At 42.8% G+C, this 68,889-nt stretch overlaps 2 protein-coding genes across 2 annotated transcripts; both read left to right on the forward strand.

The window, feature by feature from the left end:
• The first annotated feature begins 3,912 nt into the window (after positions 1-3,912).
• On the forward strand, positions 3,913-12,242 carry LOC139172837 (uncharacterized). Its single transcript, XM_070762080.1, has 5 exons — positions 3,913-4,075; positions 7,097-7,134; positions 8,948-9,011; positions 10,758-11,204; positions 11,568-12,242. The coding sequence occupies exons 1-5, from the start codon at positions 3,949-3,951 to the stop codon at positions 12,110-12,112; spliced, it is 1,221 nt and encodes a 406-aa protein (XP_070618181.1). The 5' UTR covers positions 3,913-3,948; the 3' UTR covers positions 12,113-12,242.
• An 8,079-nt stretch (positions 12,243-20,321) lies between these two features.
• Positions 20,322-54,753, forward strand: NOX5 (NADPH oxidase 5). The gene is made up of 17 exons (XM_070763603.1): positions 20,322-20,447; positions 21,094-21,244; positions 25,046-25,256; positions 28,178-28,412; positions 30,576-30,729; positions 32,746-32,921; positions 36,361-36,543; positions 37,121-37,253; positions 40,425-40,558; positions 45,525-45,540; positions 45,665-45,669; positions 45,765-45,788; positions 48,070-48,194; positions 49,344-49,413; positions 50,831-50,930; positions 52,045-52,211; positions 54,570-54,753. The coding sequence occupies exons 1-17, from the start codon at positions 20,328-20,330 to the stop codon at positions 54,699-54,701; spliced, it is 2,136 nt and encodes a 711-aa protein (XP_070619704.1). The 5' UTR covers positions 20,322-20,327; the 3' UTR covers positions 54,702-54,753.
• Positions 54,754-68,889: the final 14,136 nt, after the last annotated feature.

The following is a 68,889-nucleotide window of genomic DNA, read 5'->3' on the forward strand; positions in this document are numbered from 1 at the left end:
ACTCAGAATTCCCAAGATTCTTTGCTTTTATACTTGCTGGGAGTGGTCATCAAACCCCCTTAAACCTGCAAACTTATTCCCTTTACCATACAAGTGTTGTCTGCTTTGTAACTTCCTGAATCTAGCACCTAAGAGTGGCTCATCCACTCTAATCTCTCCATCATCTGAATGGGACCACTCCCCCATTGACATATCTGCCCCCTCTGGTGGGTCCTTTGGGTTCATCCAGGTCTATTTCTCCATCACTCTCATTCTCTGCATCAGCTGGCAACCCCACTGGCCCAAGGTATCATCCTCCTCAGAATCTGACATGACCAGAAGTGGACAAGGAGCTCTCACAACATTTTTCATAATGAACAAAATGAGGGGATGAAAGGGGGACTAATCAAATGTGAGCGATACCAAGCTGGGATGAGAAGATAGACTCAAGATCCAGGAGAACTTTGACTTGAACACGGCCCTCTCACAAAATGAAATTCAATGGTGAAACAAGGAAGGTCCTGCATTTAGGTAGAAACCAAATGCATGAATACATAATCGTTGGCACCTGACTCAACTGTAATAACTGGGTGAGATTTAGATGTCCTAGGGCAGTGTTTCCCAACCTTGGCAACATGAAGATATCTGGACTTCAACTCCCAGAATTCCCCAGCCAGCGAATGCTGGCTGGGGAATTCTGGGAGTTGAAGTCCAGATATCTTCAAGTTGCCAAGGTTGGGAAACACTGTCCTAGTGGATCACCACTTAAGTATAAGGCAGCAGTGTGCTGCAGCCGTCAAAAAGCCAATGCAGTCCTTGGCTGCCTTAACAGAAGGACAGCATCAAGATCACAGAAGTGATAAAGCAAGCACAGCCTTATACCATACTACTTATGCCACATTTGAAATATTGAAGGGATCAACTCAATCTCCAAAGCACCAAAGAAATAATGGATGGAAGCTTGTTAAGAGAGAGGACTAAGGAGAAGTTTCCTGACAGAACAATCAATAGACTAGCTTGTCTCTTGGAATTGTGGATGCTCCATAATTGGAGGTTTTCAAGAATAACCATTTGACCAGAATGGTGTAAGGAAGCAATCCCCAAACTTTCCACCTCTGCGTACCAGTGGCTGGGGATAGTGGTGTTCCACATGTGTGTGACCACTTTCACAGATGCAGCAGAGCGCACTTGCCTGTTGCTTGCATGGCCCACTTCCTGCTGGGCAAGTCTGCAGACGGGTGCCACAAATTGCACATGGAGCCACATCTGCTGCCACGCGAGCTGTTGCCCTAGCTCAGATCCAGCTTGCACGTGTGTGCCGGCCAGCTGATTTTTTGCTCACACAGAGGCTCTGGGAGGGCATTTTTGGCTTCCAGAGAGCCTCCGGGGGGTTGGGGGAGGGCGTTTTTACCTTCTCACAGCTCCAGGGAAGTCTTTGAGGCCTGGGGAGGGCAAAACATGAGCCTACTGGGCCCACCAGAAAGTGGGAAACAGGCCTCCAGAGGGCCTCTGGAGGACGGAGCTGTTTTCGTCCTCCCCAGGCATTGAATTGTGTGTGGGAACTCGCACATGTACAATAGTGTGTGGGCACACTCTTTTGGCACCCGAGAAAAAAAGGTTTGCCATCACTGGTATAAAGTCTCCTACTTTGAGAAGGGGGTTGAAATAGATGGCCTCCCAGATCCCTTCCAGCCCCACAATCCTACATTCTAAATTGGGTTATTATGCTGATTGTAAAATAATAGTGGAATGGGCAGACATTCCAAAGGTTGCTGGCAAGGGAGAAGGGACTGCAAGCCATGGTTTTCTTTATTGCCTAGTTACTCAACAGAGGGCCTGGCGGTGCCCTCATTAGAATGCAGTATTGCAGGCTAACTGCCCATAGCCAAGAGTTCGATCCTGACTGGTTCAAGCTTGACTCAGCCTTCCATCCTTCCAAGGTCAATAAAATGAGCACCCAGATCGTTGGGGTCTAAAGCGCTCAGAATAAAGCATTATGGAGCAGTATAAAAGTCTATGTGCTGTTGCTATAACTTAGTTCCACGACTGAGATTAAGGGCAGCTCAGCATGTCTTGTATATATGCTTAAGGGATCATCTAACCAGCCTTTGTGATTTTGAAATGATGATTTATATTATATATGAACCAGGCGACTGTGGCTTGCTTAATAACAATGGAAACAAATGATGATTTAGTTACAAGTGAAAGTAGCCATTAAACTATACTGATAAGCAATGCTGTTGAACCTCTTGCTATTTTTGGGTGTGATGTATGCTCTCTTTGGTGGCCAGAGAATCTGGTTATACACATGGCAGCCCTTTTAAGGTGCAGGCCTCTTATGTTAGTACATTTTCCACTCTGTTGTGTTCTAAAAATTGTTGTCTGAAAAAAATTATGTCTTCGTTAAGACTTGTACCCTGCTTTTAATTTCTTAACTACAATTAAAATCAATTACCTTACCTTGAGCACTTTTTCCTTAAAAGTAGGAACTGATAGCTGCAGTGAGTTGGAGTAATGTGTGGACTAATCTATTAGTGTGTAGATTACAATTTATCACAAGAGTAACATTTGTATGAACCGACCTGCTATCCGCTATATGGCAAATCCTGTCTGCATGATACAGGTGGATTCTGGGTTTGCCAATTGTTTCTGGAAATAAAACCGTTTGAGTTCTGTCACTGGGAACATATGGAAAGCTGTGCAACACAATCTGCGTGAGCTAATAGCCCTTGGTTTTAAAGTTGGTTAAAGTTTATTGTGTCATGCAAAACTGGAACACAATGGGGTGTGTGTGTGTGCTGTACCATCAAATTAAATTGTGCACTTTCACAGCCTGACCGTCTTGCACAACTATTTTTAAGGCAGCTCAGGCCCAGCAGGTTGAAAGTCTTAATTGGAAAGCAGTTTGAACACGGATGGGATTTTGATCATTGGGTAAAATGCACCGTGACTTAATGAAGGCACCTGGAAGTTCCTCTAGGAAGAGAACTCTCCTATCACCTGGAAGCTGCCCATCTCAAGAGTTTCCAGCCAGGATGAAAGCCAAAGGGCCCCTCTGGCAGAGGTGGGCTGCTTAGGTGGCACGGGGACATGTGCTCGCCCCTGTGGCTCTAAGTGCTAGCGGAGTCCAGTGCAATTCTGCTACTGCACCTGGGCTTTGACTGGCCAAGCACCCCTGCCACAGGCGCCTGTGTGTCCACGCAATTTCGCTACCTGCTCAGGTGCAGTAGCAGAATTGCGCTGGACTCTGCTAGCACTCAGAGCCATTCTCTGCCGGGCAGCCAAGCACACCTGCCACAGGTGCCCTTGCGTGTCCGCGCATGGTTTTGTTACCTGCCCAAGTACTGTAGCAGAATTTCCCTGGACTCTGCTAGCATTCAGAGCCATGGGGGTGAGCCCACCTCTGCCAGGTGGGCAAGTGCCCCTGCCACAGGCACCCCTGTGTGTCCGTGTGCAATTTCGCTACCTGCCCAGGTGCAGTAGCAGAATCGCGCTGGACTCTGCTAGCATTCAGAGCCACCATGGCGAGCACACGTCCCCATTCCACCTTAGCAGCCCACCTCTACGGCTGCTAAGTGCAGCATCCTGGGCTCCCCCAATCTCAGCCGGAAAAGGGAGGGACAGGTGGGGAGAGCCACCTCCAAGAGGTCCGCGATCCTGCTGGCTCTGAGGTGCGGGGGGGGAGGGGAAGCTCCCCCCCCCCCCAAAAAAAGAACCCCCGAGGATGCGGGGATCCCGAGCCCCTTCTCCGAAGGAGTCGGGCCGTTCAAAGACACGAAACCTCCCGAAAGGAAACACTGGGCTCCGCAGCCCCAGGAAGCGCTTCGCCAGACAGCTGAAGCGGTTGGTCCGGTGGAGATGCTGGCCGGGGGCGGGACGCGGGTTCTGAGGCGGGGGCGGCAGCGGCGATTGTGCACTCGGGCCCGCCGCTTGAGGAGGAGGAGGAGGAGGAAGAAGAAGAGGCGGCGGATGGTGGCGTCGCGAGGGCGGCACGGCGGCGGCCGCAGCCTCCTGGTGGCAGAGCAGCGGCGGCGGGTGCTGCTGCTGCTCGCGGGGGCGCTGCTGAGCTTCCTCCCGCTGGCGGCCCCGCACCCGAGTGAGAGGCGGGACGAGGGGGGAGGGAGAAGCGGCGGCGCCATTGCCGCTCCAGGGCGGGCCCAGGAAGGCCTCTGCCGCAGAGAGGTTCTCGGGGAGCTGCTGCAGAGGGGTTCTCGGGGAGAGCCGGAGACCTCCGCCCGCCTTCGCTGCAGTTGTGAGCGGCGCCAGACCGACGGGCATCTCCTTGGCGACGGGCCCCGAACCCTGGCGCGGGAGGGCGAAGGGAGGCCTCTCCTGGCGCCCTCGGGAGGCCCCTCCTGGCGCCCTCGGGAGGATTGGGTCCCCGGTAACGGGAGAGGCCGCTGGAGGGCAGGAGAGAGGCAACGAACGCCTCCCCCGCGGCCTTCCCTGTAGCTCTGCGGCCTTTCCCGCCTTCGCCAGCTCTCCTCAGCCTTCGCATTATGGCGCTTCGCTTGAGGGCCTCTCGGTGTCTCCTCAGCTCCGTCCCACCGCAGGGCAAGCAAGTGGGTGGCTCTGCGGTCATCGATATTTGCAGTTGCAGTCTTCCTTCGTCCGGTCCTTCTTTTATCTATTTGGTTATCATCACTGTCTTAGATCCTCCATCCTTCTTTTTCTTCAATGGACTTCCCTCACACAGCTCACTTATTTTGGTTTCAATTTTCTATTTATCCATTCTTGCCTCTTTAAGATTTTTTCTTGGACCAGACACTCGAAATTCTTAAGAACTCAATTTAATCCATAAATCTTTCTTTGATAAACTTCCATCCACTAGGCCTACCTTCAAGTTCTTTGGCGAATAGGTCCCCCTCCCCTGTTGCTTGTGGCAGCCCCTCAAATATTGGAACACCACTATCATGTCCCTAGTCCTCCTTTTCAGAAAATTAGACATACCCAGTTCCTGCAAGCATCATTATAGCTTTTAGCATGCAGCTCCCTAATCATTTTGCTCTTCTCTGCACTCTTCTTTTTTGTATCATGTTGATGAAAAGTGGATGCATTGTGTGTTTTGGATATGTTCACCACTTTGAAAAATCAGGAAGGCAGGATACAAAGAGACAAAAACAAATAAACTATTCCTTATAGAATATCACATATTACCACTATGTTTCTGTTACACCTTGTTCTTTGCCACAGCTCTTTTCAGATTCTCAAATAGCAGCAACAGAAATCTATATGCATTCATGACCTTAACCTCAAATGTGACCGTATAGTAGTATTTAATATTATTTAATATGTCCATAATTCCAAGAAACTTTGCACATCTTTTTTCTTACATCCTACTTAAGGCTGAAACATGCTAAGCATTTATTTTATTCTCAGTCATGTTTGATTTCCATCCCACATCACTCTTACTGCATTCAGTAACAACTGTGAACTGCCTGGTCATATAAAACATTCCACAATTCAACCCATTCACTATTAAATGTTTTTTTCTAAATGAACAGATACATTATAAATGTTCCTCCTTACAATCTTATATTTTTCAGTCACCTACCTAAATGCGGATCCCATGTCCATATGCTATAAAGCAGGGGTCCCCAAACTTTTTACACAGGGGGCCAGTTCACTGTCCCTCGGACTGTTGGAGGGCCGGACTATTAAAAAAACCTATGAACAAATCCCTAGGCACACTGCCCATACCTTATTTTAAAGTAAAAAACAAAATGGGAATGTACTATTTAGAGGGGGGTGGGGAAAGAAGTCTGAAATTCATATATGTTTATGTTTTGTTTTTTATTTTCTTTTGTTAACATCTGATTGGCTATACAAGGTTTTCTTGGCTTATAGAAAAATGTATAAAGAAAGAAGGAAGCACTTTGGCATAATGGTTAATAAGTTAGAAATATAATTGGTGTTGTACTTTTTTGACGAGGGAATTTAATTAAAAGAAAATGAATGTAACTGGATGACAAAATTAGAAAAAAAAGTTTGCAAATTTTTTGATGATTGATATTAGTTACTAACAAAATACCGCATTTTATTCATGGAAAATTAGATGTGCTCCTGTCACTCACCCGCGGGCCAGATGAATGGCCTCAGCGGGCCGTATGTGGCCCGCGGGCCATAGTTTGGGGACCGCTGCTATAAAGCCAGACTGTCCAACTTTTTCTCATCACTTTCCTAAGGCATACATCATAAAGATACAGTTTTGCATCCTCTCTTGCTGCTATTGGTATTTCATATATTTACTACAGTTTATATACTACTCAATACAATAAGTCTCAAGGCAGTCAACAAAAGAAAAAAAATCACAACCTTAATACAAACTGAGCAAAACATCAACATGGCCCCAAAGAAGAGCCACAACATCTGGTCTGTAATAAGAAGGATCCCCTGTTATCTCCCCATTCAAAGGTTCCCTGAAAAAATCAGACCCTGGTGTCTTTCCTGAAAACCAGCATGACGGGAAACAGGAATGAGGATAGCAGCTGAGAGGGCTCCTCTTCATGGTGTGCCTCTCATTTTTAGAGATAGTGGATTCTTCTAGAATCCTGTAAGAGCTAATTAATAAATGACATTCAAACTACAGCAGTCTTCCTCCTTTCTGAAAAATAAATCCTACTATATGGAATTTTTTTCTGAATGTACATTGAAAAATTAATGATATTAAAATGAAGTATGTGCTTAAATGATTTGCGCTGTAATTCATAGATAAATTTGCAAGACATCACATTTACACACACACACTCACTCATACTTTGACCTCAGCATTTCCTTCCAGCAAACGTTCCCAAAGCTGTTTGAAACAAGACTGCAATTACTAACATTTTCTTTAAATTTCACTCTCTCACTCTCATAATTCCCATTCAGATATTGATATTATTATTATTATTATTATTATTATTATTATTATTATTATTATTATTATTATTATTATTTAGATTTGTATGTCACCCTTCTCTGAAAACCCGGGGCGGCTACTCATTTCACTTCAGTTTTATCCCAAAGATAACTAAATTCTTAATTCCTTTTATTCATGAGCTGTAAATCAATTGCTGCACTGTGTGACTAATTCTAATTTTGTTGTTTGTTTTTTACTTTTACTTTTTTTTTTTAGGTGTGACACACCGTTACGAAAATGTTAAAATAGTGGAGGTAATGCTAGTTTCAAGATACAGGAAATAGGTTGTATTTCTGATACTGTAAATTTCTTAAATCACTTCTGATCTACAAAGAAATATGAATACTGTATTCTCTTTCTCACACCCAACCAAGCATGCATTCCCCCTACAGCCTCCATTCACCCATTATACTAAGACAACTTGTGTAAAGTTTCCAAAAGATCCCCTAATGAATTCATGAGCCACGAGCCAAACTTCAAAAGAAATATAGCCGTTTATTAGGAGTGACATTTCAGCAACACTCTGATGCAGTCAGAACTGAGTCATGTAGGTTATATGCCCTCATGATCCTGTTTTCCCCTACCTCACTGGACATGTCATAAATCACATTCTCCAATGAACCACGTTGGTGGGCTGTGAAACCCACGCCCCTTCGGCTGACTTTGGTAACCTAGGACGCAATCAGTAAAAGAAGCATTTAGTACAATCGGCAATTCTGCCAGTTCTCTTGACAAGTTGCCATAGGCAGGACAGCTTGATAATAAGTCTTCAATTATTGTTAGAAAGCACAGTGTCTGGGTTCACGCAATAGGTAAAACTAAAAAAGCAATGTTATGGCTAAAATAATTCTACTCTAATAACATGGGAGAAAGTATGTGTAAGTCAAGATTATGTGATGGGGAACTTCCCTGAAAAAGTTGCAAACAACAAACTCAGGACTCTGCAATGGTAAATACATCGTAAATACATGCCAGTAAATGCATCGTAAATACATGCCAGTCGCTAAGTACCCAAAGTGACTGTGGGGATGCTGCAATGGTCATAAGTGTGAAAACTGGTCATAAGTCAGATCTTTTTCAGTGCCATTGTAAATTTGAATGGTCATTAAATGAATGGTTGCAAGTGAAGGACTAGCTGCAATCCTCCTGAAAATATTGAACATCAGCGGGTGTGTCGGATGGTCTGGAGCAGAGGTCTCCAACCTTGGGAACTTTAAGCCTGGCAGACTTCAACTCCCAGAATTCCCTAGGCTTAAAGTTCCCCAAGTTGGAGACCCCTGGTCTGGAGGGTAAGCGAGAGCTAGCTTGGATGCAGAATGGATGCATTATTGCCTTGTGACTCCTCTCTCTTTCAGATCAAACTATAGCTGTGCTTTCAAAAGTGGGCTGCATGAACACCAGGAGATCCATTGTCATGTGGGAAGAAAAGATTAGAATATAGTACTTATATTTATCTGATGCTTTAAATTCTTCAAATGATTTAAATTAGTTTCTATTTTGGGGTTGTAATATACCTAATATATTTGTACCGTACTACATTTATATGATTATTTATATTTATATTAAACTTTACTTTACTTTACTTTAATCAGATTTGTATGCCGCCCCTCTCCGCAGACTCGGGGCGGCTCACAGCAACAACAATACAATGTAAAAACAAATCTAATATTTAAATTAATTTTAAATTAATTTTTAAAAAAACTTATATTTGTGGTGCATGCTTAAAATTACTTTACTGATAAGGGTGTAGAATCCTTACCAGTTTGTTGGTCTCTGTGCCAAAGAACTCTGAAACTCATGTTCCTTCCTGCCCAATTATGGATGGGCCCATGAAGAAAAAAAAACCTCGTTTGAGAATCTATCAGTCTGATTGTCTTGACACCTTGAAATTGATAGAAATTCAGTTTGTGAGGTAAGTGTTCAGAACTGTTATTGAGGTAAAGAAGGACCTTCAGCTTCAGGATTAAATATATTCTGACAGGGTTTTTTTTAAACCCAATTTAAGGATATAACGAAAGAAAGCTGATAGACATAATGAAATTATTCATTTCCCCTCTTCTTCAACAGATATCTGTGGAGCCAACTGTAGTTGAAGAGGTTGTATCGGAAGGGAAAAATGTTGAAGTCCACCGTAAGAATTATTATTTTTCTCTCCCATTGTGTGTTCAAAGTGACTTGATGCACAATCATTTAAAAGTCTTTTCAGAACAGCTTTCTGTTGTTGTCTCAACTGGCCTCTTGTCGTCGTACCAGCTTTTCTTGGTTCGTTCCTTTCAGTCTTTGCACAAGTTAAGTTTATTATATGGTCATTATTCATGTTTAATACCTACACTTATTTTGTAATGTGTTATAACACTAATCATTTATTAATCATGGATACAAAACAAGTTGTGTGAGAAAGTAGCTTACCAGCCTATGAAATGCTTTTCTTGTGAACTCCTCGGTATGTTTGCTCCTAGCACTTCTTCCACTGTCAGTTTGTGCCGTGTTTTGCACTTATTGCTTTTTATACTAAAAGTTCATGGAACGGTTTAACATGGGGCTAGCTTGGTTCATGTTGTACATTCAGCCATACAGTCAGAAAAGGCACCGTGTTAACAGGCTTTATCTTCGGATAAACTGAGCCAGTTGTTTCCCAAAAATATTCTCCCCCGTTCTTTTGATGTTGAGGCCATCCCCCCTGCCAGAAGCCCTTTATGTGGTTATTATAGACTGTGGCCTAGGAATCCAAAATTCTCTTGTTGGCACCATCCTTTAAGGTAGTGGTTTACTTCAAAAATTCTCTGTTCTGTCATCGGATGTTTACTTTTGTTGGGAGCACAGATGAAAACATCACCTGTGTTCCCATCTCTTTGGCTTTCATGCTTAGCTGCTCATAGTCTCTTGATATTGTTTTCAGGCTGTTTGTTATACCATTCATTCTCAGATGAAAGAGGACAAAGGGGTGATAATCTATGGACAATTATTTTACTGCACCTCTCAATTACATCTTTGATCTTTGCTCCTGGGAGTCAACATACTGTATTTTTCGGAGTATAAGCCGCAGCAGAGTATAAGATACATCTTAGTTTTTGGGGAGGAAAATCGGAGGGGGGGGGGGATCTGCCTACCAGGTATTCATCTGGCTAGTATCCTTTGTCTGGTCAGCTTCAGCCCATTATTTTATCTCCTGGTTAGGGCTTTTAAAAAACATTATTTGGAGGGAGTAGCAATGAAAAAAATCCTGCAAAGATTAGGGCTGGAAAAAACATTATTTGGAGGGAATAGCAATGAAAACCCTGCAAGCCAATAAGATTATTAGGACCGGGGAAAAAAGCTTTGAAAAAGCTACATTCAAACATACTCAATTTTTCAGCCTCTTTTGGGGGGGGGGGGGGGGGAAACCTTTATACTCTGAAAAACTCGTTACTTCCCTAGATAAATTGTCTACAAAACTGTGATTTAGTTCCCCTGAGTAGTGAGTCTCCTATCACCAACAGACAACTTTTTTTTCTTGAGGAAGTCTAGCCAACTTTTTCCTGTCATTGATACACCTGATGATGTTCTTTCTCCAGAAATCTGCATACTTTCCTACAAGGAGAGGCTTTGAAATTGATTGTTTAGTTTCAGCAGGGCTGTACAATATTGCATGAACAATGTTCTTTATTTTTTGAGAGCACAGGGCTCTTCTGGTAGCAGAATATACAAGCCATAAAAACAACAGAATTCAAATAATTTCATCTACATAATTTCATCTAGGAATGGTTATTAATGAAACACTGAGTTGTTTCACCGTGTTATATAGCAGTTCAGACATGTTCATAAAAGCTGTTTCTTTTACAGAAGACAAAAAAGTAAGCAAGGTATAAATTTAATGATTTTATTTACTGTTTTACAGAACTTTCCAACACAGGTGAAATTTCAGCCAAAAAGGAAGAGCAAACGTTGAATGATCTTGTGAATCTTTTGCAAGATGTGGTAAAAAATATCCCCACAGCAGTTGTATCGCCAGATAAACATAGTCCAAGTGTTTTCTCACCCGATACAGTAACTTCTCCATCTGTAGCAATGGACACTGTTTGGGTGAATGTGAATCCCCAAAGTAGTGATAAATCCAGAACAATTTCCCTGGTGCAAAAGGATACTCCAACTACAACGGCCTTTTGGAAAGTCGGAAATGACGCATCGTCACCTGTTATCCTGCATTCCAACCCAAGTCCTTCAGAATATCTCCAAAGTGAGACAAGTGAGTCTGTTGTTCTGATTTCTGAAAAGCTAACTCCAGAAAACACATTGGGCACCGTTTCAGTTCAGTTGGAAAACGAAGCAACTACTAAGAAAGAAGGTAAGAGTTTTGATCAGTTAACAAATGGCGCCTTGGCTAGTCTAGTAGAATCCCTCAGGAAAGTACAAAAGTTCCATAGGACGCTAGGCCATAAGGAACCACATCAGAAAAGCCATCCAGTGAAGTTGGCTCATCATAAGCCTAGAGGTTTAGACATCTTAGAAGCAATTGATACACTAATTAAAACCATTAAGAATGCACCACCCTCGGTCAAAGACGACCCAGATCTTCATGAGTATGTTGAGGAAGCAGAGGGTTATTTAAAAAATTCTCTGGAATTAGCAGGGGAGGCAGAGAGGAAGCTGTTGCAGAAGAAGGAACAGCATACAAAATTTGACATTGAGCTTAATCCCCCATCAACAGCTCCACCTATAACAGAAATGCAGTTGGACATAGAGTTGCCGCCTTCCCACTCATCAGAGGTACCAGAGGTAGAAATAAAGCTGGACAAAGAGATCACTCCTTCCCCATCAACAGCTCCACCTGTCACGCAGGTGGAGATAGACATTTCTCCTTCCCCGTCAAGAGCTCCACACGTCCCGCAGGGGGAGATGGACATCACTCGTTCCCCATCAACAACTGCATCTGTACCAGAAGTGGACGTCATTCTGCCTGCATCTGAGTCTCTGGAAAATAAAGCAGAAAGCACAGAAAAAGAAATGGGGAAATTAAAAGCATTTGTTAATTTATTATATGGCTTCAGCCCTGAATTAACTGAATATGCAGAGAATTCACCGCATAAAAAGATGGCTCAGGATATTGTTGAAAGATCGATGGAAGTCCTTGAGGCCATAAAGAGTGTTTTTTGCGGAAATCCTAAAAAGGAGAGTAAACACATTTTGAAGGATTTGTTAAAGAAAGACATGGAGCTTGTAAGACAAGCCATGAAGAAGAAAAAAGCCTCTTAAGATACGTTTATTTCTTGGTACTGTAGGTTTTTGTGAACAATCAAGAGGTCTGGTTTCTTAATTGTAAGAGCAATTGAAATACACCTGTAGCCATTTCCATGCCCGAAATTAAATATTTATTTTTAAATAATTTTGTTTTCATTTTTTTATTTGAATTGAATCTATTATTAAAAATTGAGAAACAAAGACTTTAACAGTTGTACGATAAAGATCATTTCGGAAAATCCTGTTCTTATCATTGGATTAACTGAATGATTATTTATACTTCTTGCTGTTCTATGCTTTTTTACTGAATGAATGACAATAAGAATAGGAAGTTGGCAGATGCTTCTGGGGTTGATGGCTATTCATTATGGTTCTCAGGAAAGACATCCAGAAGACTATTTGTGGGCAGCTATGTTTCTGATAGCATCATTAATCCATATTGATAGGATTAAAAAAAAAATTGTACATCGAATAGGTGTTAAACCAGGGTGTCAAACTCAAGGCCCACAGGCCAGATTCAGCCCATGGGGTGCTTAGATCAGGGCCGCCCTGAAAACAGTGAAGGACTGGCCTGTGGTGCCCCTGCTAGCAAAAATAGACCTCACAAGCTCCGCTTTTGCTGACAGAAGATTGCAGGAGGCTCTCAGCCAAAAATGGACCTTGCAAGAGCTGTGTCCAGCCCTTCTGAGCTTCATTTTCACTGGCAGAGGGTTGCAAGTGGCCATTGCAGCCGAAAAAAGAACTGGGCCCCCCGTTTCCGCTGGCAGAGCAATCAAGCTTCCACCGGCAGCCCAGACACAAATGACGTTGAGTTGACCATGCCTACCTTGGCCATGCCACACATACACCCCAAGTCAAATACAACCCTGATGCAACCCTCAATTAAATTGAGTTTGACACCCCTGCGGTAAACATTTGAAAGCCTAAATATAGAAATAAAGAGTGGAATGCACCTTCCGAGACTCTAAAATTCAAGATAAATAATGTAATCCCAAAGAAAAAGATTCTATGGAAACCTTATTGGAAATGTTAAAAAGATTTATGCTCTTGTACAACACAAATTATTTTGGGTCCTTTTGCTGTGTTGTTCAGTTAAATGAATTAGTGAAGACCAAATCAATTGAACAAGCAGACAAGCTATGTTTTTCAATTGAAAAGTGTTATCTGAAGTAATTATGTTTTGGCCTCCCCTGAGTTGCTAGTCAGCAGCACCTGTTACAGGAGTGTGGCATAAATTTAAACAAGCCTCTCTTAGATGAGGGAGTGTGGCTGGCTACTGCAGAGCAGGTATTGAATGCTACACAACAATATTTAGTTCAGTGTACATCATTTTATATGCGTCAAAAGGAATTTCTACCTATCAATTATTTTCGGAAGGTTTCAAGGTGCTAGTCAAAGAATCCTCTGACACGGAAATTTCAGGTAATCGATTCCTATCTTTTGCAATGCATTTTGTGTCTGAATTATCCAGAGTCATTTATTTTAAGTATTTTTCTTCAGAATAAATATTGAATCTCCTGGATTCAGCTGGGATGAGTGAGAGAAAACTACATACAGCCTTTTGGTAGGAAGATTTAATTCTCCCAATTCAGTGATTTGGGCATTTTCCATGAGAAAGAAAAAGGAACATATTAAATTGTGAAAGGTTATGTCATTACTTTGTGAGAAGACTTTCACACCATCTAAATCAGTGTTTTTCAACCAGTGTGCCGTGAGACATGGTCAGGTGTGCTGTGAAGCTCAGAGAGAGAAAGAAAACGAGAAAGAAACAGAGAGAAAACAAGAGAGAGAGAGAGAAAGCAAGAGAGAGAGAAAGCAAGAGAGAAAAAGAAAAAGAAAAGAAAGAAAGAAGAGAGAGAGAAAGCAAGAGAGCAAGAAAGAGAAAGAAAGGGAGGGAAGGTGGGAGAGAGAAAGACATGGAGGGAGGGAGGGAGAAAGAGCAAAAAAGAGAAAGGAAGGAAGAGAGAAAGGAGGGATGGAGAGAGAAAAAGAGGGAGGGAGAGAGAAATAGCGAAAGGGAGGAAGAGAGAGAAAAAAATTTCCCAAACTTTTTTTAGCCCCCCCCCCCCTCAATGTGCCCCAGGGTTTTGTAAATGTAAAAAATGTGCCATGGCTCAAAAAAGGTTGAAAATCACTTATCTAAATGATCAAAATGCTTAAATAATTGAGTTAAAAAAAACAACACCAGTATCTTCTTTCTCTGGTCTTCTTTCAAGCTACATAGATGTAAGGCAATGGATTTTGTAATATTCTTCACTGCACAAAATGCCGCCGCCTCAAAGTTGCTGCAGCTTTCAGCATGGAATGCTTTAAACTTGAGCTCTCTGCAGTGACTTCCTGGTTTGTCATCCCGCAGTATTTGGCTTCTCTGATCTGGAGAAGTCTGGACCTGGGGTCTTCTGAGCTGGAATAGATTTTCCCAAATGCTCTGCAGATCACAAAGCAAATTGCAGTGGGAAATCATCCATTTTTCACATGTGCGTTGCAGTCCCCTCTTCATAATTCTGAAGTACAGTAGCAATTTTATTTTGAGTTTGTTATTCTACAAGTAGAATTTGTCCAGACAGGGGGAGGGAATTCTTGTGCTGTCTTTCTGAGAAAAAATGGATAATATTTTTTAAATTTTATTTATTGGAATTTGCCAAACAAACACAAGAACAAGAGAATGAGAGGGGACAATAGGCACGTTAATGACCACTTTACTGACCACTTAAATATGAAGTGATGTCCACAGAAGTCAATTTGTGACTGAAACTGTGAAAATGTGTAGCTGGATTAACTGAATCAGGTAGAGCATTCCAGACTTTGACAACTCTGTTACAGAAATCATATTTTTATAGTCAATTTAGAAAAGTTTAAATTGAGTTTAAAGTGATTGTTCGCATACATATTATTGTGATTTAAACAGAAAAAGTCCATTACAGGTAAAATGTTGCTATATATAATTTTGTATGCAATTACCTAGGTCTGACTGCAAGCGACAGAGTTCTAACCAAGAATTTTGAGCCTAGTTGCATAAGGAATTTATTGTGTATAGAAGAATGCAAGACTTTTCTCGTGAAGTACTTCTGAACCTGCTTGATTGTACTGATGTCAGATATATGGTGGGGATTCCAAACAACTGAACAATACTCTAAAATTGGTCTAGCACAGTGTTTTTCAACCAGTGTGCCGCAGCACGCTAGTGTGCCGCGAGACATGGTCTGGTGTGCCGCGAAGTTCAGAGAGAGAAAGAAAGGAAGAAAGAGAGAAAGAAAGAGAAAGAAAGCAAGAGAGAGAGAGAGAGAACAAGAAAAAGCAAGAGAGAGAAAGAAAGCAAGAGAGAGAGAGAGAGAAAGACAGCAAAAAAGAGGAAGGAAGGGAGAGAAAGAAAGGGATGGAGAGAAAGAAAGAGGAAGGGAGAGAAAGAGGGAGGGAGAGAGAAATAAAGAGAAAGGGAGGAAGAGAGAGAATTTTTTTGTCCAAACTTTTTTTAGCCGCCCCCCCCCCCAGTCAATGTGCCCCAGGGTTTCGTAAATATAAAAAATGTCCTGCGGCTGAAATAAGGTTGAAAATCACTGGTCTAGCATACGTTTTATAAGCTCTAATTAGCAAAATAATGTTTTCAGGAAAAAACCTTAGCAAAATTAAGTTTACAACTCTTAATGCTTTTTTAGCAAGGCTGTGACAGTGAGCTTTGGGGCATCAGAGATAAGTACACCTAGGTCCTTAACAAAGTCGGGGTCATCTGCTAGATTAATGCCACCTACAGTAGTTTATACTTGACATTCTTATTATGTTTACCAATATGTAATACAGAGCATTATTAATTGAAATTTGAAGTTGCCAGATAGATGACCATTCAGACACATAGTCGAGATCATTTTTCAAAATAACAGAATTGTCTGTAGAACTGAATAATTTTATGTCATCGGCAGAAAGAACACAATTGCTTTTAAGTTGATCACAGAGCCAGAAAAGTGTGGGACCTATAACGCTGCCTTGTATAACAGTGAGTTCCCTATTTTGACTTTCTGCAGACAGGAAAGCAGCAATCAACTTGTGCAAAGGTCCAGAAATGCCACAAGAGTTTAATTTCAACCGCAGTTTATCATGTACTCCTGTAACAAAAGCATTACAAAAATCTATGTAAATTGCATCTAGAGCTTTACCTTGATCAAAACATGTAGTCCAGATGTTTTTACAGTGGAAAAGTTATTTTTTATTTATTTATTTTATTTATTTATTCATTTGTCCAATACACAAATACATAGGAAGAAAATAGACATGTGGTAATATATATAGGGGTAAAAGTGAACTTAGAGGAGAGGATATATGAAAGGAAGAGAATATATATGATAGGTGAAAGAGAGGAAAGACAATTGGACGGGGGACGAAAGGCACACCAGTGCACTTATGTACGTCCCTTACTGGCCTCTTAGGAACCTGGAGAGGTCAATCGTGGAGAGTCTAAGGGAGAAATGTTGGGGGTTAGGGGTTGACACAATTCAGTCCGGTAATGAGTTCCATGCTTCGATAATTCGATTGTTGAAATCATATTTTTTACAGTCAAGTTTGGCGCGGTTCGTATTAAGTTTGAATCTGTTGCGTGCCCTTTTGTTATTGCGGTTGAAGCTGAAGTAGTCATTGACCGGTAGGATGTTGCAGCATATGATCTTGTGGGCAATACTCAACTAGTGTTTTAGGCGACGTAGTTCTAGATTCCCCCCACCCCCGGAGGCTCTCTGGAGGCCGGAAATGGCCTGTTTCCCAACTTCTGGTGGGCTCAATAAGTTTCGCTCTCCCCAGGCTCCAAAGGCTTCTCTGGAGCTCGGGGAGGGTAAAAACGCTGTGCCCTGCCAGAGCCTCTGTTTGAGCCAAAAATCGGCTGGCACACAACACACATGCATGTTGGAGCAGAGCTAGGGCAACAGCTTGGGTTCCAGCAGATATGGCTTCATGTGCCATCTGTGGCGCCTGTGCCATAGATTCGCCATCACTGGTCTATGTCATCGTACTCTGCATCCTTGGTTTTTCTCTTGAGGAAGTAAGTGTATGTATGTCTGTAGAATAACTCTTGCTTTATAGAATGGAGAGAATCACAAGCAGGAATGTCCTGGAGAGGGATGGGCTACTGCCAGATGGGGGGGAGACGACACAGTGGAGTAGCGAAAATGGAGCTCCCCCCCCCCAGAGCATCCAATTTGCACTGAAAGATGTTGAAAGAAAATGCAGGGCGTCCTGCATAAGCCATAAAAATTTTGGTGGCCCTGAACTGGGGAGAAGTGGAAAAATACCAAGAGCTTAGCAATTTTGTGATCAAAGTCCCATATGGAGATAAAGCTTCCATTGCGTGGTCACAGCTGCCACCCTGACTTCACATCCCTGGAAAAGAATGATGAAGCTCAACCCTCTTTAGCAGCTGTGATTGTTTCATCTGCCATCTACACACATTTCATCTATACTCTTACAATGCACGAAAGGGAGCAAACAAAAGATCTTAGAAGGTGATTCAATGAAATGGCCCAGAGCCATAAAGCTGCTACTGTCAGTTAACCTACAGTATCAAGTCAGCAGTAGTCGAAGCAGCTCAAATTTAAGTGAGGCGTGGAAATGCATGGAGAAAACAGATTTTAAAAACTGTTCTGCCCAGCTATGGAAAGAAGATAGCATACATGCAGTTTGTTCAAACTTATATTTACACAATTAACAACAACTAACAAACTTGCTTAGTAGTTGACACACACAAACACATGTTATAGCAGTATTTTCTTGAAAAACTAGCTGTTAGTGACAGAAGTCCATAAAGTCATAAATTAAGTCTAAGCAATTAGTCCTGGATATATCAAGAAGTTGGCAAAATGCCTAGAAGCAGTCCACAGGAAGAAAGCCAAAACAGATAAGCCGAGCAGACGTTTTCAGAACACGAATGTACTTATACGAACAAACGTTTCCTGCATAGTTTTTGCAGTCCTTGTCATCCCTTAAGTAGGCTAGGGCAAGGGTAGGCAAAGTTGGCTCTTCTATGACATAGACTTCAACTCCCAGAATTCCTGACCTAATATGATTGGCTCAGGAATTCTGGGAGTTGAAGTCCACAAGTCATAGAAAAGCCAACTTGGCCTACCCCTGGGCTAATTAGGCCAATTAGCCCCAAGCCTTACTCCTGAGGAGACCTCCTCCTGAGTAGCCATTCCTGCCTTTTGGCAGCTCTGGGTGCCCTTACATTAAGAAGAGGCTCCTCTTCTTCCTCATCACTGATGTGAGGTGCTGGAGGTTCTAAAGGCCCCACCAACCTCTTCACTGCCCAACTTGGGTGCCAGCTGCACGGTGCGCTGGCACCTCACCACATCGGCCTCTTCTTGGGAGGAATCCGTTACCAGCCACATGGGCTGCTGGCCAGCCACAACAAAACCTGAGACCTGCATTTCCATCTGTGGAGTTTTTTTTATTACTATGATTCTTTCTGTTTTTGTTTTCTACCAATGTTAATGTTTTAATACTCTTATAAGCCACCAAACACTGCTTGATGAGTGGGTGTTAGATCAAGGATTAAATAAGGAGACCACAGCCCACGTCTTGATAAGATAGAATCTTGAAGTTAGTTGGGGGAAAGATCAAAAGCAACATGAGAAAATATTATTTTACTGAAAGAGTAGTAGATCCTTGGAACAAACTACCAGCAGACGTGGTAGATAAATCCACAGTAACTGAATTTAAACATGCCTGGGATAAACATATATCCATCCTAAGATAAAATACAGAAAATAGTATAAGGGCAGACTAGATGGATCATGAGGTCTTTTTTCTGCCGTCAGTCTTCTATGTTTCTATGTTTCTATAGAAACATGGGGTGGACAGCATCACCACAAATGGATTCATAATTGAGGTTGAGACTCTAAAAAGATTGCAGAGAAGAGCAGCAAAGAGGATTAGGGGTCTGGAGGCTAATACATATGAAAGGTTGCAGGAACTGGTTTGGTTTAGCAAAAAGAAAGACTATGTGACATGATAGGAGTCTTCTATTAGAAGGCTGTCACAGAAAGGAGGCAGTCAATCTATTCTCCAAATCATCTGAGGACAGGACAAGAAGTGATGGATAAAAACCCATGAAAGAGAAATTCAACCTAGAACTAATTAGAAATTTTCTGATAGTGAAAACAATCAGTGAAACAGCTTCAGAAGTTGGGGGAAGTAAATTACTGGAAGATTTTAAGAAGATATTGGACAGCAATTTGTCCAGAATGGTTTAGGGCAGTGTTGGTGAACCTATGGCATGGTGCCACAGGTGGCACACGGAACCATATCTGCTGGCAAGTGAGCCGTTGCCCTAGCTCAGCTCCAACATCTGTGTGTGTCGACCAGCTGATTTTTGGCCTGTACAGACGCTCAGGGAAGATATTTTTGGCTTCCAGAGAGCCTCCAGGGGGATGGAGGTGGGCGTTTTTACCCTCCCCTGGCTGCAGGGAAGTCTTTGGAGACTGGAGAGGGACAAACCCGAGCCTACTGGGCCCACCAGAAGTTGGAAAACAGGCCAGAAATAGGACCTCTGGGGGCCTCAGACATTGAATTATGGGTGTGGACACCCCTAATAGCAATAATTTAAACTTAAACTTAAACTTAAACTTAAACTTAAACTTAAACTTAAACTTAAACTTAAACTTAAACTTAAACTTAAACTTAAACTTAAACTTAAACTTAAACTTAAACTTAATTTAATTTAATTTAATTTAATTTAATTTAATTTAATTTAATTTAATTTAATTTAATTTAATTTAATTTAATTTAATTTAATTTAATTTAATTTAATTTAATTTAATTTAATTTAATTTAATTTAATTTAATTTAATTTAATTTAATTTAATTTAATTTAATTATATTTCTATGCCGCCCCTCTCTGGAGACTTGGAGTGGCTCACAACAATCACAACAATATACAAATCCAATATTTAAAAAGAAAACAAAAACATTAAAAAAACCCATCATTAAGAACCATACAATACAATCATACCATTCATAAAAGCTATATGTGCTCAGGGGTATTTCAGTTACCCCATGTCTGGCGAGAAAGGTGGGTCTTGAGTAACTTGTAAACGGCAAGGAGGGTGGGGGCTCTTTTGGCACCCAAGGGAAAAAAGGTTCACTATCACTAGTTTAGGGTGTCCTACTTGAGTAGGGGATTGGACTAGAGCATCTCCAAGGTCCCTTTCAACTCTGTTATTTTGTTGTCTATCTTGTAGGACTAACAACCATGAACCTGGATGACAACACAAAATGGCTCGTGTGGGTAGCCAAGCAGTTTGATAACATTGCTGGTGACAATAAAGAAATCAGCTTGGAACAATTCAAAGCTGCACTTAAAGTGAAGGAGGTAAGTTGTGTCTGACTGAGCTGTGCCATAACTCGGAATGATCCCTGTTGCGAGCAAAAAGTACAGAGAAGTTTTATGCCCTGTCTTCATTGATAGAATTGAAGAATTGATCCATGCATTTGATATGCTACCTAAAGACCTGACAAAGAGCCAGAAAGACAGGGGGGAAAAAGAGCAGAGTTTTTTTAAACATTTGTTTGTTTGTTTGTTTGTTTCAATTTATATATCTGCCTATCTCACTTATGTGATTTTGAGCAGCTCACAAGTTAAAACAACTATGATTTTTTAAAATAAATTGGGGATTTTAGATAGTCATGTAATTTTATATTAATTGGATTAATTTTATTGTAAATAACTGTTTTTATATGTTGTAAGCTGCCCTGAGTTTTCAGAGAGGGACGGCATAGATATTATTATTATTATTATTATTATTATTATTATTATTATTATTATTATTATTATTATTATTATTTCTATGCCGCCCCTCTCCGTAGACTCGGATATCCAATTAATAAATAAACAATAAACAATAAATTTATATATTTCAGAGATTTGATCATTTATTTCTAAATCAAGGCCTCAGGGCGATAGAGACCTCATTGGAATCTCACCTCCAAATTCTCAAACTTTCCTTCCTCTCTCACAGTCCTTTTTTGGTGACCGATTCTTCGCTTTGTTTGATTCCGATGAAAGTGGAACCATCAGCCTGGAGGAACTCCTGAACACCTTAAAACTGCTGATCCATGGGAGTGAAACCGACAAGCTGCGGTTCCTCTTTCAGGTCTACGATGTAGATGGTAAAATTCCAAACTGACGGATCCGATAAGCTGTGTTTTATCAAAATGAGATTTTGTTTTTCAGGTCCTTGTTTGGCTGCCAATAATTGTGTCTTGTAGAATAGACTCCAACGCTCCTAATTTTGTATCTGGAATGTGTTGTGATTCCGTCTGAGGCCCCTCAGGGAACGGCTGATCCTCTGCCCGCTTCCTGCTCAGAGGGGGAGGATGAGGAACAGGAGGTTCAGGCAGACGGGGAGGAGGAATCTCAGGCTGAGGGAGAGGGAGGACAGCCAGAGTCCCCCGAGAGGGAGCTCTCCCCAGCAAGCAGCCTGGATTCCTTAGATGAAAATGCACAAGCAATAATCGATCTCCGGCAGAGAAGAGCAACACAACGAAGGGGACAATTAGCCAGGTACTTTCAGCACTAAAGAGGCAACAGCTGGGTTTGGGTGTGGTGCTCTCTGGAAAGGCTGAAAAGGCAGACCCACCCTTCCTGGCTTGTGGAGTTTTATCTTTGGGAGTCCTGGGACCTGGCTGTGATCTTTGGCGTCTTGGAATTCTGGTTTGTGACTTTGAATACTGAAACCTTGGGGGGAAAAGGTGTGGGTCTTATTCTCTACAGTGGTGGGTGTGCCAGCAAGAAGTCTGCTGTATTGTCTGGCCACCAGGACTCTGCTGTGAAGTCTCATAGCCTGCCTGTTGGGAAGAACAGGTTTTTCTCTGTGTTTATTTTTCAAACTATAAAGTGCTTTTGCTTTTACCAGCGTGTCTGGCTGCTTTTTCCAGTTGGTGTTGAAGTCTGGGGGCACCCAGACAGAACAGAATGGTATTATAGCTGTGCATTTTTATGAACAGATCTAGTGCATTTGAGTGATGAACATTGAGAAATTCAAGAAATGCCACTCATCAATTGCTGCAGAAACCCTTGTCAACTCTTTATTTTATTTATTATTATTATTATTTATTGGATTTGTATGCCGCCCCTCTCCGTAGACTCTAACGCCACAAAATTCCAATTGTGACCAATGATCCCTCTAATTTGTGTGTGTGTGTGTGTGTGTATAAGTATAGTATCTGAGCAGCACATTTTCATGCCTGAGTACCTGAATTTTTTCACAGATGTCACCCCAGACAACAACGAAATCAGTGTTATTGATTTTGCAAAACCTCCTTTGCAGAATGTGTTCAGAAGAACAGCTGTATGGGATTTCAGTTTGGGATTGTTTTTATTTTGGTGTGTTCTTCACACATAAATAACCAAACAAACAAATAAATAACCAACCAACCAACCAAACAAACAAACAAACAACGAAACAACCAAACAACGAAACAACCAACTAAACAAACAAACGACCAAACGAACGAATGAACGACCGACCGACCGACCGACCAAACAAACAAACAAACAAACAAACAAACAAACAAACAAACAAACAAACAAACAAACAAACAAACATTTTTGCGGATAATGAAAAAAATGGGAGACTATAGACCAGTGATGGTGAACCTTTGGCACGGGTGCCACAGGTGCCACACGAAGCCATATCTGCTGGCCCACGAGCCATTGCCCTGGCTCAGCTCCAACATACATGTGTGTGCCGGCCACCTGATTTTTGGCTCGCACAGAGGCCCCGGGAGGGCGTTTTTGGCTTCTAGAGAGCCTCCGGGAGATGGGAGAGGGTGTTTACCCTCCCTCGTCTCCAGGAAAGTCTTTGGAGCCTGGGGAGGCCAAAACACGAGCCTACTGGGCCCACTAGAAATTGGGAAATAAGCCGTTTCCAGCCTCTAGAGGGCCTCCAGGGGATGGGGGAAGCTGTTTTCACCTTCCCTAGGCATTGAATTATGGATGCTGGCCCTCGCGCCTGTGCAATAAGCGCACACGCACACTCTTTCGGCACCCATGGAAAAAAAAGGTTAGCCATCACTGCTATACCCTTACTGGGATTTGAACCTGTGTTCCTTGCAAGGCAGCAGCTTTAACCTCTAGACTAGAGGATCTCATCCCTTTAGCTTGTTCCAGAGAAGAGCCATATATTTTTTTTATGTCGAATCACCCTGGTGTACCCAAATATGGGAGGGTGTATATAGCTTCCTTTTTGCCTATCGGCATCTCCAGGGGTCCTTAAAAAATGAAAAGTTTAAAGAAATTTCTACTGTGTTTTTTTCTTTCCTCAAGCTGATTTTTGGCTCACACAGATGCTCGGGTAGGGCATTTTTGGCTTCCAGACAGCCTCCAGGAGGATGGGAGACGGCATTTTTACCCTCCCCTAGGTCCAGGGAAGCCATTGGAGCATGAGGAGGATGAAATATGAGCCTACTGTTTCCATCAGAAGTTGGGAAACAAGCCATTTCCAGCCCCCAGGAGGCCTCCGGGGGGCAGGGGTAGCTGTTTTCACCCTCCCTGGGCATTGAATTATGGGTGTGGGCACTTGTATAGGTGTGATAGCATGCACACACACTTTTTTGGCACCCAAGGAAGAAAAAAGGTTTGCCATCATTGTCTTAGGCTGTATAGATGAAGTCTTCTCATGATCCAGCAAGGGAGCAGAGTCAACTGACTTTAATTTCCTGGTGCATTCTTTCTGTCCACTGATTGATTGATTGCTTTATTTATTAATTTATTAATTTATTAATTTATTAATTAATTAATTTATTAATTTATTAATTTATTAATTTATTAATTTATTAATTAATTAATTAATTAATTAATTAATTAATTAATTAATTAATTTATTATTTATTATTTATTATTTATTATTTATTATTTATTATTTATTATTTATTATTTATTATTTATTATTTATTATTTATTATTTATTATTTATTATTTATTATTTATTATTTATTATTTATTATTTATTATTTATTATTTATTATTTATTATTTATTATTTATTATTTATTATTTATTATTTATATTTACATTTACTTACTTACTTACTTACTTACTTACTTACTTACTTACTTACTTATTTGATTTGTATGCCGCCCCTCTCCACAGACTCGGGGCGGCTAACAACAATAAAAAGACAATGTAAACAAATCTAATATTAAAAATAATCTAAAAAACCCCAATTTAAAGAACCAATCATACATACAAATATACCATGTATAAATTCTATAAGCCTAGGGGGAAGGGAAAATTTCAATTCCCCCATGCCTGACGACAGAGGTGGGTTTTGAGGATATTGCGAAAGGCAAGGAGGGTGGGGGCAACTCTGATATCTGGGGGAGTTGGTTCCAGAGGGTCGGGGCCACCACAGAGAAGGCTCTTCCCCTGGGTCCCGTCAGACGACATTGTTTAGTCGACGGGACCCTGAGAAGGCCAACTCTGTGGGACCTAACTGGTCGCTGGGATTCGTGTGGCAGACGACGGTCCCGGAGATATTCTGGCCGATGCCATGAAGGGCTTTATAGGTCATAACCAACACTTTGAATTGTGACCGGAAACCGATCGGCAACCAATGTAAACTGCGGAGTGTTGGTGTGACATGGGCAAATTTAGGAAAGCCCATGATAGCTCTCGCAGCTGCATTCTGCACGATCTGAAGTTTCCGAACACTTTTCAAAGGTAGCCCCATGTAGAGAGCGTTACAGTAGTCGAGCCTCGAGGTGATGAGGGCATGAGTGACTGTGAGCAGTGAGTCCTGGTCCAGATAGGGCTGCAACTAGTGCACCAGGCGAACCTCCTCTTCCTCCTCCTCCTCCTCCTCCTCCTCCTCCTCCTCCTCCTCCTCCTCCTCCTCCTCTCATAGCAACATCTTAAATCTGACCTCTCATGGGATCTTACACCGAGCCAAGTGGATTTGTTTTCTTATAGGTGGCGGCTCCATTGAACCTGATGAATTCCGCCTGGTCTTAAAATCATGCCTGAAAGAGAGCTCAATATCTTTGCCTGAAGAGAAGCTAGATGACCTGACAATGGCTCTTTTTGAGTCAGCAGATTCTGACAACAGTGGATCCATAACCTTTGAGGAGCTCAGAGAAGAACTGCAGCATTTTCCAGAAATCATGGAGAACTTAACAATAAGGTATTTTGAATCCAGTCAACACCAGCCATTACTTTAAGTGGTGCAAATGGATCTAAAGATTGTTTAAAGATCTAAAGGGTGCGTTTTAAGTTTGCTGAGCACAGGAGTCTCTTGTCTATGGGGATTCATATGTATTCTGGGCTGAGGTTGTTCTGTCACCTAAGGTGCTGTCTTGTAGCAGTTATTTTTTCACTACCACGACAGCTTTGGTAGTTGGAATGCAGATACAACTCAGAGGTACCTCTAGAATCCAGCCAAATAACTAGGACATTGTCTATGGGTGAACTAGAATTTACACAAAACATTGCAGGGGATCCCAAGTGGGTGAAAGGCATCGTGACCGCAGTTACCAGACCAAAGTCCTACGAAGTTCAACTAGATTATTTATTCATTCATTCATTCATTCATTCATTCATTCATTCATTCATTCATTCATTCATTCATTCTGTTCTGTCGAGCTCTCTGGTAGAATCCTCCCAAAAATGAACAGATACAATTTCAGACACACAGACGTTTGAAAATTCAAAACAATGTTCTTTATAATGAAAATTCACTTAAACCAAGCCCTCTTTTGGTATAGCAAAGAGCACTCGTCTCCAAACAAACTGGTAATTTGTACAAGTCCCTTATCAGTCCTGTGATACTTAGCTTGCAGCTGTGAGGCAATTCACTGTCCTTCTTTTTTCACAAAGTGAAACACACTTTGCCCTGGTTTAGTTTCAAAGCGGGGGAAAATCAGCACACAAAAGGTCCAAGTCAGTAAAGCAGTCATGAAACACAACGATCAGATAATCCTCCACAATGGCCAAACCCACAGGCTGCTATTTATAGCAGCCTCACTAATTACCACAGCCCCACCCAACCACAGGTGGCCTCATTTTCTTTGATAATAATCTCTCAGTTGTTGTTGCCTATGCATCGCTCTCCGCATGCGTGGCTGTATCATTAACTCTTGTTCTGAATCCAAGGAGGAGCTAGATAATTGATCTCCTTCTGAGCTGTGTGCCACCTCCCTGTCACTCATACCTTCTTGGTCAGAGGAGCCTTCATCATCAGATTCCACCAGGGGCAAAACAGGCCTGCAGCATGTGGATGTCTCCCCCACATCCACAGTCCTTGGGGCAGGAGCTGGGCCAGAGCTAACCACAACACATTCATTCATTCATTCATTCATTCATTCATTCATTCATTCATTCATTCATTCATTCATTTATTAGTAGAGTTGAAAGGGACCTTGCAGGTCATCAAGTCCAACCCCCTGCTCAAGCAGGAAACCCTACACCACCCCAAGCAGATGGCAGTCCAATTTTCTTTTGAATGTGTCAAGTGATGGGACATTCACAAACTCTGCTGGCAGGCTGTTCCACTGGTTGATCGCTCTGACCATCAGAAAGTTCTTCCTTATTTCCAGGTTGAATCTCTCCTTGGTCAGTTTCCATCTGTTGCTCCTGGTCTGGCCCTCTGGTGCCTTGGAAAATAGTGTGACCCCCTCCTCTCTGTGGCAACCCCTCAGATATCTGTATACTGCTATCATGCCCCCTCTGGCCCTCCTTTTCGCTAGACTATCCATGCCCAGTTCCAGCAACCTCTCTTCGTATGTCTGGGTTTCCAGTCCTTTATCATTTAGTTGCTCTTTTCTGTACTTTCTCTAGAGTTTCTGTATAGACTGGAGGACAGAAGGGAAAGGAGGGACATGATCGAAACATTTAAATAAGTTAAAGGGTTAAATAAGGTTCAGGGGAGAAGTGTTTTCAATAGGAAAGTGAACACAAGAACAAGGGGACACAATCTGAGATTAGTTGGGGGAAAGATTAGAAGTAACGTGAGAAAATGTTATTTTACTGAAAGAGTAGTAGATGCTTGGAACAAACTTGGTTGGTAAATCCACAGTAACTGAATTTAAACATGCCTGGGGTAAACATATATCCATCCTAAGATAAAACACAAGAAATAGTATAAGGGCAGACTAGATGGATTGTGAGGTCTTTTTCTGCCGTCAATCTTCTATGTTTCTATGTTTACATCATTACAGCCCTTAAGAACATTAATCAACCAGATTACATGTGCCAGGAAAAGATGGGCTTTTATTTATGAAATTTAATTAGTAAATTAATCTGTCTTAATTAGTAAGACTTCAGGAATGGTGTCCTGCCCTGCACTCGGGGGAAGAGTAGCCTTTCGGCTTTTTGTGTTGCGTCTTCCTATATCCCTAGGGATGCCCTCATCACCTCGAGGTTCGACTACTTCAACGCTCTCTACATGGGGCTACCTTTGAAAAGTGTTCGGAAACTTCAGATCATGCAGAATGCGGCCGCAAGAGTCATCGTGGGGCTTCCTAGATTCACCCAAGTTTCTACAATACTCCGTGGCCTGCACTGGCTGCCAATCAATTTCCGGTCACAATTCAAAGTGTTGGTTATGACCTTTAAAGCCCTACATGGCAATGCATCAGAGTATCTCTGGAACCGCCTGCTACCGCACGAATCCCAGCGGCCGATAAGGTCCCACAGAGTTGGCCTTTTCCGGGTCTCATCGACAAAACAATGTTGTTTGGCGGGCCCCAGGGGAAGAGCCTTCTCTGTGGCGGCCCCGGCCCTCTGGAATCAACTCCCTCCGGAGATCAGAACTGCTCGTATATTACTCAAGACCCACCTATATCGCCAGGCATGGGGGAATTGAGACACCTCCCTAGGCTTTTATATTTTAGGATTGGTATGTATGTGTTGTTTGGTTTTAAATGAGGAGCTTTATATGTGCTTCTTTTTAATATTAGATTTATTCTTTGACATTGTTTTTACTATTGTTGTGAGCCGCCCCGAGTCTTCGGAGAGGGGCGGCATACAAATCTAATAAATAATAATAAATAATAAAATAATAATAATGTTGAAAAGCCCCCAAAACTTCTCTCCTTTCTCTTTTAGTGCTGCAAGTTGGCTAAAGCCGCCCACAGCTCCCCGGAAGAGCCAAACCCAACATATCTTGAGTCCTGTGTATTGGCATAACAATAAGAACAAGCTTCTTCTGCTGGGTGGCTATGCCTGTGTGAACATTATCCTCTTTGTCTTGGCTGCCCTAAAGCAGACTGGCTCTGGCATTTGGATCATGGTGGCCAGAGGCTGTGGGCAGTGCCTGAACTTCAACTGCGCATTCATACTGGTGAGGAACGGGACTGCATCCCACATCCCAAGCTGCCAAGGTGGTTCACCATCAGGGAAATTTGCAGCCAGAGAAAAACAGCCCTGTAGCCGTTGCTCACTAGGAAATCCAAGCTTTGTTTTTAAATTATAACTTTGCAATAGCAAAAAGAACAGTGGTGGGTTTCAAATTTTTTTTACCTACTAGTTCTGTGGGTGTGGCTTGATAGACGTAGCATGGCTTGGTGGGAGTGCCGGGAGAAAGGTACTGCAAAATCCCCATTTCCTCTCAATCAGCTGGGACTGGGGAGGCAGAGAATAGATGAGGGTGGGACCAGTCAGAGGTGGTATTTACCAGTTGTCCAAACTACTCAAAATTTCTACCAGCTACCAGTTCTTCAGTACGGGTCAGAACCTGCTGAAACCCACCTCTGCTGCAAAGTGCACCTGGCAGCTGGGGAGGGCAAAAACATGAAGCATAGCAGGTGAAAAATTACTACTACTACTACTACTACTACTATTATTATTATTATTATTATTATTATTATTATTATTATCATCATCATCATCATTATCATTATTATCATCATTATCATCATTATCATCATTATCATCATTATTATCATTATTATTATTTATTAGATTTGTATGCCGCCCCTCTCCGCAGACTTGGGGCGGCTGACAGCAATAATAGAAACAATATATTACAAATCTAATAATTAAAAGTCACTAAAAGAACCCTTATTAAAAAACCAAACATAAGCACAAACATACCATGCATAACTTGTATAGGCCTGGGGGGAAAGGAATATCTCAATTCCCCCATGCCTGATGACAGAGGTGGGTTTTAAGGAGCTTGCGAAAGGCAAGGAGAGTGGGGGCAATTCTGATCTCTGGGGGGAGCTGGTTCCAGAGGACCGGGGCCACCACAGAGAAGGCTCTTCCCCTGGGTCCCGCCAGACAACATTGTTTAGTCTATGGGACCCGGAGAAGGCCAACTTTGTGGGACCTAGCCGGTCGCTGGGATTCGTGCGGCAGAAGACGGTCTGAAGATATTCTGGCCCGATGCCATGAAGGGCTTTATAGGTCATAACCAACACTTTGAATTGTGACTGGAAACTGATCGGCAACCAATGCAGACTGCGGAGTGTTGGTGTAACATGGGCATAACTGGGGAAGCCCATGATTGCTCTCGCAGCTGCATTCTGCATGATCTGAAGTTTCCGAACATGAGATAGCCCCATGTAGAGAGCGTTACAGTAGTCGAACCTCGAGGTGATGATGGCATGAGTGACATTTTTGCAAAAACTGGGTGTTTTTTGCCCCCCTAGACCCCAGGAGCACTCTGCAAGCCTCCCAAAGCCTCTGCATGCCCCAGGCCTGTTTTTGGCAAAAATGGGACATGTGGGGTGAAGTTTGGGGAGGCCAAAAATGGCTGTATTCAGTGTATAAGACACACCAACATTTCCACCCTCTTTTGGAGGGGGGGGGGGAGAGAAGCATGTCTTATACTCCAAAAAGTACAGTGCCAAGTCTGAGAAATATTGCTCAAAGCTACCGTATTTTTCAGAGTATTAGACGCTCTTCCTCCCTCCCAAAAAGTGGGTGGAAATGTCTTTGCATCTTATATAGTGTATGTTGCCAAAGCCCTGCAGCATCTGCTTCCCAGAAATTTGCCTCCTTGCAGCAAACAGCAAACAGCGTGGTCATCTTCAGCGCAGCCTGATTTAGCACAAGCACCCCATCTGTCTCCCATAATACTTCCTATCAGCTATTGCAGGCTGCAGGGATCGCTGTCGCCTATCAGCGCCAGCACCACCCATTGCTGCTACCACCTATCACCGCCTCCATGTGCCCCATTTACTACTTGGAACAGGCCAAAAATGGGGCATGTGTAGATGGTGATATGTGGCACTGGTGATGAGCAATGACGACCCCCGCAACCTTAAACAGCTGATTGGGGATATTCCAGGAGGCAGATCCAACTGCCAATCAGCTGCTGGTGCTAAATCAGGCTGCGGTGAAGCTGACCTGGCTGTTTGCTGCAAGGAGGCAGAGGCAGAATTTTGTACTTAGTACATTTCTTTTTCAAGCTTATTTCCCTACTCTGCTGTAATGTCTGAATTGATGCATTTTTGCCCCTCTCAATTCAACCCTTTTGTTCCCCTCCATCTGCTGCCCCCAGGTCCCAATGTTACGCCGATCTCTGACCTGGCTAAGGACCACTTGGGTAGCCAAAGTTTTGCCCCTGGACTTGAACGTCATCCTGCATCAGCTGATGGGCTACGTGGTGGGTGCTCTAACTATCCTTCACATGGGAGCTCACATCATCAATTTTGGTAAATGCTGCTCAAATTTTCTGTTTTTTCTTTTGTTATTTAATTGCCTTAATTGTATCCCAGAGCATTTTATGCAAAGTATTGCTCATTTAAAATATAAATAGAAAAATAAATATTCCCAGATTAAAAGCCACAGATACCATGTGGAGCGATGAATTAACTATCATGGCCAAATCGTATGAATGATTAGTATGCATGTTGTTGTGATTGCTTAATTTATGTATTTTTAATTAGGGTTTTATAGTTTTTTAGTTCTTAAATTTGACTTCTTTTTTTTGTTTTGTATTTACACTGTTGTTGTAAACTGCCCTGAGTCCTTTGGGATTGGGCAGCATAGAAGTGTAAGTAAGTAAGTAAGTAAGTAAGTAAGTAAGTAAGTAAGTAAGTAAGTAAGTAAGTAAGTAAGTAAGTAAGTAAGTACAGTGATCCCCCGGGTATCGCGACCCCGATCATTGCGAACGGGCTAAATCGCGATTTTTAAACCCGGAAGTCAAAACACCATCTGCGCATGCGCGCCCTTTTTTTATGGCCACGCATGCGTAGATGGCGCCGGGCAGATCAGCTGCTGGGCGGCTTCCCTGGGTCTTCCCCCTCTTGCTGGCGGGAGGGCGAGCATCAGCGAGGAGTTTCCCCACCGCCCACGCAAACTCCTCGCTGCTGCTCGCCCGCCCTTCGCCCGCCCATGCCGTTCGCTCCCCCTCTTGCTGGCGGGAGGGCGAGAAGCCCCCCCAGCACCCGCTCGCCCGCCTTTCGCCGCTCGCCCGCCCTTTGCCCGGCCACCCGCCCTTCGCTCGCTGCTCGCCCGGCCACCCGGGTTCGGGGGGGTGCTGGCAAGCCCCCCATGCCGGCGGCAACGTTTTAAAACAGCCGCGCCGCTTCCCAATGAGTCCCGAAGACAAACACGGAAGTTCGCCTTTGACGTTTGTCTTCGGGACTCAGTTGCGAAGCCGCGCGGCTGTTTTAAAACGTCGCCGCCGGCATGGGGGGCTTGCCAGCACCCCCCCGGACCCCCAACCCGGGTTTGGGGGGCTGCTAGGAAGCCCCCCATGCCAGCGGCGACGTTTTAAAACAGCCGCGCGGCTTCGCAACTGAGTCCCGAAGACAAACGTCAAAGGTGAACTTCCGCGTTTGTCTTCGGGACTCATTGGGAAGCCGCGCGGCTGTTTTAAAACGTCGCTGCCGGCATGGGGGGCTTCCTAGCAGCCCCCCAAACCTGGGCTGGGGGTCCGGGGGGGGTGCTGGCAAGCCCCCCATGGCGACGTTGACGTTTTAAAACAGCCGCGCCACTTCCCAGCTGAGTCCCCTTCCCAGGAACCCCAATCTTCGGCTCCTCGCTAGCGCTGCGGAAGTAAAAACACCATCTGCGCATGCCCAGATGGTGTTTTTACTTCCGCAGCGCTACTTCGCGAAAACCCGATCATTGCTAGGGGTCCTGGAACGGAACCCTCGCAATGATCGGGGGATCACTGTAACTAAGTAACTAACTAACTAACTAACTAACTAAGTAACTAACTAACTAACTAAGTAACTAACTAACTAACTACCTAACTAACTAACTAACTAAGTAACTGACTAAGTAACTAACTAGCTAACTAGCTAAGTAACTAAGTAACTAACCAACCAACCAACCAACCAACCAACCAACCAACCAACCAACCAACCAACCAACCAACTAACTAACTAACTAACTAACTAACTAACTACTACACTAATGTATTGCAAATTCAGGCCGAATTTTTTTTAAAAAAAATAATCTCTCCGGCTGGAGAGTAATTTTGCAGCTGTAGTGCCATCACAAAGAAGTTCCTGTATCACTTAAGCTGTCATCTGTCATCCTAATAATATGTTCGACTGATAGCCAGCAAAATGTTTAAGCACCTGGTCCTAAGTCATAAAGTCAGAAACAGCATTCTGAACTTGGGGCCCAAAATGGACCGGGAGCCAGCATAACTGAGCATTGTCACCATAATGCAAGGAGTTAAGGAGTTACTTATCCAGCCTTTCCCTTCATCATAGCGAGACTGTCTCAGGCCAAAGACGGGTATCGTCTCTGGGAATACCTTTTTACTACCCAGCCTGGCATTGGATGGATTCATGGAACTGCCTCTCTCACGGGCTTCCTCTTGCAGCTGCTCATCTCTCTGATGCTCGTGTGTTCCACTACCTTGGTCCGCAGGAGTGGCCATTTTGAGGTAACATCCTTAGCTTACCCTAGCTTTCTTTGCTCATTTTGCCTTTTTTTCATCCTGAAAATGGACGGCATGTTGGCTCAGCTGTTAAGACACTAGGTGTCAATGAACCAAATAGCATCTGAGAAATAAATCACATTCCACTCCTGTGCTCTCACACAAGGTTCGATTTATTAGCATCACCATGTTGGATTCGTAACCGTCATTCCAACACTAAATTCTCTTCAGTTCCCCATCCAGGTTGTTGTGGTTGGCTCTAGCCCAGCTCCTGCCCCAGGGAAAGTGGAGGTGGATGCAGGGGAAACTTCAACATGTCACAGGCCTGTGTTATTGCCGACAGAGTCAGTTCACAGTTTAGTTTCCTCGGACGAAGAAGAAGGTGGGAGTGACTCGGCAGAGGGGGGCTTGGCACACAGCCCAGGCAGTCAATCTTCCTTATCTTCTATTGCTTCAGATGATGACGTTTTGGACCCACGCAAGCGCAGAATTATGTGTAGAAGAGACCAAGTAAGAACATATTATAGGAAATAAGGGAGGCCACCTGTGTTTGGGTGGGGCTCTAGTAATTAGGGCTGCTGCTATAAATAGGAGCATGTGGGTTTGGCCGTTGTGGAAGAATATCTGATCGCAGTATCAGGAATCCTGTGTTTTCTGGACTTTGTTGCTTTTTCACGCCTTTGAAAACAAAGCAGAGCAACGTTTGTGTGTGTGTGTGTCTCACTTCGTTGGAAGAAGAAGGGGTGTGAAGTTTCTTCACAGCTGCTAGCTAAGGACTTTATCACTGCTTAAGGGAAATTGTACAGACTACCCGGTTGTTTTGGGATGAGTGCTCTTTGCAATACAAAAAGAGTGCTTAGTTTATTTTGAATTTTGTGATAAAGAACATTGTTTTGAATTTGCAAACGTGTGTATGTCTGAAATTTGTACCCTTGAATTTTTGGGACGCTCCTATGAGAGAGCCCGGCACAATACAGGTTAAAGTTCATCTCACATCCCCACACCCACAAGTGCAATCACATGGACCAATCCGGTGCAGGGATTCACTGGCTTCTTCATTTGTTCAGTTGACCTTGGACTCTGTGTAAGGGAATGTGTGGTGGTTATCAATCTCTCTCTCTCTCTCTCACCCCTCCCGTTTCCCTATTGCTGCTAACTGTAGCAGGCCAAAGCCTCTAACTTCACATAATGGCTTTGGGCCTGACACTGGGCTTGGTTGGCTGGAAAGCCAGCAGTCCGGGTTTGAGATGCCAAATGCCACACAATGAGGTGAGCTCCCAGCTCCTGCCAACCCAGTAGTTCCAAAGCATGCAAATGCGAGTAGATAAATAGATCCCACTTTGGTAGGAAGATAGCAGTGCTCCTTGATGTCAAGATGGCTACATGGCCTTGTAAGTGTCTTTGGACAGCAGTGACTCAATGGTCTTGAAATGGAGACGAGCACCGTTCCCCATAGTCCCTGTTAGTCCCCATTGTCCCCCATTTGCACAGTTATTTATTTATTTGTTTGTTTGTTTGTTTGTTTGTTCGTCCGTCTGTCCATTTATTTATTTGTTTTTGTTTGTTTGTTTGTTTGTTCGTCCGTCCATTTATTTGTTTGTTTTTGTTTGTTTGTTTGTTCGTCCGTCCGTCCGTCCGTCCATCCGTTTGTTTGTTTGTTCGTTTGTTCGTCCGTCCATCCATCCATCCATCCATCCATCCATCCATCCATCCATCCATCCATCCATCCATCTATCTATCTATCTATCTATCTATCTATCTATCTATCTATTGGATTTGTATGCCGCGACTCGGGGCAGCTCACAACGTATCAAACAAAACATAACAACACATCTGGATCCAATTAATATAATTTAAAAACCTAAAAGTTCTAATATAATATAATTCACTCCATGAAACACAGTAAAACACTCGTTGGTCAGGGGGGAAGATCTAATGACCCCAGGCTTAGTGGCATAGATAAGTCTTTAAACTTTTTAACTTTAAACTTTTTCGGAAGACAAGGAGGGTGGGGGCAGTGCAAATCTCTGGGGAGAGCTGATTCCAGAGGGCCGGGCCCCCCACAGAGAAGGCTCTACCCCTAGGTCCCACCAACCGGCTTTGCTTGCTAGTATGCCTTCCTAGCCAGAAAAAGGTCTAAGGTGTCTTGTCAAAGGAAGGCCTTAGCAGCAAAATGCAGCCTTGAGGACCAAACCAAGAAAGCTTCTTTGACGGTGGGTTCTAGGCCTCCTTCAGACATGAATGTTGGCTGGGTAACTTTGGATCAGCCAACTCTCTTTCCGTTCAGTCTACCTTGCAGGGTTTGGGTTGTGGAGGAAATAGGAGGCAGGAGTGTTGGGTATCTTCACTTCCTTGAGTTGACAAAAATACAGTGTTCCCTCGATTTTCGCGGGTTCGAACTTCGCGAAAAGCCTGTACCACGGTTTTTCAAAAATATTAATTAAAAAATACTTTGCAGTTTTTTCCCCCTATACCATGTTTTTTCCTGCCCTGATGTCATATGTCATCGGCAAACTTTCGTCCGCCTTTAATAATTTTTTTAAAATAAACTTTAATAAATAAACATGGTGAGTAATAATCTAAATGGTTGCTAAGGGAATGGGAAATTGTAATGTAGGGATTTAAAGTGTTAAGGGATGGCTTGTGACACTGTTCCTAGCCAAAAATAGTGTATTTACTTCCGCATCTCTACTTCGCGGAAATTCGACTTTCACGGGCAGACTCAGAACGCATCCCCCGCGAAAATCAAGGGAACACTGTACTCCGTAAGTGGATAAAAATGCCAAATCCAGTCTAAACAACTAGCTGACTGTGTGACTAACCCTAATAATAATACCAAAATCTTGACTATTGCAATGCACTCTACATGGGGCTATCCTTGAAGAGTGTTCGGAGACTTCAGCTGGTGCGAAATGCAGCGGCGCCTGCAATTACGAGTATACCTAGGTACGTCCGTATTTACTCCATCTCTATGTGACCTGTGTTGGTTGCCAATCAGTCTCCAAGCACAATTCAAGGTGTTGATTATTACCTTTAAAGCCCTAAATGACCCAGGGCCAGACTATTTACAGGACTGCCTCCTCCTTCATAACTCATTGCGGCCAGCAAGGGCCCACAGAGTTGGTCTTCTCCAGGTCCCATCCGCCAAACAATGTCGGTTGGCGGGACCTCGAAGAAGAGCCTTCTCTGTGGTGGCTCCGACCCTATGGAATCAACTGCCCTCAGAGATTCGCATTATCTCCTCCCTACCGGTTTTCCGGAAAGCTGTTAAAACCTGGCTTTTCCGGCAGGCCTGGAATTAAAATTGATTGCTGCAAGTATGGTTTTATGATATATGTGATGTTTTTATTGTTTTTTATTAGTATTATAAATGCAATAAATAAACAAATAAATAAAATTTCTGCAGCAGCTCTCCAAAATGTGTCCCTTCTTTTGCCACCGGCAGGTCTTCTACTGGACTCACCTTTTTTACGTCCCCATCTGGGCTTTGCTGATTCTTCACGGTGCTAATTTCTGGAAGTGGTTTGTGATCCCTGGATCTCTCTTCCTGGGAGAGAAGGCCTTTGCAGCGGCTTTGTCACGTGTCGGAGGGCTGAACATTGTGGAAGTCAACCTTCTACCCTCCAAGGTGGGTTCCACAAATGGTAAAGTAAACACAAATGAGCATCGGCATGTATAACTTGTTGAGACTAGAAAAGGAACAATGGTTTTTTTTGCCCAATTGTCCAATTCATCCTTACCAGAGGACACTGTTAGTACATTGTACGTAACCTACTTGGGTGTTGCCATACACAGTAAATTACCATGTTAGTTTGTAAAATATAAAGACTGTACCTTTAAGGAAATATTACTGGTTGGCCAGAAGAGGGCGCCAACACCGTTCCCTTTGCCTTGAGCTGTATTCTTGCTGTGTGCGTGGATTGTAAACCATTAAGAGTATTATATTGTTGATTCTGTATATTTGTAAATAATAATATTGTTGTATATACATTGATACTAAGTCTGAGTCATTGTCTGGCTAACCCACATTGCCTACACCACAACAACTCTGCTTAATTTATTTTTTTTATTTTATTTATTGGATTTGTATGCCGCCCCTCTCCGTAGACTCGGGGCGGCTAACAACAATGTGTGTTGAAGGTTTTGTACCGAGACGTACTAACATACACCATCTGTGTCCCATTGTTACTTCTTTTGAAATCCAGGTGACTCATTTGGTGATTCAAAGGCCCCCCTTTTTCCACTACAAACCTGGTGACTATGTGTACCTGAACATTCCGGTCATTGCCCGCTATGAGTGGCACCCCTTCACTATCAGCAGTGCTCCCGAGCAGCCAGGTAGGGGATTGACCGTCCGAGGGGTAGCTGCATCCCTCCCAAGCCCAGGGCTTTGGCCTCGACAGTAGCATCTCAAAGGGAGCAGAGTCCTCCGTATCAAAAGCAATGGCTCTATTCTTTCCTTCACTTTCTGAGATGACCCTGAATGCTGAAAAATGGGGTGCCTTGAATGGCCATGCCCATTGAGCTGCCCAGCACTTCCGAGCTTACGGTGCTACAAAGGGTGACCCCACCCTGCGTGGGCTGCGAATTTGTTTCCAAATACAATTCAAAATGTTGGTTATGACCTATAAAGTCCTACATGGCATGGGACCAGATTACCTACGGGACCGCCTTCTGCCGCACGAATCCCAGTGTCCGTTCAGGTCCCACAGAGTCGGCCTTCTCCAGGTCCCGTCAACTAGACAATGTCGCTTGGCGGGGCTTAGGGGAAGAGGCTTCTCTGTGGGGGGCCAAGCCCTCTGGAATCAGCTCCCCCCCCCCGGAGATTCACACTGCCCCAACCCTCCTTGCCTTTCAAAAGAACTTAAAAACTTATTTATGCCATCAGTCTTGGGGTCACTCGACCCCAGCCCCTGGCCAATGAATGTTTAATGTTTGGTTGTATTGAATGAATGATTATGATATTTAGTTTTTATAATGTTTTTAGTTAATTATTTATCTTAGTTGGATCCAATTGTAAATTGTACATTGTTTTATGGACATGCTGTGAGTTGCCCCGAGTCCACGGAGAGAGGCAGCATACAAATCCAATGAATGAATGAATGAATGAATGAATGAATAAATAAATAAATAAATAAAATAAAAATAAATAAATTTCCCAACGTCAAACTATGTTGGAACATCAACTGCAGTGTAACGATCCACTCTGGAGGAATGGTTGGGGAAGTTGAAACAAATTGATAAATTAACTTCTCTTATTTTATTGATAGATTTAGATTTAGGTTTAGGTTTAGGTTTAGATTTAGATTTAGATTTAGATTTAGATTTAGATTTAGATTTCGTCCCTCTCCGAGAACTTGGGGCGGCTTGCAAAATATAAAAATACAATGTACATCGAAATCCAGTTAATTAAAGTTAAGAGTTAAATCTAAACACCAGGAAACCAATTAGAATGCACACATATCCATGCAGTCAACAAACCTACCATACATTCATCGGCCAGGGGACAGTGTCTAATGACCCCAAGCCTGGCAGCATACTCCTGCGGAAGGCGAGGAGGGTGGGGGCAGTATGAATCTCCGGGGGGAGCTGATTCCAGAGGGCCGGGGCCTCCACCGAGAAGGCTCTTCCCCTAGGCCCCGCTAAGCGGCATTGTCTAGTTGATGGGAAAGGCCGACTCTGTAAGACCTAACCGGTTGCTGGGATTCATGCGGCAGGAGGCAGTCCCATAAGTAATCTGGTCCCATGCCGTATAGGGCTTTATAGGTCATAACCAATACAGTGATACCTCGTCTTACAAACCCCTCGTCATACAAACTTTTTGAGATACAAACCTGGGGTTTAAGATTTTTTTGCCTCTTCTTCCAAACTATTTTCACCTTACAAACCCAAGCCACCGCCACTGGATGCCCACCTCTGGACTTCTGTTGCCAGCGAAGCACCTGTTTTTGCAGTGCTGGGATTCCCCTGAGGCTCCCCTCCATGGGAAACAACACCTCCGGACTTCTGAGTTTTTGCGATGCTGCAGGGGAATCCCAGCAGCACAAAAATGGGTGCTTCACTGGCAACGGAAGTCTGGAGGTGGGGTTTCGAGGACTTTCGTTTTTTTGCGATGCTGCAATTTCGCTGAGGCTCCCCTCGCTGGGAAACCCCACCTCCGGACTTCCATTGCCAGTGAAGCACCCATTTTTGCGCTGCTGGGATTCCCCAGCAGCATCACAAAAACACAGAAGTCTGGAGGTGGGGTTTCCCATGGAGGGGAGCCTCAGGGGAATCCCAGCAGCGCAAAAACGGGCACTTTGGCTGGCAAAAGGGGTGAGTTTTGGGCTTGCATGCATTAATCGCTTTCCCATTGATTCCTATGGGAAACATTGTTTCGTCTTACAAACTTTTCACCTTACAAACCTCGCCCCAGAACCAATTAAGTTCGTAAGACGAGGTATCACTGTACTTTGAATTGAGTCCGGAAACCAATTGGCAGCCAGTGCAAACTGTAGAGTGTTGGAGAGATATGGGCATGTCTGGATAGGCCCATGACTGCTCAAACGGCTGCATTCTGCAAAATTTGTAGTTTAGAGAAAGGACAGCATCTATATTTATTGGTGGCTGGAAATCTCTTATGGGCTTTTTTGTGTAAAACTGGGGGGGGGGGGAGGGGGAGGATGAACTTGTCACTTATGGTTTTGATGAGTAAAATTACAGTGGTACCTCTACTTACGAACTTAATTCATTCTCTGACCAGGCTCTTAAATAGAAAAGTTTGCAAGGAGGAGCAAATTTTTCCCATAGGATCCAATGTAAAATGCGTGCAAACCCATTAGGAAAGAAATAAAAGCTCGGAATTTGGGTGGGAGGAAGAGGAGGAAGAAGAGGAGGAGGACAGTCGCTGCCGAAGGAAGATGGTGAGGTGAGGGGAATCAAAAAAAATCTAAAACTTTAAGGCGTAAAAGAAAAAAAAAGCGACTCTGAGGCAGCGAGGAGGAGCACGCACCTCCCTCCATTCGCTCTGGGCTGCCAAAGCCTCCTTAAGTGCCACTGAAAGGCTCCTCTGGCAGTCCAGAAAAGCCCAAAATGGCTGGGATTAAAGGGGGAATGGCAGGAAACTGCCCAGGCCTTCGTGCCGCTCTCAAATTTCCTGGGAAATTTTTTCCAGGCTCCGGTTCTTAAGTAGAAAATGGTTGTTGAGAAGAGGCAAAAAACCCTTGAACACCCGGTTCTTATCTAGAAAAGTTCTTAAGTAGAGGCGTTGTTAGGTAGAGGTACCACTGTATAGGCAAACACGTCCTTCCAACTTGATGAGAACTGGTAAGGAATGTAAGTGGACACACTCCTGAACCATGGGCTGGTCCTTCACTGTTTCCAGGGCGGCCCCATGGGCCAGATCTAAGCACCCTCCTGCTTAGATCTGAGATTGACACTCCTACTTTATATTAATCTCTATGATTGCTGTGCTGCAGCCTACTCATTTAATCAGGAAGGTTTCATTCAATCCTCTCCTTCTCTTCCAAGACACCATCTGGTTGCATATTCGATCCCTGGGACAATGGACCTACCGGTTACATGAGTATTTCTGGAATTTTCAGGAGCCCTTTGATGACAACCCTGAATTGTCGGCAGCCAGAAAATCAAGGAACAAGAACAGAGTCTCAAATTTTGTGCAGGTTTGGAGTTTAAAATACTCTCCACTTGATAGTTTTTCTAGTTCTTGTTACTGGGTCATCTGTTACTAAGACCGATTCGGCAGATAATCTTCTCCCAGCTTGATGTTAGGTGGGAGTTTGTTTGTTTATTTATTTATTTATTTATTTGTCTATCCGTCTGTCTGTCTGTCTGTCTGTCTGTCTGTCTATCTGCCTCTCTATCTATCTATCTATCTATCTATCTATCTATCTATCTATCTATCTATCTATCTATCTATCATCTATCTATCTATCTATCTATCTATCATCTATCTATCTATCTATCTATCTATCTATCTATCTATCTATCTATCTATCCTATCTCCCTACCTACCTACCTACCTGCCTACCTTCCTTCCTATCCTATCCTATCCTACCTACCTACCTACCTATCCTATCTATCCTATCTACCCTATCTACCTACCTACCTATCTACCTATCTATCAATCTATCTATCAGAATTGAAAGGGACCTTGCAGGTCATCAAGTCCAACCCCCTGCTTAAGCAGGAAATCCTACAGCACCCCAGCCAAATGACAGTCCAATCTCCTCTTGAAAATGTCCAAAGTTGGGGAGTTCACAAGTTATAGGAATTGCAGAGATTCCACGTGGTTCCCCTGGGATCTCCAAGTCTACGCTGTCATAATGTGTCTGAAAATATACCAAAGGGTGATCCTGTCTGTTTTCTTTTCCCCCCTTCTTTTGCCTATTTTCAGTGCAACTTCTAACAAACTAGATGAGCCTCACACAGACTTATTTAAGTCAAATGAAATTAAGTGTGGAGATCAAAGTAGAAAATCCAACCATAGACCAGAATGATTGGGTGTGTGGGGGAATGAATCAGTTTAGAAATTGGGACCTGTTGTTGAAAAAAACATCTGGAAAGCACAAGTTTCAGGATGAATCAATGAATAGGGTGCTCTCTGTGTGGAAGAGACTCACTGCTGGTGCAAAGACACCCTGCCTGCCCAGCACCCTCCCTTTACAGATTTGCGTATGCTGAATAGGGAGCTTATCCATACATCACCCAAAGCCCAGCTGTTTTAAGGACATCTGCACTGGTTGCAGTTATCCCCTCATCTTCTTCTCACACATGAAGCTGCCTGGCTTATTTCATCTGACCTAGTTGAAATGGTGCTTCCTTCCGCTGCGGACAGAATCCCTGCTTATACCTGGTGCCAGGGGTAGGCAAAGTTGGCTCTTCTATGACTTGTGGACTTCAACTCCCAGAATTCCTCAGCCAATCATGCTAGCTCAGGAATTCTGGGAGTTAGTTAGTTAGTTAGTTAGTTAGTTTGTTTATTTATTTATTTATTTATTTATTTATTTATTTATTAGTTATTTAGTTATTTAGTTATTTAGTTATTTAGTTATTTAGTTATTTAGTTATTTAGTTATTTAGTTATTTAGTTATTTAGTTATTTAGTTATTTAGTTATTTAGTTATTTAGTTATTTAGTTATTTAGTTATTGTTAGATTGAAAGGGACCATGAAGGCCATCAAGTTCAACCCCCCCCCCCCTGCAGTGGCAGTTCAATCTTCTCTTAAAAATGTCCAGAGTGTTGGAGTTCACAACGTCCGCTGGTAGGTTGTTCCATTGGTTGATCGCTCTGACCGTCAGGAAGTTCCTCCTTATCTCCACGTTGAATCTCTCCTTGGTCAGCTTCCAGCCGTTGTTCCTTGTCCGGCCCTCTGGTGCCCTGGAGAATAAAGTGATCCCCTCCTCTCTGTGACATCCCCTCGTACACTTGTAGACTGCTATCATATTCGCTCTGGCCCTCCTTTTCTCTAGGCTATCCATGCCCAGTTCCCGCAGTCTCTCTTCATAAGTCTTGGTTTCCAGTCCCTTAATCATCTTGGTTGCTCTTTTTTGCACCTTCTCCAGAGTTTCAATGTCTCTTTTGAAGTGTGGTGACCAGAACTGAATACAGTACTCCAGGTGTGGTCGGAAGTTGAAGTCCACAAGTCATAGAAGAGCCAACTTTGCCTACCCCTGCCCTGGTGGACTAGAGGCTAGGATCTGCTTGGCTCCTAGGACTGTTTTTGGTTTGCACTGTGTGCATCCCTTCCTTTCCGGCTACTTGACATTGTCCTCCATAGCCATTTAGCCTCATACTGCTGCACTAACATGACACCTGGTGCTTTCCTTATGAAGCCTGTGTTTCCTGGGAATTAGCTCAAGGAGGTAGCCCTTGCTTTCTCCTACAATCTGATTGGGGCTGTCAGTTTTGTTTGTACTATGTACAAAACAATTGGGTTTGACAATATATAAACAAGCTAACAATGAATGCTTATATGTATTGAGCTACTATGGCTTTTAGAGTTATTGTTGGAAATTGCCATAAGTGGGAATCAGAAGCGTGATTCTTAGAAACATAGAAACATAGAAGTCTGACGGCAGAAAAAGACCTCATGGTCCATCTAGTCTGCCCTTATACTATTTTCTTTATTTTATCTTAGGATGGATATATGTTTATCCCAGGCATGTTTACATTCAGTTACTGTGGATTTTATCTACCACGTCTGCTGGTAGTTTGTTCCAAGGATCTACTACTCTTTCAGTAAAATAATATTTTCTCATGTTGCTTTTGATCTTTCCCCCAACTAACTTCAGATTGTATCCCCTTGTTCTTGTGTTCACTTTCCTATTAAAAACACTTCCCTCCTGGACCTTAACATATTTAACATATGTAAATGTTTAACATATTTATACATATTTAACATATTTAAATGTTTCGATCATGTCCCCCCTTTTCCTTCTGTCCTCCAGACTATACAGATTGAGTTCATTAAGTCTTTCCTGATACGTTTTATGCTTAAGACCTTCCACCATTCTTGTAGCCCGTCTTTGGACCCGTTCAATTTTGTCAATATGTTTTTGTAGGTGAGGTCTCCAGAACTGAACACAGTATTCCAAATGTGGTCTCACCAGAGCTCTATATAGCGGGATCACAATCTCCCTCTTCCTGCTTGTTCTTTCTCTCTGCTCTCTCTGTTTTCTCTGTTCATTATTGCTGATTCATTGTGACTGATGTAGTAAGAGCTGTGTGTTTATGATATACACTCCAAGATCAGGGAAGTCTTAATACCACTCTACTGCGCCCTGGTCAGACCACACCTGGAGTACTGTGTTCAGTTCTGGTCACCACACTTCAAAAAAGACATTGAAAATCTGGAGAAGGTGCAGAAAAGAGCAACCAAAATGATCAGGGGCCTAGAAACCAAGACTTACGAAGAGAGACTGCGGGAACTGGGCATGGATAGCCTAGAGAAAAGGAGGGCCAGAGCGGACATGATAGCAGTCTATAGGTATATGAGGGGTTGCCACAGAGAGGAGGGGATCACTTTATTCTCCAGGGCACTGGAGGACCGGACGAGGAACAACGGCTGGAAGCTGACCAAGGAGAGATTCAACCTGGAAATAAGGAAGAACTTCCTGACGGTCAGAACGATCAACCAGTGGAACAACCTACCAGCGGACGTTGTGAACTCCAATACTCTGGACATTTTAAAGAGGAAATTGGACTTCCATTTGGCTAGGATGCTAGAGGGTTCCTGCTTAGGCAGGAGGTTGGACTTGATGACATGCATGGCCCCTTCCAACTCTATCTATCTATCAATCAATCAATCAATCAATCAATCAATAAGATAATTTAATGTATTTGTAAGCTATACAAGTACAGTAGTCCCTCGCTATACCGCGCTTCACCTACTGCGGCTTCACTTCATCGCGGGGTTCTGAGGAAGTCGATCGGCAGATTTAAACAGCCCGCCGAACTCGATCGGCAGGTTTTTTTTTAAAAAAAATAAATCTAAAATTGTAAATACTGTATTTAAATACTGTATCTAAAATAAATACTGTGTGGGAAGGGTTTATAAACACTTAAAACAATGAAAACTTACCAAACAATTACAATATAAATACTTAAATAAGTACTATCAGTTGATAAATTCCCCATCGCGGATTTCACCTATCGCGGCCAGGTCTGGAACGTAACACCAGCGATAGGTGAGGGACTACTGTAATATCATTTCAGACAAATGGTGTCCAATCTCTTCTTAAAAATTTCCAGTGTTAGAGCATTCACAACTTCTGGAGGCAAGTTGTTCCACGGATTAATTGTTCTAACTGTCAGAAAATTTCTCCTTAGTTCTGTCCTTGATTAATTTCCACCCATTGCTTCTTGTTCTGTCTTCAGGTGCTTTGGAGAATAGATTGACTCTTTCTTCTTTGTGGCAACCCCTGAGATATTTGAACACTGCTATCGTGTCTTCCCTACTCATTCTTTACATTAAACTATACATACAAAGCTCCTGCAACCATTCTTCATAATAATTTTTGTTGCTCTTCTTTGCACTCAGAGTCACTCTGAACTCTTTTTTCAGCTCTTTTGCTCTTCTGATTTGGACGTGCCAGTGGCAACCACTAAAGATGAGATGATCGAAATGGTATCATACACACTCATCCAGGATTCCAGCATCACTGTAACAGATGGACCTGAAGAGGTGAGCGCCTAACAGTAACTGAGTTGTCGAAGCGTGGAACTCATTACCGGACTCCATAGTGTCATCCCCAAACACCCAACACTTTACCCTTAGATTATCTACGGTTGACCTATCCAGATTCCTAAGAGGTCAGTAAGGGGCGAGTACAAGTGCAGTAGAGTGCCTTCCGTCCCCTGTCCTATTGCTCTCCTATATCTCCTGTACCTTTCTTCTATTCCTATATCTCTTCTTCTATTGTTTCATTGATATGTTCTATTTCTATATCTTCTTTTTTATTATTTCTTAGATATATTTTACTATGAGTATCTCCTCTATAACCTTCATAATGTATTTTACTATGTGTATATAGATATATACCCACTAAAACCCTCATTGTGTATTGGACAAAATAAATAAATAAAATAAAATAAATAAAATAAACCAGGGAGGAGAATTCTTGCGTACTTTCTCACATAAAGTTATGAGAGTCCCAAGGGGGGGCGGAGGAGGGGGAGAGAGAAAAAGGGAGTGAGAGGGAGAGAGGGAGGGAGGGAGAGAGATAATTTATTATTTTCTATTTCAAAGTAGAAGTTGAAGCCCCAAGGCATTGACTAAAGAGCATCAACTTATTGTCTACCTAATATGTATATTTTATTTTTACCAGGTTTTTGGCAGACCCACCAAGAACCATAAGCTCTGTAACATCAAGGTACGTTTTCTCTCATTAAGCACCTGTACAGGTGGAATTATCTCTGTTCCTGGGAAAGTGCATTCTCAGTTTGATGGCCTGGCAAGGAATGAAGGGCAATTGTGTACTAGGAGGAGGTTCTGACATTTGGGTTGTGGTTGCAGTCTGCAGAATTCCAAACGAGTGCCATTAGGGAGAGGAGTCATAGACATTTATGGGTAAAAAGAGGTGGGATTTGAAATGGAAGGAGGGAGACCACTCCCTTCAATGTTTGGAAAAAGCATAATTACTGGTAGCATCATAAAAAAAAAATTTAAATATTTTTTTTATTAAACTGCAAGACAAGGAAGAAACAGAATTCTATAAGATTAGGGGAAAATGGTACAATTGGTTAGACCACAAAAACCAAATAAAACAATACATGTATATTAAACATAATATTAGTAGATAGATAGATAAACACTAACAGATAAATAAGATTACGAAACTCAAAGAAAATAAAGCTAAGGTAATATGCTAAGGTAGACAAGTTAAAAAACCAACAGTACTATCGACACAATGGTGCGTAATGCTACAAAAATATAATTATTGATGGTTTACGTGTTTTGTTTATATGTTATATGTTGATGTTGATGTCACGCAGAGTTAAGTGTATGTTAAGTTTATATATGTGTATGTATGTATATATTTCATGTTTTTAAATTATTTAATAAAGATTATTTTTTAAAGGTAGCACTATAAACATTTTTTGCAAATGTTCAAGCTCCTTTGCAAAAGGCAGAACCAAAAACAGTTGTCTAGCCCAGTGATTTTCAACCTTTTTTGAGCCATGGCACATTTTTTACATTTACAAAACCCTGGGGCACATTGAGAGGGGGGAGGGGTGGCTAAAAAAAGTTTGGACAAATTTTTTTTCTCTCTCTTCCTCCCTTTCGCTCTATTTCTCTCTCCCTCCCTCTTTCTCTCCCTTCTTTTTTTTCTCTTTCCATCCCTCTTTCTTTCTCTCTTCCTTTCTTCCTCTTTTTTTTGCTCTCTTTCTCCCGCCCTCCCTCCCTATGTTTTTCTCTCTCCCACCTTCCCTCCCTCTCTTTCTCTTTCTCTCTTTCTTTCTTTCTCTCTCTTTCTTTCTCTCTCTCTTGCTTTCTTTCTCTCTCTTGTTCTCTCTCTCTCTCTCTTGCTTTCTTTCTTTCTCTCTTTCTCTTTCTTTCTCTCTCTCTTTCTCTCTTTCTTTCTTTCTCTCTCTCTTGTTTTCTTTTTCTCTCTCTTGCTTTCTTTCTTTCTCTCTCTCTCTTTCTCTCTCTTGCTTTCTTTCTCTCTCTCTTTCTCTCTCTCTCTTGTTTTCTTTCTTTCTCTCTCTTGTTTTCTTTCTTTCTCTCTTTCTTTCTTTCTTTCTCTCTCTCTTGTTTTCTTTCTCTCTCTGAGTTTCGCGGCACACCTGACCATGTCTCGCGGCACACTGGTTGAAAAACACTGGTCTAGCCAAGAAGAGGTTACAGGCTGATTTGGCTGAACAATGGGAATTAATTAACTCCTCTATTTGAAATGAAAACAATGGCAAACCATATTTTTTTCCAGTGATATCATCCTGGCCAAATCAAGGGAAATCCTGTGATTTTTGTCATACCTGTTATCCCAGTATTGTGAACTAAAGAACCTATAACACAAACTCTCTCTGTGTGTTTGTGTGTGTGTGTGAGCATCGGGACAGATTACTTACAGGACCGCCTTCTGCTGTATGAATTCCAGCGGTCGGTTAGATACCACAGAGTTGGCCTCCAGGTTCCATCAACCAGATGGAACCTAGGGGAAGAGCCTTCTCTGTGGGGGCCCCAGCCCTCTGGAATCAGCTCCCCCCCCCAGAGATTCGCATTGCTCCCACCCTCCTTGCCTTCCGCAAAAGTCTCAAGACTCACTTATGTCGCCAGGCTTGGGGCAATTAGATCTAGACCCCCTGGCTAATAAATGTGATGCATGGCTGTGATTGAATTGTTTGATTGATTTTAATATACTGGGTTTTTAGCTTACTTTAAAAAAAAATTATTTAGATTTGTTTTGTATTCATGTTTTATATTGTAGCCTGTGAGCCCCCCCCCCCCGAGTTTTTGGAGAGGGGCGGCATACTAATCTAATGAATAAAATAAAATAATAAATTAAATAAATTTAAAAAAAAATCCCATAGAGCGTTTGACTCTGTAAAGTCTGCCCTACATTCACATGCCTCTGGCTTCAAGGAGAAGGGAATAACCCACCCTTGCCAAGCCCAGGGTCAAAACACACAGGTCCTTTTCCCTTCTGTCTTTAGTGTTATATTGATGGTCCCTATGGCACTTCAACGCGACGGATCTTCTCTTCGGAGCATGCGGTGTTGATTGCGGCAGGAATTGGCATCACCCCCTTTGCCTCCATTTTACAAAGCATCATGTTCAGGTTGGTCTGCAAGAGAATAGGGTCCAAACTCTAGCAAAGTGCTGTGCTAAAGAGTCTATTGAGCTCCTCCATCATGCAGGTCCTGATTGTCCCAAAAGTGCTTTTTCAAAAGGCATCAGGACTTGGTTGGTACCCTAAAACAAAGTCCAGTTGCCTTTTTTGAAAAAGTACTCTGGGGATTGTACCAGGGTGTTGTTTTCTTTTTTGGTTGACTTTTTTATTTTTTGGATATTATTTATTTATTTATTTTTCTTCCATACCTTACAGGAATACAAATTCACATACCTTCAAATTAGAATACAATACAATATAATATCTGTTCTGCCGGCGTGTTTCAACTGCCCGTAATTACAGGGTAATTAGTCCAGGAAGACACACACCACACAATAAAAGGAAAACCCAAAAGTTTTTATAAAGAGAAAAACAGAAACAGCTCCCTTTTTAAATGTCAAAGGGATTTTCTGGTACACACAAGGCGCAGGTTAAATGCAATCCAATTGCTCAACCAATAACTGGGAAATTGAGTCCAATTCTAAAGTTCAGAGAGTCCACACACAGTCTTGAACAGCACAAAACCCACGATCTTGACGAAACAATGAATCAGATAAACTGCCATGGGGTTAAAACACCAGGCTGTACTTTTATCTGTAGCACTAATTACTGGAGCCCCACCCAACCACAGGTGGCCTCATTTTCTCTTGTAATAATCCTTCAGTTGTTGTCTCCTATGCATCACTCTACGCATGCGTGGATGTGTCATTAATTCTTGTTCAGAATCCAGGGATGATACAGATGATTGATCTCCTCCTGGGCTGTCTGCCAAACTCCCCTCTTCCCTGTCACTCACACTTCCTTGGTCAGAGGAGTCTTTGTCGGCAGATTCCATCGAGAGCAAAACAGGCCTGCAGCATGTGGATGTTTCCCCCACATGACACACACACACTTGTACACTATATATATATATGCCAACCCTTTCCGAGGACGTCTGCCACACATTGCTGGCTGATATTTAAGTGATTGCCATTTGGATTCCAAGATTCCTCTCACAGTTACTGCTATTGAGCCAAGTTTCACCTATTCTGTGCATTTAGCTCATTTATTTAATTTCCCCCCCCCTTTTTCATCGACTCTACTCATTTCTCTCCCCAGGCATCATATGCGAATACAAGCCTCCTGCAGCCACAGTAATTTTTTGGATGAGAATATGAAGCTTCAGAAGGTGAGATGCCTGCCGGCAGTTTGGAATTACCCGAAAATACCTGAAAATAGTATTTTTATTTCTAAAACCTTTGAAACCATTGTGACTGAAGGAATATACTTCTTTTGGAGCATCCTTACTGGAATCCCAACCTCACTATTGGAGGCCCTTGATCCTTTGCAGATGAGGGAGCTGCAACTTGGCCACCTTAAGACTTGTAGACTTCAACTCCCAGAATTCTCCAGCCAACTATGGGAGTTGAAGTCCACAAGTCTTAAAGTTGCCAGGTTTGGGGACTTCTGAGCTAGAAAATCCTCCTTGCCTAGACTTTAATGGATGGACTTTGGTGCCCATTGAAGGTCTTTCTACTCTTTCCTGACTTCTAATCTTCTTTAGCTGCTGTGCGGTGATTCTCTAAAGTACTTCATCTCCATTAACAAGTGGCTGCTGTAATAGTTTTAATTGATTATAAGAGCTGTTTAGTTTTTTAAATACAGTGGTACCTTGTCATACGAACCCCTCGTCATACGAACTTTTCGAGATATGAACCCGGGGTTCGGATTTTTTTTTTTGCCTCTTCTTGCAAACTTTTTTCGCCTTACGAACCCGCCGCCGCCACTGGGATGTCCCGCCTCCAGACTTCCATTGCAAGCAAAGCGCCCGTTTTTGCAATCCTGGGATTCCCCTGAGGCTCCCCTCCATGGGAAACCCCACCTCCTGACTTCCGCATTTTTGCACCATTGCAAAAACACAGAAGTCCATAGGTGGGGTTTTGCGGACTTCTGTGTTTTTGCGATGGTGCGATTTTGCTAAGGCTTCCCTCACTGGGACCCCCCCCCCCGGACTTCCATTGCCAGCGGAGTGCCCGTTTTTGCGATCCTGGGATTCCCCTCCTGGGATTTCCCTACAGCATTGCAAAAACGCGGAAGTCCGGAGGTGGGGTTTCCCATGGAGGGGAGCTTCAGGGGAATCCCACCAGTGCAAAAACGGGCGCTTTGGCTTGAAAAAGGGGTAAATTTTGGGCTTGCATGCATTAATCGGTTTTCCATTGATTCCTATGGGAAACATTGTTTCGTCTTACGAACTTTTCACCTTACGAACCTCCTCCCGGAACCAATTAAGTTCGTAAGATAAGGTATCACTGTACTGTTCAAAAGCGGGCATAGGAAATTTGTTTTTTGAAAGATAGAGTAGTATTTACATTTATAAATAAATAAAATGATGGCAACCAATTGGGATGGTAACTCGGTTATTAATGATGTTTGCTAAGTGAAACTGCTCCTGTGCTAAACAGTCTTCCTCCAGCTTTCCTTCTCTTCACAGTCCTGTGAAGGTTATAAATGAACTCATGGTTTATAATGTAACCATCATAACTGCGAAGGGTCGCTAGAATAAGACAGTCGCTATACAGGGTCGCCCTGTTTTCTCTCTTCTCCAGGTAGACTTTGTTTGGATCAATCGAGACCAAAAATCCTTTGAGTGGTTTGTCAGCCTGCTTACCCAACTGGAAGCCATGCAAGGCAGTGAAGAAACAACAGGTAGGTGTCTGCTTCCTCCTAGCCTATGTTCACCCCCATCCAGCTGGACGAGGGAGAATGCATATACCCAGCGATGGGCTATGAGTTGGGGTGGCGCAGCAGGTAGAGTGCTGTATTGCAGGCCACTGAAGCTGACTGTAGATCTATAGGTCAGCGGTTCAAATCTCATCACTGGTTCAAGGTGTAGTCAGCCTTCCATTCTTCCGAGGTGGGTAAAACGAGGACCCGGATTGTGGGGGCAATAGGCTGTGTCTGTTAAAAAGTGCTATTGCTAACACGTTGTAAGCCGCCCTGAGTCTAAGGAGAAGGGCGGCATAAAAATTGAATGAATGAATGAATGAATGAATGAATAAATTAATAAATTAATAAATTAATAAATTAATAAATTAATAAATTAATAAATTAATAAATTAATAAATTAACAAATTAATAAATTAACAAATTAACAAATTAACAAATTAACAAATTAACAAATTAACAAATTAACAAATTAACAAATTAACAAATTAATAAATTAATAAATTAATTACATGCTGTTTTTATCATTGTTGTTAGCCGCCCCGAGTCTACAGAGACGGGCGGCATACAAATCCAATAAGTAAGTAAGTAAGTAAGTAAGTAAGTAAGTAAGTAAGTAAGTAAGTAAGTAAGTAAATAATAAAAATTAAAAATAAATGAATGAATGAATGAATAAATAAATAAATAAATAAACAAATAAAAAATAATTGCACTCGCTGCGGCTGCTCATAAGTTCTTGCAGGACCAGTGCGATTTTGCTGCTGCACCTGTGAAGGTAGCAAAATTGCGCCTGTGTTTTGGCAAGATTTTACCTTGCGTCTCCATGCCCTATTTCGCTACCTCCATGGGTGCAGCAGCAAAATCATGCTGGTCCCGCAAGAACTTATGAGCCGCTGCGGCGAGCACAATTTAGCATTCCGGCTCATAGCCCACTGCTGCACATACCCGAGGTTTTCTACATGAATTGAAATCTTGCTCCAAATAGTTCTGCCCATTAGGTAAATAGGCTCTATAGGCAATCAATGATGAAGATAGAAATTCAAGAAAGGGGGCCATGATATGGTCTGCTAAATCCACCTGGTTTTCCAATTCCTAGCCCGTTTCCTGGAGATGCATTTGTACATGACTTCAGCGCTTAACAAGAGCGACATGAAGGCTGTGGGCCTGCAGATGGCCTTGGATCTACTTGCAAAAAAAGAAAAGAAAGACTCAATCACAGGCCTCAGGACGAGAACAAAGCCTGGGAGGCCAGACTGGAAACAGGTGGGTTTGCCCTCTGAACCGCACTTATGAACTTAATTCGTTCCGTGACCAAGTTCTTAGGTAGAAAAGTTTGTAAGAAGAAGCAATTTTTCCCATAGGAATCAATGTAAACGCAAATAATGCCTGCGATTGGGGAAATCTCAGGGAGGGTGGAGGCCCTGTTTCCTCCAGGAGATTCCTAGAGAGGCCCCATGGGGGCTTCTCCCTGCCTTTTACTGCCCTGTTTCCTCCCAGAAGATTCCTAGAGAAGCCCCACGGAGGCTTCTACCTGCCTTTTACTGCCCTGTTTCCTCCCAGAAGATTCCTAGAAAGGCCCCACGGAGGCTTCTCCCTGCCTTTTACTGCCCTGTTTCCTCCCAGAAGATTCCTAGAGAGGCCCCACGGAGGCTTCTCCCTGCCTTTTACTGCTCTGTTTCCTCCCAGAAGATTCCTAGAGAGGCCCCACGGAGGCTTCTCCCTGCCTTTTACTGCACTGTTTCCTCCCAGAAGATTCCTAGAGAGGCCCCACGGAGGCTTCTCCCTGCCTTTTACTGCCCTGTTTCCTCCCAGAAGATTCCTAGAGAGGCCCCACGGAGGCTTCTCCCTGCCTTTTCCAGTTACAGTTTCGTAGGCTCAGGTTTGTAAGTGGAAAATGGTTCCTGAGAAGAGACAAAAAAATCATGAACACCCAGTTCTTATCTAGAAAAATGTGTAAGTAGAGGCGTTCTTAGGTAGAGGTACCACTGTATATTTGAACAATGTAAATGTTCAAGAAAGGAAGACTGTAGGTTAAGAACATTGGTAGCATGTAATTAAAGTATGGGTCTTTTGCTGTAAATTCAGTTTGTAAAGACTATGGAAGATTTTTATCATCCACCTGTATCTGCTAGATAGGTTCACAGGGGAATGGTGCCTCCAGACAGCTGAGTGAGATCTTGGAATGAGGATCAACAAACTGAAGCGTCAAGAAGAAAAGCAATGTTTTATTTATTTATTTATTTATTTATTTATTTATTTATTCATTCATTCATTCATTCATTCATTCATTCATTCATTCATTCATTCATTCATTCATTCATTTATTTATTTATTTATTTAGTCCAATACATAATACACATTGAAGAGAATAGATATGTAGTAATATAACGAATAGAAGAAAAGATATAAAAGTATAGTATTTATTTATTTATTGGATTTGTATGCTGCCCCTCTCCGTGGACTCGGGGCGGCTAACAACAGTGATAAAAACAATATGTAGCAATCCAATAATAAAACAACTAAAAACCCTTATTATAAAAACCAGACATACATACTGACATACCATGCATAAACTGTAGAGGCCCAGGGGGAAAGAACATCTCAGTTCCCCCATGCCTGACGGCAGAGGTGGGTTTTAAGCAGCTTACGAAAGGCAAGGAGGGTGGGGGCAATTCTGATCTCTGGATGGAGTTGGTTCCAGAGGGCCGGGGCCGCCACAGAGAAGGCTCTTCCCCGGGTCCCGCCAAACGACACTGTTTAGTTGACGGGACCCGGAGAAGGCGGGACCCGGAGAATCCCAGCGACCCCTAATCGGTCGCTGGGATTCGTGTGGCAGAAGGCGGTCCCGGAGATAATCTGGTCCGGTGCCATGAAGGGCTTTATAGGTCATAACCAACACTTTGAATTGTGACCGGAAACTGATCGGCAACCAATGCAGACTGCGGAGTGTTGGTGTGACATGGGCATTTTTGGGAAAGCATAAGTATAGGTGAACAAATTTGAAAAGAAGAAAAGATAAATGAAATAAGGAGAGACAATTGGGCAGGGGACGGAAGGCACACTGGTGCACTTATGCACGCCCCTTACTGACCTCTATGGAACCTGGAGAGGTCAATCATGAATAATCTAAGGGAAAAATGTTTGGGGTTAGGGGTTGACACTACTGAGTCAGGTAATGAGTTCCACGCTTCGACAACTCGGTTGCTGAAGTCATATTTTTTACAGTCAAGTTTGGAGTGGTTAATATTAAATTTGAATCTGTTGCGTGCTCTTGTGTTGTTGCGGTTGAAGCTGAAGTAGTCATTGACAGGTAGAACGTTGCAGCATATGGGCAATACTTAGTGTATGTTCTATGTGTTCAGATGGAGTTGCTTTCCCAAGATAGTTTGGTGGGAGATAAAAATACCAGTTGCAAGCATCAGGAATCTGAGAATTAAGAACAGCTGGCTGGAGGATTTTACAGAGCTATTCTGAGGTCTGATTGAGAAATGGAGGAGACAGACATTTAGATAGGCCAGCTTAGAGGTCTACTTGGAGTAATGGGCTAATTGCTATCAAAAAGAAGAAGGGGGAAAGGGGCCGTGTATTTCAGCTGCTGACGGCTTCTTCTCTTTTTCTCAGCTCTTTCAGAAAATTGGCAAAGACGACCAAGGAAAAGTCCAGGTTTTCTTTTGTGGCTCTCCAGCTCTCGCCAAGGTGGTCAAAGCTCAGTGTGAACAGTTCACCTTTCCCTTTTTCAGGGAAAACTTCTAGCTGCAAGATGTTAGAATTTTTTTTTGTGTTCCTTTTGACCAACATGGTCTTCTCTCCAATTGACAGGCTCAGTGCCTTTAATCTCTTAGCCATCGCAACCCCCTTTTAAAATTTTAAGGTGTGCGAAATATAAGCAACATCATCAGAATATGCATTGCTTCAGCAACAAAGTGACAAAGCCCCTATGAATGATCCAATAATGAATCCAATGAAAGTAGACATTTCCAGGAACTTTAAGATCCCAAAAGTAAAGCTTTATTGAATATGTCATTTCGGCACTGAAGGATGCGCTAAGTTTAACTTTTCCCACTCACTATCGTATAGTTCAAGAATACACATCTCTTCTCCTCCTACGCTGCAGGTCACATTGCCCAATAATGAATCATCCTTTTGTTTTGAGAAGTGTCCATGATTTGGCTGACACCTGCAGTAGTGTCCTTTGCTCTCACGACCGAAGTCTGGAGCCTCTGCATTCCATTTTACCCTCCCTACTGTTCTTTGGCACATTAAAGAATGCTTATATTCACAAGAAGCATAAGTGCTTTCAAACTTTGGGTTGTGGGTCTTTCCTCCTAAAGGCAATACCATCTGCCCAACTTTGGTACTGGGGAAAAAAAAAAATCCCCCTCGGATAGGGCTCGCAACTTCGGTGTCCTCCTAGATCCACAGCTGAGGCTAGAACAACATCCCTCAGCTGTGGCTAGGGGGGCTTTTGCACAAGTCCATCTTGTCTACCAGTTGCGGCCTTACCTTGACCACGAGGCACTCCGCACAGTCACTCACGCCCTCATCACCTCCTGTCTTGACTATTGCAATGCACTCTACATGGGGCTACCCTTGAAGAGCGTTCGGAGACCAAGGTACGCCCCTATTACTCCAACTTTACACACTTAAGAACCTGGTCACGGAATGAATTACGGTAAGTTTGTAAGTAGAGGTACCACTGTAATGAGAAAGGTCCACACAACAAGGTCAGAGACCACTAAGGCTTCCACTGTTTCAGCTGTAAAAAAAGGGAACGGCAGTGGGGAGAAAAGTTTGCAGCTTTATTTCATTAGTTTTCCATCATACCACTTATCCTGAAAAGGAAAAGCATGCAACAATATATAGTAGTAGCATTGTTGCTTAAACTGCTGCAGGCTTTTCTTCCTCAGATACTTGGAGATACTTGTCTCTCACTATTGTTATTTTGCCTGCTTCAAATACAGTGGTACCTCTACCTAAGAACTTAATTCATTATGACCAGGTTCTTAAGTAGAAAAGTTTGTAAGTAGAAGCAATTTTTCCCATAGGAATCAATGTAAAATCAAATAATTTATTTATTTTATTTATTTATTTTGTCCAATACACAATGAGGGTTTTAGTGGGTATACACATAGTAAAATACATGATGAAGGTTATAGAGGATATACTCATAGTAAAATATATCTGAGAAAGAATAGAAAAGAAGATACTGTATAAGAATAGAACATATCGATGAAAGAATAGAAGAGAAATAGGAATAGAAGAAAGGTATAGGAGATATAGGAGAGCAAATAGGACAGGGGATGGAAGGCACTCTAGTGCACTTGTACTCGCCCCTTACTGACCTCTTAGGAATCTGGATAGGTCAACCATAGATAATCCAAGGGTAAAGTTTTGGGGGTTTGGGGATGACACTATGGAGTCAGGTAATGAGTTCCACGCTTTGACAACTCGGTTACTGAAATCATATTTTTTACAGTCAAGTTTGGAGCGGTTAATATTAAGTTTAAATCTGTTGTGTGCTCTTGTGTTGTTGTGGTTGAAGCTGAAGTAGTCGCCGACAGGCAGGACGTTGCAGCATATGATCTTGTGGGCAATACTTAGATCTTGTTTAAGGCGTCTTAGTTCTAGGCTTTCTAGGCCCAGGATTGAAAGTCTAGTCTCGTAGGGTATTCTGTTTCAAGTGGAGGAGTGAAGGGCTCTTCTGGTGAACCATCTTTGGACATTTTCAAGGGTGTTAATGTCTGAGATGCGATATGGGTTCCAAATACATGAGTTGTATTTGAGGATGTAGGTATGTAAACCCATTAGGAAAGAAATAAAAGCTCAGAATTTGGGTGGGAGGAAGAGGAGGAAGAAGAGGAGGAGGACAGTCGCTGCCGAAGGAAAAAGATGAGGTGAGGGGAATCAAAAAAATCTAAAAAAAGAGGGACTCTGAGGCAGCGAGGAGGAGCACGTGCCTCCCATACACCCAGCACGAGGCTGCCTCCCATACACTGCACCAGAGAGAGAAACCCAGGGGGAATGGCAGGAAACTGGCTGAACTTTCGTGCCACTCTCAAATTTCCTGGGAAATTTTTCTGGGCTCGGGTTCTTAAGTAGAAAACGGTTCTTAAGAAGAGGCAAAAAAATCTTGAGCACCCAGTTCTTATCTAGAAAAGTTCTTAAGTAGAGGCATTCTTAGGTAGAGGTACCACTATACAGTATATGTTTTTGAGCTCAGCTTTCTCCCCTGCCCCGCTCTATTTCTTTAAACCAGAAGAGGGAGCTCCAACATAAATGTTTGTTTAAAATTAAATTCAAACCTCCAATCTGGAGGTTCGCAGCAGGAAATGATGGTTTTATCATTTCACTGGGTTTACAGTTAAAGTAGGGTTGGAGGATTTTATTGGTTTATTTTGAACCATAAAATCCCGTAGGGTAGGGTATGATGATTATATTGGGTTTTATAAGGGATGTATGAAAGAAAAACTGAAAAATATATTTTTTTCCTTTTTTTCTTCTTCTTTCTTCCTTTTTAATTATTATTATTTTATTTTTAAATTTACCTTCTAAAAGGAACTATTATTAATTGGGTTTGTTAAGTTGGTTCATGGTGACATGAATAATGTGACACATTATTTGGATTTTTTCTCCTTGAATTGATATAATCTTGATCCCTGTAAGGGCTAGATAAAATTTAAGAACTAATGGATGTGATTGGAAATCTTTGCTCTTTTTTCTTGTTTTTTTTCCCTTTTCTCTATTAAAGGGTGATTATTATAAAAGTAGGGTTAAGAAATATATATGACAATTTATATTAAGGGTGTATGGTGAAGATTGAAGCACTATGGCCTAAATGATTAGATGTGATTAGCATACAAACAGACTAAAAAGTGTATTAGCTAATAGCTTTTCAATGTCATATAAGAAATTTGAGTAACTATTTTTGTCCAGATGTCAAATGTAAAGGAGGCAGCATTGGATGGATTATGAATGCCGAATTTCAAAAATGATTCATTGTAATGTAATTCAAGATTGATGTTATTTTATTTTGTATATGTTCTGCCGGCGTGTTTCAACTGCCCGTAATTACAGGGTAATTAGTCCAGGAAGACACACACCACACTATAAAAGGAAAACCCAAAAGTTTTTATAAACAGAAAAACAGAAACAGCTTCCTTTTAAAATGTCAAAGGGATTTTCTGGTACACACAAGGCGCAGGTTAAATGCAGTCCAATTGCTCACCCAATAACTGGGAAATTGAGTCCAATTCTAAAGTCCAGAGAGTCCACACACAATCTTGAACAGCACAAAAACCACGATCTTGATGAAACAATGAATCAGATAAACTGCCATGAGGCTAAAACACCAGGTTGCACTTTTATCTGTAGCACTAATTACAGCAGCCCCACCCAACCACAGGTGGCCTCATTTTCTCTTGTAATAATCCTTCAGTTGTTGTCTCCTATGCATTACTCTACGCATGCATGGATGTGTCATTATTTCTTGTTCAGAATCCAAGGATGATACATATGATTGATCTCCTCCTGAGCTGTCTGCCAAACTCTCCTCTTCCCTGTCACTAACACTTCCTTGGTCAGAGGAGGCTTCGTCGGCAGATTCCATCGGGAGCAAAACAGGCCTGCGGCATGTGGATGTTTCCCCCATGCCCACCTGCATATTCCTTGGGCCAGAGCTAACCACAACAGTATATGTGATTGGAGTGAAAAAAAAAAATCTTCGCCACAAAGAATTACCAAGGAGACCACCCCACATCAATGCTGGCATTAACACTGATGATAAAGTGACCAGATTATTACCTCAGTAAAGTGAGACACCATTCAGGTGGGGGGAGGGAACACAGACAGATGGACAGCACGAAACCAGCTTGAAACCAGCATGAAACCAGCTTGCAAAAAGCACCGATGCTTAGGCGAAACAATCGCTGGGAGAAAGGGGGGAAAATAAAACTCGGAGGTCGGATCGATTGTTCCCCGAACTTACGAGAGAGAGAGATTGGCAATCGTTTAGTGGAGCTTCGCCTGCTTTCCCGAGATCAAGGCATCAGCCCAATTTAGCCCAATTCGGCAACAGCTTTCCAAAGGCAGAATTTACAATCTGGCACAAAATCCAGGAGATTTGGTTTAGGAAGGGAGCCAAAACACTCACAACCGATCCTTGGATGCTTCCCGAAAAATAATAGGAAGTACAGGTAGTCCTCGGCTTACAACAACAATTGAGTCCAAAATTTATGCGGCTGAGACATTTGTTAAGTGTGATTTGCCCAATTTTATGACTTTTCTTGCCACAGTTGTTAACAACTTATCAACTGCAGTGATTCATTTAAATGAATCTGGCTTGCCTTTGCTTGAAAGAAGGTCACAAAAGGGGATCGCGTGACCTGGGACACGTCATAAATACAAGCCAGTTGCCAAGCCTCTGAATTTTGATCACATCACCATGGGGATGCTGCAATGGTTGTCGTGTGAAAAAATGGTCATAAGTCACTTTTTTTGGTGTTGCTGTTAACTTTGAACGGTCACTGAATGAACTGTTGTAAGTCGAGGACTGCCTGTAATTTTGCAAGGGCCAACTTTTTCATGCTTCTTCATTACACAATTCAATCAGATAAGAATTTGTTCTGAATTCAGGGTTTCTCAACTTTGATCCCCTTGAAGTTCAAGTGTGAACTTCAACTCCCAGAATTCCCCAGACAGCAAACTGAGACGAAGCCCATCCCTCTTATAAAGCTGGGGAATTCTGGGAGTTGAAGCCCACCCCTCTTCAAAGAGTCAATGGTTGAGAGAGAAAACTCGTTCTAAACAACACAGGTAAAGATAGATTGATTGGTCAAGATGAAATTTGCTCCAAGATTAGTGGGAATGATAATAATGAATTCCCCAGAGCATTTGATTCTTGCAACATTTTTACGGTGTCTCTTAAGAAAATTAAACCTCTACTGGCTTTTTATTTATTTTTGGTTTCTTTTTAATTGGTTGATTATGTTTGCCATTATTTTCAACTCCTAGGAACCAAGTATGCATATATGTACTGTATGTATGTATGTATGTATGTATGTATGTATGTATGTATGTATGTATGTATGTATGTATGTGTTCTGCCAGGCTCTCTGATAGGAGCCTCCTGAAAATTCAAGAGTACAAATTTCAGACACACACAAGTTTGAAAATTCAAAACAATGTTCTTTATCACAAAAGTCAACATAAACTAAGCACTCTTTTTGTATTGCAAAGAGCACTCATCCCAAAACAACCGGGTAGTCTGTACAAGTTCCCGTAAGCAGTCATTAGGTACTTAGCCAGCAGCTGTGTGTGTCTCCTTAGCCAGCAGCTGTGTGTGTCTTCTTCCAACGAAGTGAGACACACACACATGTTGCTCTGCTTTGGTTTCAAAGGCGTGAAAAAGCAACAAAGTCCAGCACACAAGATTCCTGATGAAACTGCAACAGATATTCTTCCACAATGGCCAAACCCACATGCTGCTATTTATAGCAGCAGCCCTAATTACTGGAGCCCCACCCAAACACAGGTGGCCTCCCTTATTTCCTGTAATATGTTCTCACTTGGTCTCTTCTATGCATAATTCTGCGCTTGCGTGGGTCCAACATGTCATCATCTGAAACAATAGAAGATAAGGAAGATTGACTGCCTTGGCTGTGTGCCAAGCCCTCCTCTGCCGAGTCACTCCCATCTTCTTCTTTGTCTGAGGAAACTAAACTCTGAACTGATTCTGTCGGCAATAACACAGGCCTGTGACATGTTGAAGTTTCCCCTGCATCCACCTCTCCATTCCCTGGGGCAGGAGCTGGGCCAGAGCCAACCACAACAAGCTAGGAGGAGGAGGAGCCAGAACCACCAGTTCCATCTGCGGTGCTGGGAAGAGCTGCTCGGCGTCAGTCTTTTTTACGGCCCAGCCCAGCACGCTCGGAGCCCAGAGCTGCCTCTTCGCAGCCAGACCTTCGGACGTCGGATGTCAGAGGTGGTGCTTCTCCCGGCCCATGTCTCCAAGCCCAAGACCATCGCAGATTGGCTCAACCCTTCCCCTTCGCTTAAGGTGACCAGACGTCCCGTTTTTTAAAAATTGAGACTTTTTGAAAACACCATCGGACGTGGGATTGCCCAAAAGCGGAACTGTCCTGCCAAGAGCAGGATGTCTGGTCACCTTAATAATAATAATAATAATAATAATAATAATAATAATAATAATAATAATAATAATAATATATTAGGTTTGTATGCTGCCCCTCTCTGAAGACTCTGATGATATTATCTTATTGAGTAATGAGAAAGGCATTGGACCAGAATACCTTCGGGACCGCCTTCTGCCGCACGAATCCCAGTGACTGATTAGGTCTCACAGAGTTCGGGACCGCCTTCTCCGGGTTCCGTCGACAAAACAATGTTGGACCCAGGGAGAGAGCCTTCTCTGTGGTGGCCCCGGCCCTCTGGAATCAACTCCCCCCAGAGATTAGGACTACCCCCACCCTCCTTGCCTTTCGTATACTCCTGAAAACCCACCTATGTTGCCAGGCAGGGGGAAATTGATATACCCCTCGGCTGTTCTGTTTTATGTATGATTTGTTTGGCCTGTATGATTGTTTTTAATGAGGGTTTTAAAATTGGTTTTTTTTTAAATATTGGATTTGTACTTTGTATTGCTTGTTGTGAGCCGCTCCAAGTCCTCGGAGATGGGCGGCATACAAATCTAATAAATTATTATTATTATTAAATTATTATTAACAAGGCCAGAAACCACTAAGGCTTCCACTGTTTCAGCTGTAAAAAAAAGGACCGGCAATGGGGAGAAGAGTTTGACGCTTTCTTTCATTAGTTTTCAATCATACCACTTACCCTGAAAAGGAAAAAGCCAATAATAACAACAATATATACCGTGTTTCCCCGAAAGTAAGACAGTGTCTTACTTTCTTTTTACCCCCAAAAGCCCCACTACGTCTTACTTTCGGGGTATGTCTTACATTGGAAAAAAATTGAAAGGGTCGCGTTCCCGAAGGCATCTCCCCAGAGTCCAGAAGGGCAGCCGCGGGACAGGAGCCTCGTGAGCCCTTTTCCAAGTTCAACCTCAGGGCTCCAAGCGGCGTGCACGCGTGGAGCCGCAGACGCGTGTCGGGGAAGCGTGTGTCTGGAGGGGAGGAGCCACTCTGCGCAGTTGGGCAGCCCCACCTGCCTGCCGGAAAGGAGGCGGGTGAAGGAGGGCGCAGCTCCGGCCACTCGCCTCGGAGCCGGTCGGCCTCGCTGGCCGCTTGCAGCCAAGCCTCAGCAGGACTCGGTTGCTGGGACGAGCACCTTCGCTGCAAGCCGCCGCCCGCTCGGCTTGCTTCGGACCAGCGCCGTCCTTCGCTTTGCCAAGCCGGGGAAGAGGCGGTGGCGCCGCGGCGAGGCGAAGGCGAGGGGCGCGCGGGGAGCTTGGAAGCGACGTCATCGGGCTCCCCCCCGGCAATACCACCGTGTTTCCCCGAAAGTAAGACATATCTCTTACTTTCGGGGTACGGCTTATATTAACCGACCCCCCTGAAACCCCCGATACGTCTTACAATCGGGGGTGTCTTACTATCGGGGAAACAGGGTAGTAGTAGCATTGTTGCTTTCTCCCCCTGCCCTACTCTATTTCTTTTAACCAGCAGAGGGAGCTCCAACATAAAAGTTTGTTTAAAATTAAATTCAAACCTCCAGTCTCTTTTTCCTGACTGTATTTCCTGACTGTGATAACAATTAACAGAATTCGAAGATGATACCAGGTGAGCAGGAATAACCAACACCCCAGGGAGGGCAAAATACGAGCCTACTGAGCCCACCAGAAGTTGGGAAAGAGGCCATTTCTGGCCTCCAGAGGGCCTCCGGGGGGTGCGGAAAGCTGTTTTTGCCCTACCCAGGCATTGAATTATGGGTGTGGGGATTTGCCCATGCGCAATAGTGTGCGCACATGCTCTTTTGGTTCGTCATCACTGTCCTAGGCAGGGAAGAGAGCACCCTGTCTCCCCTACGGCTTTCTCTAAGTGACCCCAATTCGGTTCTCTCAAATTGATATAAAGCAATGGAGAAGTCACTCATTCATTCATTCATTCATTCATTCATTCATTCATTCATTCATTTATTAGATTTGTATGCCGCCCCTCTCCATAGACTCATGTCCCCTTATGAACCAATCATGCAGATAATTTATAAGTATTTCTTTAAATGTTTTAGGAAGGAAGCAGCCAGTGAAGGGCTACAAATTGTTTACTACCACGCTGTGGGGCGTGGCTTATTTTGTGGGTGTGGATTGATAGTCATGTGACCAGGTGGGAGTGGTTTGACAATCATGCGACTTGACCAAGGATTTTCCAAGAACCTCAAAACAAGACCCATATCAACGGACTCAAAACAAGCAGGTCATCAAATTCATCCATATCCTAGAAGTGACCAGCTGTAAAACAGTGAAATGACAGAAGCATCTCATGATTAAAATGGCCACTCACAAAATAATCACTTACTCAAAGGCAACAATCTAAAGTGTTCCTTGCTACTTTCACAGCCTAAGTCAGAGGTCTTCAAACTTGGCAACTTTAAGACTTGTGGATTTTATTTTAATGAGACTGATTTTGTCATTTGTCATTTTCCAATTGAATATCCAAACTTTCTCCCAGGTTTGTAAGTCAATTTCTCTTCCTAATTTTTTGCATCAACTTATCATATTAGCTTTCAGAGTCTGATCTATGCTTTTATATCCTATAATGTATTTATATGCTTTCCCTATTAATTTACTCTGATTTGTAATTAACAGATTTCCTAAAAAGTTTTTGCCATATAGCAGTCTTAACCCTCCTTCCTGCAGACTACCAAACAAAATCAAGTTTTCTGGCAAAACATTAGGTTTCAAGCATTATTCATTTTATTTTTCTACAGCAGGGGTCCCCAAACTTGGCAACTTTAAGACTTGTAAATTTCAACTCCCAGAATTCTCCAGCCAGCTATGAAGACATCTATTCTAGAGAATACTATAGCCATTCGGAAAGGAGGGGGAGACAGAAACCCAGATCATATAGAATTAATTCCAGATCTTATCTCCTTATACTTTTCCTAGACACTTTTGTTCGTAGCAGAATCACTGGCTTTGGGGCATTTAAACGCTTTCAGGAAGAACGCAGAGGCTGCCCAAAGAAGATGCCCTGCATTTTCTTTCAACATCTTTTGGTGTAAATTGGGTGCTGTTCTGATGGCCTGTTTCAACCGCCCGTAATTACAGGGAAATTAGTCCAGGAAGACACACACCACACTATAAAAGGAAAACCCAAAAGTTTTTATAAACAGAAAAACAGAAACAGCTCCCTTTTTAAATGTCAAAGGGATTTTCTGGTACACACAAGGCACAGGTTAAATGCAGTCCAATTGCTCACCCAATAACTGGGAAATTGAGTCCAATTCTAAAGTCCAGAGAGTCCACACACAATCTTGAACAGCCCAAAAACCACTATCTTGATGAAACAATGAATCAGATAAACTGCCACAAGGCTAAACCAGCACGCTGTTCTTTTTATCTGTAGCACTAATTATAGCAGCCCCACCCAACCACAGGTGGCCTCATTTTCTCTTGTAATAATCCTTCAGTTGTTGTCTCCTATGCATCACTCTACGCATGCGTGGATGTGTCATTAATTCTTGTTCAGAATCCAAGGATGATACAGATGATTGATCTCCTCCTTGGCTGTCTGCCAGACTCCCCTGTCACTCACGCTTCCTTGGTCAGAGGAGGCTTCATCGGCAGATTCCATCGGGAGCAAAACAGGCCTGTGGCCTGTTGATGCCTCCCCCCCATCCACCTGCATATTCCTTGGGGCAGGAGCTGGGCCAGAGCTAACCACAACAGGTGCTTTTGGGTGGAGCTCCATTTTCACTACCCCACTGTGTTCTCCCCTTTCCAGCAAGCAGCCCATGCCTGGAAGCATCTATTTGCTCACTCATGCTAGACCACTACAATACTCATAACAAGCAAATACGCATCCATTGGCTACACCACTGTGTCTCTTTCCTGAATGGGTATTGCCCATGGTGATACTGAGATGAAAAGGGCAGAATTAAACAATGAAAATTGGGGAAATGAACTTGGATTGTTTTTGGTAGAAACAAGTGATGGATTTCTCCAGGAGGTTCTAGCTTTGTGGTCTTTGGAGCCAACCGAGGAACAAGAGGAAAAGACTACAGGCAACTGATAAAACAAACAAACAACCCAGAAGGGCCTAGAATGGCAAAATGACCATGTGTAAGATTTAGTATGTGTTCAACTTACTGCAAATTCAAAAAAGATAAAATATGAGCTGGCAGATTATTAGATAGATGTTCATGTGGTTGAAGCACAGAAAAACATAGCTCCTGGTGTTGTGATGGTCACAATTTAGGAGCACACTGAATTCACTTCCAAAGGATTCCCTAAAAGTTGCATGTTGTCAAAATACACAGAAAATACACCTACACTGTTGTGGTTAGCTCTGGCCCAGCTCCTGCCCCAAGGAATGTGCAGGTGGATGTGGGGGAGACATCCACATGCCACAGGCCTGTTTTGCTCCCGATGGAATCTGCCGATGAAGCCTCCTCTGACCAAGGAAGCATGAGTGACAGGGAAGAGGGGAGTCTGGCAGACAGCCCAGGAGATCAATCATCTGTATCATTCTTGGATTCTGAACAAGAATTAATGACACATCCATGCATGCGTAGAGTGATGCATAGGAGACAACAACTGAAGGATTATTACAAGAGAAGATGAGGCCACTTGTGGTTGGGTGGGGCTCCAGTAATTAGGTCGGCTGCTATAAATAGCAGCGTGTGGGTTTGGCCATTGTGAAAGAGTATCTGATCGCAGTTCTTCAGGAATCCTGTGTTGCTGTTTTCTGGACTTTGTTGATTTTTCATGCCTTTGAAACCAAAGCAGAGCAACGTGTGTGTGTGTGTGTGTGTGTCTCACTTCGTTGGAAGAAGAAGGGATGTAAAGTTTCTTCACAGCTGCTAGCTAAGTACTTAATGACTGCTTAAGGGAAATTGTACAGACTACCCGGTTTTTTTTGGGACTAGTGCTCTTTGCAATACAAAAAGAGTGCTTAGTTTATTTTGAATTTTGTGATAAAGAACATTGTTTTGAATTTTCAAATGTGTGTGTTTCTGAAATTTGTACCCTTGAATTTTTGGGAGGCTCCTACCAGAGAGCCCGGCAGAACAGGGTTGGGACCCCTTTGGGGGGGTCGAATGACCATTTCACAGGGGTCACCTAAGACCATGCGAAAAGACAAATTTCCCATGGTGTTAGGAACTAAATCTTCTCTTCTGGCGCCTTGGAACATATTTTTACAATCTGAGCAACCAGGTGTTTACAGTGGAGGGTCCCTCTGACCTTCCTGCCAATCAGCTTAAAGCTCTGTTGGGAGAATTGGAGCTGGACATATGGTTGGGGGTCACCCAGGGGTGGGCTGCTGCCCAGAAGGTGTGGAACGCAATGGGGTAGCGAAAATGGAGCTTCACCCCAGAGCAACCAATTTGCATTGAAAGATGTTGAAAGAAAATGCAGGGCGTCCTGCATAAGCCATGCCCACATTGTGGTAGTAAAAAATTTGGTAGCCCTTCACTGGGGTCACCACAATACGAGAAACTGTATTAAGGGATCATGGCATTACAAAGGTTGAGAACTACTGCTCTAACCTCACTGAGAAATTGGATTTAGAACTTGGAACTCAGGGATGAAGGCAGTTAGAGAAGGGGGCTTCCTATTGGTCCACTTCACTGGTTTTCACTCAATATTGGAAAAAAGAAAAAGAAAAGATGATACAGTAATTAGGAAAATACTAGAATGTGCAAAATGGAGTAAACTTACACTAGAGTTACAGAACAAACAGGAAAAAGAATGCTATACTATGTGGGGTAAACTCTATAACTGGGTTGATCGAAAGAAGGAAACAGGATACAGTGATACCTCGTCTTACAAACGCCTCATCATACAAACTTTTCGAGATACAAACCCGGGGTTTAAGATTTTTTTGCCTCTTCTTACAAACTATTTTCACCTTACAAACCCACCGCTGCCACTGGGATGCCCCACTTCCGGACTTCCGTTGACAGCGAAGCACCCGTTTTTGCGATGCTGGGATTCCCGAGGCTCCCCTCCATGGGAAACCCCATCTTCGGACTTCCGTTGCCAGCGAAGCACTCGTTTTTGCGATGCTGGGATTCCCCTGCAGCATCACAAAAACACAGAAGTCCAGAGGTGGGGTTTCCCATGGAGGGGAGCCTCAGGGCAATCCCAGCAGCGCAAAAACGAGCGCTTCGGCTGGCAAAAGGGTTGAATTTTGGGCTTGCACGCATTAATTGCTTTTCCATTGATTCCTATGGAAAACATTGTTTCATCTTACAAACTTTTCACCTTGGTGTTGTGGTTCCGTCTGAGGCCCCTCCGGGAACGGCTGACCTTCTGTCGGTTTCCAGCTCAGAGGGAGAGGCGGAGGAACAGGAGGTGCAGACAGACGAGGAGGAATCCCAGGCTGAAGAAGAGGGAGGACAGCCAGAGTCCCACCAGGGGGAGCTCTCCTCAGCAAGCAGCCTGGATTCCTTAGAGGAAAGTGCACAAGCCATAATTGATCTGCGACAACGAAGAGCTAATCAGAGACGGAGTCAATTGGCTAAATACTTTCAGCATTAAAGTGGCAGCAGCTGGGTTTGGGTGTGGTGCTCTTGGGAAAGGCTAAAAGGCAGACCCACCCTTCCTGGCTTGTGGAGTTTTATCTTTGAGAGTCGTGGGACCTGACTGTGAACTTTGGCGTCTTGGAATCCTGGTTTGTGCCTTTGACTATTGAAACCTTGGGGGGGGGGGGTGTGCCAGCAAGAAGCTTGCTGTATTGTCTGGACATCAGGACCCTGCTGTACCGTATGATATCCTGTCTGTTGGGAAGAACAGGTTTTCCTCTGTGCTTATTTTTTCCAGTTATAAACTACTTTTGGCTTTTACCAGAGTGTCTGGCTGTTTTTTCCAGTTGGTGTTGAGGTCTGGGGGAACCCAGACAGAACACTTAAGAACCTCGTCCCGGAACCAATTAAGTTTGTAAGACAAGGTATCAATGTAATTGTAAATTAAAAAATGGAGAAATCGAAGAAACAGAAATGTAATCCATAAATATGAATTTAAGTTTGATGTCTTTGTTGCACTTTGTCTTTTTTTTTTTTGCTTTTTTGTTTTATAAAAAAACATAAAGAAAGAAAGAAAGAAATTGAGGACCGCGTTATTGGGAAGAAAAAGAAATTTATTTGTATTTTTTAAAATCAATAAATAATTTACAATATTTACACCACAACACCCCATATAATTTTCACACACATGCAAACAGCTGGAAAGGGAGGCAATGTGTTTGTTATAAGCTTTCCCTGTCTTTATTCAGATTTTCATTCGGAGCCTCTTGGGTCTTCATAGGCTGAATTCACTCAGAAGCCAAACTTTGACTGAAGATAGTAAAAAATAAAGTGCTTTGTTAATAATTAGATTTAAGAAACAATAACCCAACACCTGGGAAATGGTTTTAGAGCTCACTATAATCAGAGAAGTAAGTTGAGGGGAATGAAAGATGACTATTGGTTAAGAAACACCTCCCAATTTGTTAAATGTTACTGTTTTCAAGGATTTTGATTTATGAAATGCTAAAATGAATGCCATTTTGATAGTGGCCAGTTAATTTGTATTAAAGTCTCCCTCCTCTTGTAGTGACATCACTAGTTGGGGTTATAGGAGTTGTAGTTACCATTTTTGAGGAAAATTTCATGTGAGGGACAAGTTCTCACTTTCATTGGAAACACGGTGATAACTCATGTTTCCATTGCTGAACTGTATAAATTCAGCCAACGATTTCCACAAGTGATTTATCCAGTTCCATAAATGTTATTCAGGCAAAAATATATTTTTTAATAATCACAC

Source organism: Erythrolamprus reginae, chromosome 10, assembly GCF_031021105.1.
Source record: "Erythrolamprus reginae isolate rEryReg1 chromosome 10, rEryReg1.hap1, whole genome shotgun sequence".
Lineage (NCBI taxonomy): Eukaryota > Metazoa > Chordata > Lepidosauria > Squamata > Dipsadidae > Erythrolamprus > Erythrolamprus reginae.

Bases quoted from the DNA above. Each gene is read 5' to 3' on its own strand.
- NOX5 (XM_070763603.1), top strand. From the start codon at position 20,328: ATGAACCTGGATGACAACACAAAATGGCTCGTGTGGGTAGCCAAGCAG. The intron at 21,245-25,045 runs GTAAAATTCCAA...GTTTTCTTATAG, and splicing joins TCAGGTCTACGATGTAGATG to GTGGCGGCTCCATTGAACCT. The intron at 48,195-49,343 runs GTTGGTCTGCAA...TTCTCTCCCCAG, and splicing joins TTACAAAGCATCATGTTCAG to GCATCATATGCGAATACAAG.
- LOC139172837 (XM_070762080.1), top strand. From the start codon at position 3,949: ATGGTGGCGTCGCGAGGGCGGCACGGCGGCGGCCGCAGCCTCCTGGTG. The intron at 7,135-8,947 runs GTAATGCTAGTT...CTTCTTCAACAG, and splicing joins AAAATGTTAAAATAGTGGAG to ATATCTGTGGAGCCAACTGT. The intron at 11,205-11,567 runs GTAAGAGTTTTG...CCCCATCAACAG, and splicing joins AGCAACTACTAAGAAAGAAG to CTCCACCTATAACAGAAATG.